This window comes from Squalius cephalus (assembly GCF_949319135.1).
Source record: "Squalius cephalus genome assembly, chromosome: 5".
Lineage (NCBI taxonomy): Eukaryota > Metazoa > Chordata > Actinopteri > Cypriniformes > Leuciscidae > Squalius > Squalius cephalus.
The window spans coordinates 24675084-24746851 of NC_137126.1; the positions used below are offsets into that span (position 1 = coordinate 24675084).

The 71768-nt window shown below is 37.1% G+C and overlaps 4 protein-coding genes across 9 annotated transcripts; 2 read left to right on the forward strand and 2 right to left on the reverse strand.

Moving 5' to 3' along the window:
- Window positions 1-517: 517 nt before the first annotated feature.
- On the reverse strand, window positions 518-13001 carry mob1ba (MOB kinase activator 1Ba). The gene is made up of 6 exons (XM_079871406.1): window positions 12765-13001; window positions 6005-6171; window positions 2514-2607; window positions 1738-1871; window positions 778-941; window positions 518-626 (listed from the first exon to the last, which is right to left on the reverse strand). The coding sequence occupies exons 1-6, from the start codon at window positions 12776-12778 to the stop codon at window positions 549-551; spliced, it is 651 nt and encodes a 216-aa protein (XP_079727532.1). The 5' UTR covers window positions 12779-13001; the 3' UTR covers window positions 518-548.
- Window positions 13002-13487: 486 nt separating this feature from the next.
- grsf1 (G-rich RNA sequence binding factor 1) lies at window positions 13488-18414 on the forward strand. The gene is made up of 9 exons (XM_079871997.1): window positions 13488-13854; window positions 13944-14085; window positions 14752-14907; window positions 15029-15163; window positions 15248-15386; window positions 16084-16202; window positions 17739-17824; window positions 18014-18149; window positions 18266-18414. Exons 1-9 carry the CDS (start codon window positions 13645-13647, stop codon window positions 18316-18318), a joined length of 1176 nt encoding a protein of 391 aa, XP_079728123.1. The 5' UTR covers window positions 13488-13644; the 3' UTR covers window positions 18319-18414.
- A 307-nt stretch (window positions 18415-18721) lies between these two features.
- rufy3 (RUN and FYVE domain containing 3) lies at window positions 18722-36045 on the reverse strand. Of its 6 annotated transcripts, XM_079871991.1 has the most exons (19): window positions 32204-34095; window positions 29303-29362; window positions 27678-27851; window positions 27214-27331; window positions 27037-27138; window positions 26815-26938; window positions 26601-26665; window positions 26437-26502; window positions 26258-26327; window positions 25587-25679; window positions 25273-25356; window positions 24969-25136; window positions 24373-24470; window positions 21266-21385; window positions 20559-20682; window positions 20386-20462; window positions 20268-20292; window positions 20101-20178; window positions 18722-19481 (listed from the first exon to the last, which is right to left on the reverse strand). In XM_079871991.1, the coding sequence occupies exons 1-19, from the start codon at window positions 32379-32381 to the stop codon at window positions 19338-19340; spliced, it is 1968 nt and encodes a 655-aa protein (XP_079728117.1). In that variant the 5' UTR covers window positions 32382-34095; the 3' UTR covers window positions 18722-19337. The 6 variants fall into 6 exon arrangements, with proteins under 6 accessions (XP_079728117.1, XP_079728116.1, XP_079728118.1 ...); XM_079871990.1 differs by lacking the exons at window positions 29303-29362; window positions 32204-34095 and adding an exon at window positions 35543-36045; XM_079871992.1 differs by lacking the exon at window positions 29303-29362.
- A 6333-nt stretch (window positions 36046-42378) lies between these two features.
- Window positions 42379-44332, forward strand: cxcl20 (chemokine (C-X-C motif) ligand 20). Its single transcript, XM_079870994.1, has 4 exons — window positions 42379-42506; window positions 43211-43337; window positions 43478-43618; window positions 43710-44332. Exons 1-4 carry the CDS (start codon window positions 42440-42442, stop codon window positions 43780-43782), a joined length of 408 nt encoding a protein of 135 aa, XP_079727120.1. The 5' UTR covers window positions 42379-42439; the 3' UTR covers window positions 43783-44332.
- The last annotated feature ends 27436 nt before the right edge of the window (window positions 44333-71768 follow it).

Here is a 71768-nt window from a genome sequence, read left to right on the forward strand (position 1 = left end):
ATTAAGGAAAGATTCATTGAGGGCTGGATAAAATCTCAATTCAACTACTACGGAAACTGCTAACGGAAATCCCAAATACGTCATGAGACACAGGGAGCAGTTAAAACGAGCACTTAAGAGAAGCTAAGACTTAAATATTCATCTTCATCTCCGTGAAAAATCTATGAACGCTTCATTCAGTATTTTTAAATCTATGAACTTCTAAGAGGAAAAAAACAACAACTAACAAACCTAATTATTATGTACTCCTAAAATAAAGTCGAAAGCAAGTTTTATAGCAATGGTAGTGCTTTTTATACAAACAATTTTGAAAGTGGACGTATCAGGCACTTAGATCGTGTTTGAGACGACGTCAAAAGGACTGCAGTATAATTCCACTATAACCTTGACCTATAGTTGAGCTGTGGCTTATCAAGGGCTTTTTTGGAGTCCGCCTTTTGCTAACTCTCAAAGGAAAACATTCCCACACACCTGTCAAACACAGAGAGAACAAAGCCAGGCTTGCCTGTACACAGAAACTAGAGAAGATGCTGATAGGAAGAGCAGATTTATCTGTCCTTGGATGTGAGCTTCTCAATCAGCTCCTGAAGGGGTGCTAGTTCTTTACGATCAATCAAATTAAACTCCTGAAAAAAAAAAGTAGTAGAGAGAGAGAGAGAGAGAGAGAGATGTTTTCATTTAAGTTGGCCAAGGAAAACATCATATTCATCCGCTTATGGTAAGCCAAACCACCCCGACAAACACTAACTCGCACTAACCTCAATGACAAGTACACACCTGAACAAAGAAGATAAAGTGCTTGAAAGAGGTGTTGAGGTGCGCCTCCTCCTGCAGCTGGATAACAGAGTCAAAGTGCTGGTGGTAGATGTGAGCGTAAACACGGAAGAGTCTCTTCAAAATGGTCTTGGCCACCGACATGAAGTTCTTTGGGAAAGGGACCCCTATAAATGTAAAACAACTTTAAAATGACCATATTATGCATTTTTTTCTGATATTACCTTACATGTAGTGTGTAAAATAGTTGTTTTTGAATGAAAAAAGTCCTTACTTTCTGCACAAACCTACGTAGGTTTGTAACAAATTTGCATAATGCCAGCGGCAGCCTATGGTCTTCATTGGCTGCCTGCGAACAACGTTTACTTTGACCTGCCCTGTAGTTGTCGCTGTGGCATGGAAAATTTTGGTTTGTGTTGTCACTTGTCAAGAAGACACCATTTTCTGTGCTGCGAAAGCAAGACCATCTTCCATGCACTTCCAAAGGTTGAGGACTCGGGCTCGAATTAATACGGTAAAACTGACGCCATCATTACTGTTCGTATCACTACAAGCCTCCAGAGCTGAAATTCAAGTGGTCGTTTCATTTTATCTAACTGTCTCAGATACTGTGAGAAAAGAGGTGATGCTGCAGTGTATATTATGAGAGAATTAAAGCGCTTTTTGACCTTTGATGCAAGTAAACCTATTGTAGGAAACCTTCAAAACTAAATTGGGAACCTTTAAAAGAGCATAATGGGGCAATTTAGAATCCAAGCAAAAGGAAATGGTCAAAAAATGACCAGCAGTATATAATTATGTTGTGGATGTGGTAACTAGGTTCCTTGAGAAGACTGAATAGTTTTGATGTTTTAAAAGCGCCACCATGTGGACAGTTCCCTCCATGATCATGAGGAGCTATACAAAGAAAAAAAGCATGCTAAATTTCTATATCATGCACAATAAATGAAATGAGTAGCAAACCTATTTTTGAAGGGAAAAGTGTCTCATCATCAAGTTGATCTTGGACCCAAGTCATCAGGTAATCAATGTACTTTGGAGCTGAACATTTTATTGGTTTTTTTATGTTGGTTCCATCGGCCCAGTGATATTCATACCTGCAGACAACACATAAAAAAATAATTAAAAGAAATATGGTTACACTTTATTTTAAGGTGACGTAGTAACATTGTAATTACTCCAATAAGTACTGAGTGATTTTAGTTAACTACATCTACTTATAGAGTTACAATTAGGGTTTGGTTTAGGGTTAGTTACTGTTATTACTATAGTAAGTACATGTAGTAACGTGTAAATACGTTACCAAAAATATATATTTTTTGGTAACACTTTATTTTACAGTGTCCTTGTTACATATGTTACATGTAATTACCATAGTAATAACACTAAATTATGCATAATTACATGTAACTAACCCTCAACTAAACACTAATCCTACCCTAACCCTATAGTAAGTACATGTAGTTAATTAATATTACTCAGTACTTAAATATATAATTACACTGTAACAATGACACCTTAAAATAAAGTGTAACTTTTTTTTTAAATGTAACACTTCTGTACTTTAATCTGTAATTACCATTCAAAAGTGAATTATCTTATGCTCACAACCTTGGTGAGCACAAGAGACTTCATTCAAAAACTTGAAAATAAAAATAAAGATATGAAAACACAACAACTTTTGAACAGTAGTGTAATGCTCAAAATATTTCACATGATAAATCCCTGTTAATACTTACTTAGGCCCAGCAGACATTAGTGGGCAGCTTTCCTCAGTGCAGAAGTCTGTGATGGTTCCATACAACATGTTGATCTGGTTAAAGAAGTCCACAGCTACAAGCACATGAAACAGCATTATAGTACAAACTCATGCCAGCATCTTAAAACATTTAAAAACCTACGGTCTGAAATGAATCATATTTTGTTCTAAACAATAACAAAATAAATATCTACCCTATACAGTCCCATCACCAACCTCAAGTGGTTTTGGAAACCCTGCTGTAATTATATAACAGAAGTTCGGTACACCCAATATTTCATGAGCTGCAGTAATTAGATGAAACCTTAAACCCAGCAACATCAGCACTGCCAGAGTCTGTATTCAGCCCTCTGTCCCTGAGGCTGACAACCTAAGAAAACTCCACTGCCTTTATTGCTAAAAATAGAAGAAGGCCAGAGGCTATGAACGAATCCAAGAAACTGCCTCTGAAATGTTGCAAAACTGACCTACAAACAGACCTTATAAAATTGATGATAACTGGGAAGATCCATTTAAACACACAAGTGTCAGCATGAATATACAGCACTGATTTTGACTGTACCTATTTTAAAGGGTTTTGAAATCCGAGATTTTAGCATATGTACACACATGATATTTGTGAAAACATCAATATTAAACAACATTTTTAATATTAGAGGGTTAGAAATTAAAGTTATCCCATAATTTACTCAACTTCAAGCCATCCTAGGTGTATATGACTTTCTTCTTTCAGCCAAACACAATCGGAATTATATTAAATAAATATATATATATATATTCTTTTGCTTTTCTTGTGCTTTTGGGTCAGTAGTGGTGTACGTCTTGGAGTTCTGGCATGCGTTTTTTATGCACCTTACTGTGCAAGCTGAAACCTTAGGGCCCTTTCACACCTGAAAGTCAGCACCAAGGTCCGAACCAAAGGTCATGTTTTGATACATTGTATACATTTGGTTAGTTTTGGTTTGGTTTCACATTGCAATTATGTGAGCGCACTAAAGAACTTTACATGACGTACTTGCGCCCTGTCGTCATCATCAATATGGGCTGCATTAACATTGATTGGTTTGTAAACGGACGTGCGTCTGATATCTGCGTGTTGTCAAGTCGGCGGGTAACTTTGACAAGAATTAATGAACAGAGTGACGCATATCGTTGCCACTATAGCCTAACTGTTATTATTACAGCATGTTCCCTGCAGCACCAACTATACTCGACGCTAGTTCAAATTCGCCAAATGAACGTCCTCGTTGTGCGAACATTTTATCATCGCCGGCAGGACGCAGGACAAATGTGTGTGTGTGTGTGTGTGCGTGTGTGTATGTTTGTGTGTGCGCGCGCGTGCGAATCAGCTGGAAGAAACGCTGTGGGCAGGACTGCACATAAACATTCTTCTTCAGTTGTTTAGGCTACGCGGGAACCACAGGAACTTCCTGTAAATGGTCCGAAAGTCCGAACCATACAGAAAATGCTTTCACACTAGAAACGAACCAAACCTTTGTTCAGTTTGATCCGGACCGAGACTACCTCTTTTCGTCGGACCAAATTTCGTCTGTTTGGTCCGGACCGTGGTCCGGGGGAGGTTTCACACCTGTAATTTTGATTCGGACCAAACTGAAAAGTCAGAAAGTCCGGACCAAACAAGGTAGGTGTGAAAGGGCCCTAGTGTCTGTTGCCACCAAGTCTTTGTTCTGTTTCTTTAACTGTGAACTTGCAAACTATGCTTCTAATGGAGTCTCTAGGAACATTTGGTGCCTTCGCTATCTTTTTGTATCCTGTTCCTTGTTTGTGAAGGGCGATGATATGTTCTCTTAACTTTTTGGACCATTATTTTGACTTATATTTTGACCATATTTCTAACATGCAGTCAAACCTAGCCAGTTCAGATATTTCATGTGTTCTAGCTCAAGCACACCTGGTGCAACTAATGAAGGCCTTGATTAGTTGCATCAGGTGTGCTTGAAACAACACCTGTTTTACAGATTTATGCTGTTGTGAGGGATTCTATTCAGGGGGTTGAATAATTTTGAGACTGCAGAAGTCATTAAAAGTTGCATTTTCAGTTGAATTTGGGGAAACCACTTGAAACATTTGTTATAACTTTATAAACTATAATCACTGGCTTCCGGTAAGGAGTTCTGGCCGAAGAGTGAGAGTGAACTCTGACCCGACGCATGACGTATTGACAAACAGCAACTGAGTAACAATTTATAAAGTTACAATTAAGGCATAATTTTCATTTTTGGGTGAACTAAACCTATAAAGGTCCCGTTATATGCCCCTTTTCACAAGATGTAAAATAAGTCTCTGATGTCCCCAGAGTGTGTATGTGAAGTTTGAGCTCAAAATACCCAACAGATCATTTTTTACAGCATGTTTAAATTGACATTTTTTGGGGCTCAGAAAAACGAGCTGTTTCAGTGTGTGCCCTTTAAATGCAAATGAGCTGCTGCTGGACGACACAGGGGGTGGAGCTTCATGAGCTCGCGCTCAGTCTGTCAGGAAAAATTTATCTCACGGAATGATGATAATATCAGAAACTCTCAGTAACGGCGTTCATTTCGAGTCGGACAATAATGCCTACAGAGTCAGAGTGCTGTATAGAGATGAAACAGGTATGGTTTAGTAGTTTAATTACGGTTATTATAACGTATTTGTCATCTGCTTGTAGGCTATGTATCCATTATTTATTAATAGCCTACAAGTCTGCTGTCTGAATGATGATCAAACATGTACTGATGAGTTTAATAAAGTTTATTGTACATCACACAAAAGATGAAGCGTCAGTTTTACTTCAGAAAATCACCGTAAGAGCTGAGTAAACACAGTAGCCTAAGTTATAAGAAGTGCGCAAGTAGCCAGTAGAGTTGAGGGAGCATTCCTGTGGGCGGAGGTTAGTCAAGAAACGGTTCTAGTGACATCATTAAAGAAGGAAGTAGAGGGATGTAGTCCAATCGAGCCGTTTTTTGTAGTCAACTTCTGTTAAATAAAATATCTCGCTTGGCATTGAACTTTGAGCTTTATAATTTTACAGATATTATTTATGCTCTAACAGCAACATTACACACTAACTAAAGTTTGAAACATGGGATCACGCAGAACGGGACCTTTAAGGGAAACAATATATATATATTTAGGAGCCACTTCTTTGAAGCCACAATACTGAATGTGACAGACACATTAGTATGAGATGCTATTAGAAGGAATGATGCATGATGACATGTCTACATCATTAGGCTATTCACATTATTCATTAGAGAGAAGAACAATAATAATGACATATATACATACAATACTTTTATAGTTATGTAGTTCATAAATGTAATTTATTTTTAATTCTACAGACCTACTTACAATTAAGAACTACATGGGACAAACATAAAAAACTTTTATAATCACAGCAGTTTTTTTACACACACTGAGGATGCAAAAAAAAAAGAAGGAGAAATCCCTAGATTAAAGTCACATGCTTACTGTTGACTGCCACCCATTCATTGAGATCTTCTCCATCGGGCAGCATGACGGCCATGCGCAGGTTCCCGCTGCCCAGAGTGGCCTCTGCATGCTTCAGGAGCTCGTACTGGTGCGAGCCCTCGGGAATGTTCTTCTTCGGTTTAAACGTCTTTGACGAGCGGCTTCCACTGTGGAATAACAGAAGAGTAAGAATGCAGGATGTTCACACTTTAATGATTTGCTGCACACTTGCACTGAATCAAAAAATACTTCGTCAAGCAAAATTATATCACTGAACATGACATACTGTTGTTTATTTTTAGTTATGAAACCTGTTTGTGTGGGATTAAACAGAGTAAAGTAATGAGGTAAGAAAGAACAGAAGCAGGTGTTGGTTAGGAAAAGTCACATATATATATAGTAGAGTACACATAATAGTCTGGCAGCACTATTATAAGCAAAGATGAGGGGTAATATTCTGCAAAAACGTTTCCTAGCTGCTGGGATAAATTAATCCCGGTATACTGCCATGAAAAATATTCTTTAAAGTAGAGCTGCACGATTATTTGTTAAAATGCCCCTATTATGCTATTTTAAAGTTTCCTAATGCTGGTCAAAAAACTGTTTAATTTTATCATAATATACATTTGAATATCGCCACATTTTTATTGACTCTCAAACGACTCGTCAGATGAATCAATCTCTCTAAATCCCTCCTTTCCGCGAGCTACTCTGCTATGATTGGCCAGACAGCTCAGTCTGTTGTAAATTGGTCTACCGTGTACAGCACGTGTGTCAAAAACAAAAACCCCCATTGCCATAACAACGTCAGCTCTGTGTGTCCTGAGGCTTCCTACACCGTGAACTAAACACAGTAATGAACAACGACGTCGATTTTCCCATATCAATCCGAGCACGAGTCCAATGATGAAACATTGAAAGTAGTAGGCTAGTTATTCAACCCGAACCTCCATCACAAGGACGACTCGAGTAGGACGTTTCTCAGTGATACACTACTCAGTTTGAGGTACATTATGAGATGTTGCAACTGTAATTCCTCACCATCAGCGTTAACAAGTGCATGTCCATCAACAAACCGATTATTTAACTTGTACTTATTATTTACAGAGTATTTTTCTAATGTATTGCGGTGAACATGTGGAAACTGTATCAATAACAGTGCATACATTAGCCGAGCTCTAGCGTAAATGACTGATGTAACATAAAAGTTAGTAAAACAAATCTTGCTCCATGCTTAATCTTTTAAGTAGTGAGAACGACAGACAATCTGCATTAATAGACAAGGTTTTAGGTAATAGTGGCCCACAACTGATTAGCAGAAGTATTTGAGTAAGACACAATGTACACTGTATACCCATGATGCTTTTGTGTCACGTTTTTTTCCGTAACTTCACGAAACATTAGTAAACCATAGTAGATCACATATCTTTATTCAGACCAAGAGGTCTCGACCAAGCCCAAACACAACATAAGACAATGCATAGATCACGGAGTGATATGACATGCTGCTTGGCTAAAGCTATAGGACTTCCAGGATCCGATCGCATCGCGATCATGACGCAATGTTTTCTGACGTCATTTTAAAGTTCAACCAATCAATCTCGGGTGTGGTGGGCTGGGTAATGGTATAGTGGTTAGGGACGATAAGTAGAGACCAAATGGACACTGTTTTACAGCTGAGGTATGCATAGATTGGTTTGATCGCTCAGATTGACAAGTCTCGATTTACCATGCGCCCTAGAATAGGAGCACACAGCTGAAACAGCACTGGAAGATCATCACTCATCAATCAGGATCTTATATTACTTGTTTATTCTATGTACTTTTATAGTGGTGATTACACAAGTATGTAGTTCTTATGTTCTGTAAAATCCCTTGTTTGGAGGGTTTTTCAGTCCCTTGGTAAATTATGTTTTTTTTTTTAAAGGTTATCCTACTTAATCCATTGCATAGCTCGAAGACATTAATACACTTAGAATACCGTAAGCACGGCGCGCTCGCTTCATTTTCTCTCATGTGTCTGCTGCACGTATTTTGCACATGAGCTGCACACACCTCAAAACTACAAACTCTAATGATGACCTTGCTTAATAAACCATCGATTGATTTTTAAGAGAAGTTTTATCGTTTAACTTAATTAATCAATCATTGATTAATCGCTAGCATCTCTAATTACAGTTATTCAAATTATCAAAGAAGTACTGGTAAAAGTTTAAAGTTTGGATATAAACACTGCTGTCTACAGTAGCATTATCAAAATAGAGCAAATCACCACGCTTCAAATAAAGATTGTATCAATTGCATTGTTACACCAGTAGGTGGCTACAAGTGACTGTCAAAAAATGTATTTGACATTGAATCATTCATTCAAGAGATTTGTTCAAAAACCCCTGTAGAGAGTAGGGGTGTAATGGTTCAAATTACTCACGGTTCGTTTTTTTTTTATCATGGTTTTAGGGTCACGGTTTCTGTATGGTTCAGTATGTGCTATGTTCAGGGAAACGAGAGTTCTCCTGAATGTTTAAATTGGCAAGGCTTAAAGGATAATTCCGGTATTTAGCACTTTGAGTCTCTTTTCTGGTTTGTTTTGGATGATCTAGAGTGGTGGACACAGAAATTTTGACGATGGGTCCTGTCTCGACTTTTAGACTCATTTAGAATCGCCTTTGACTGCTTCAGAGTGGCTGGCTACGGGCATGCACAAACATGTCCTTAAAACAACCCTTAACGTTTGTTTTCAAAACTGTGCAACTCACCGAGTGGTTAGTGGTGTTCGTTGATGATTAAAAACAAATATATCGGCGCAATGTATGGTTTCAATCCGTGTTATTTGCTATAGTGGAACTATTTTTTCAGATACCTCACAACCGCGCATAAACTTCCGCTCGATATTTGAGTCTGAAGCGTCTTTTCCGTTTCCGGTAGCGCAGTAATATCAACGAGCAATGAGTCCTCCAACAGAAATCAATGGGATTTTACAAAATGGCAAATAAAACACGACAGAAAAGTATTTCGCTACGCTACTTGTTTTGGAACATCAACGAACACCACTAACTAGGGCTGGGCGATTTAAATCGTGAGATTGTTATGCGCATCTCGTCAGTAAAGCCGGTTCCTTGATTAGTAGTAAATCGCCATCACCTGCTTTCAGATGGAGCAGCATTTACTACAAAGAGCCGTAGTTAACTGACAAGCTGAGCCATATCGCATTAAAATCGCAGACGTATCGCCAGCGATAATTATTGCGATATGGCTCAGCTTGTCAGTTAACTACGGCTCTTTGTAGTAAATGCTGCTCCATCTGAAAGCAGGTGATGGCGATTTACTACTAATCAAGGAACCGGCTTTACTGACGAGATGCGCATAACAATCTCACGATTTAAATCGCCCAGCCCTACCACTAACCACTCGGTAAATTGCACAGTTTTGAAAACAAACGTTAAGGGTTGTTTTAAGGACATGTTTGTGCATGCCCGTAGCCAGCCACTCTGAAGCAGTCAAAGGCGATTCTAAACGAGTCAAAAAGTCGAGACAGGACCCATCGTCAAAATTTCTGTGTCCACCACTCAAGTTCATCCAAAACAAACCAGAAAAGAGACTCAAAGTGCTAAATACCGGAATTATCCTTTAAATGAGTCAAGTTTAAACACAGATAGTAACGTGCACTGTTTAGGCTAGGTCTCACCTGCGCTCACACGCTATTTAACACCCAGGTGATGACGGCATATTGAACAAAGTTTATGCAAAGCCAGAAAGCGCATCCATCGACAAAGAGATACATTAGCCTAACTGCCTGTTTTACGAGTTATTTTCAACAATCCGCATTGTAGATGACCCATTATAGATGGGTCATCGGATTTGAGATGAACCGCGATGCAAGTGCATGCTGAACTGTGAGTGGAGAACAGTACGGTTAGATTTTTTATTTTACAGAGAACCGTTACACCCCTAGTAGAGAGCTATATGGAGATGTTCAACACATCCTAAAGACTTCATATACAGGTAAAACTTCCCAAGCCTGATATCTAAGCTGGGCCACTCCTCCTCTGAGTTAAACATTCAAGCATACAGTATGTGCCTTTACTGGTCCATGATCCATCAACACCTCAGAGCCAGCCTGTCTTCACCAATTCAACAGTTGCTCTGTTTAGACACAAACAGGACAGGGTTTGCACAGAAAAGAACAAAAGGAAACTGGAAGTGATCAACAAATACAGACAAACCTTCTGAAAAACTCACTTGAATGACCAGCATGTGTCAAGCCAACAATAAAGAGGATCAGAACAGACCTGCGACCCATTTTCAGGCCGTGGCACTCCCAAATGACATTATCTTTTACCCCTAATGACATTTCCCTGAGTCAGGCGACAGCATCAGAGCATCAAGCAGAAGTCAGATGGGAAATTCCTGTCTTCACAAAGCAAAAAACATGTGGCCAAGACCAAGAGCACAAATTGTTTGAGGGCATAATTATGCTGTTTTAGCAACAAAACAATGGTGAAAGACACTCTTTGCAGATCAATTTAAAGTCATGTGAGAGACAGGACAAGTCAACAGGAAGACAGGAAGTTAGCTTATTTTGATTAAGATAATGAGGGCACAGGGGGCACATGAATTTTCATCTCTCATATTAATTTAATTTCTAGTCGTAAGTTGGTGGAAGGTTTAATGCAAGGCTTTTTTTTCTTCATACTCAACTGAATCGCACAGCCTAAGTTGCAGCACAAGTACTTCCCATTTTCAAAGGAAAGCAGAAGAAGAGAGAAATGCACTACTCTACATTGTTGACGCATTATATGTGTTCTTCTAGAGATACTCAAGCAAAACATAATACTTGTTTCTATGATTTAGCTCTTACAACACAATTAAATCCGTTGTAAAGTAGTGACTCCATGGAAAAAGATACACATCTAGGGAGAAACTAGGGCTGGGCACGGGCAGTATATCGAGTTTGTACGATTTATCGATATCTTTTTATAAATGATATATGATGATGCAATACAGTTTATATCGACATACAGTAGTTTGGTATTATGATATTATTTTATTTAGCACATCTGAAAAATAGTAAGGGAAAGTGCATAATCCAATTTGTCCTAAACATGAGAAATTATTTATATTAAGGGTTTTCAAAATAACTCGTAAGATATAGTTACCACGTATAGTTTAAAGCTATGCACTAAGGAAAACACCACATTTCACTGTTATATTCTCCATCAGTAAATGTTAGAAGGTCATGCAAATACTTCCATTTTGTTGTCAGGTAGATCTGCACAATTCTGAATAAACTGAGAATCACTTTTCACATCACATCAGCTTTTCAGCTTTAATCCCAGTTTTTCTGTGATAATATAAATATTTGTAACACAGAAATAACTATATTGTGTGGCTGAAAGACTGTCTGTGAAGCTGTTTCTTACATCACATCTGCTCTCTCTGGCTCAGCTGCAGCGCAAACACAGATTTGAATGTTCCGGTGTGATTCTGTCAGATGTATAATAGACAGGCGAATCGTGAGGGTGTTTGAATCGAGATCATGATCTTTTAACGATTAATAGTGCAGCTCTACTGTCAGTAGTGCACAAGCCTTATGTAATCGAGTCTATGCTAAACTTCACAGACTTCAGTGAACGAGTGCACATAAGCGCCAAACTGTTAACATTTAGTCTGTGCTTTTGTTTGTTTATTTTTAGTGAATATTTATAGTGAATTTAACTTCTACTTCTCTATTATTTTAGTTTTTAGACTGTAATGTTGTTGCTACAATGTTAGAGTGTAATGTAATTTTTAACCCCCTTTTTGCAAATAATATATACTGCAGCATAGCCTACGTTGGTTACATTCCCTATTTTTGCTTTCACACCCAATTTTGCCAGTTTTATAAAGCTATTTATGAACATTGTTTGTAAGACAAAATTGGGCAGGATGTGAAATAAAATAAAACATTTTTTTTTTTTATCCAAATAGAAAAAAGTAGAAAATAGTGAGACGTATGAATATCGCGATTCAAAATCTTTTTTTTTTTTTTTTAATGATCGCCCAGCCCTAGGAGAAACTGAAAAATAATTAAAAAACATAAATGTGAAAATCAACACAGCTTGCACATGAGCACAAATCAACATTTAAAAACAAAATGAACTGCACTGGGACTTACTACACTGAGTTACTGTACAGTAGCCTATACACAGTATACTGGGATTATAGTGGGATAATCCAGACTGATCATGTCTGGATTTCAGGTTGCACTCTGATATCAAATTATTAAGGTACGTATCGTGAAAGCGACAGAACACTTATTAGGTAACGTTAGCAATTTTTGGTGACTTTTTGCGTTTTCCTGGAGGGACACATTTGAGGAAAAATCTACTTGTGTCAATCCACAAAACACGACTATATCACTTTTACATAAATGACATGATGTTGGAAAATAAGGCTCTGTTTGGGTATAAACCCAAGTATAGTAATAAAGGACGAGTATTCAAATCCAATTTAATGCTGATGACCTCATGCACTGGCTAAGTATTCTTCATTAGCCAGACTACAGTTTTGTGTTATGATGGTCGCGCACTAAACTGCTGAGATACGATCAAACTGCGCTTCTGTCAGCTTTTTTATGCCATAACTGTTCACTTCTAATAAGTGTCGGGTCGGCTGTGAGTCAGGATTGCTCATGTGCAGGCAGCTTCGGGACAAAAGCAGTATTTCTACGCTTGCTAACTAGCCATCAGTGTTCCCATTTAAAGAACCCACACATACTTACAATAAAAAGCTCATCGCTCCTTGAGGAAAATGCGCTGTAGATGAGAAAAAGACACTACTCCGGTATTTTGACTGTTGAAGGATGGAAAATCAAGTTATTTGAGCCTTAATGTCCTTAACACTCCACCAACACTGATCCTGCCCGTGCAAAAGTTCTCCTTCCCATCCAAAGTCTCTCCAGAGCCGAAAAATCCCGCGAGATCACGACAGTATATTCACTACGCCTCCTTTCTGCTCCAATAAGAGTCACGTTAGCGTTTATATTATATTAAATTATATTAAATTATATTATATTATATTATATTATATTATATTATATTATATTATATTATATTATATTATATTATATTATATTATATTATATAGTAACGTTAGCATATGCACACGTATATAATATTATATATTCTCCACAAACTCAACAAATGGATAACTGTAATTGATAAATTCTACATAAAATTTGTGAGAAAAAAAATTGTGGGTTTAAATTTTGGTTGTTTAGAAAATGAATTTATTCTATTTATTCGTTATTCATGATTATTTATTGTGAAAAGGTCCAGTCTGTTTAGACAAAGATAAACTGCATCTTAATAAAAAAGTATATAATTTCCATAAAATGTTGTAATAATTTGTTTTAGCTTTATCACAATAATAATAATAATAAAATCTAAATCCAACCCGTATTTTGCTGTTTTGAAATACAATCACAGAGAACTATTATTTTGAAAGGACTGTCAATTACAGTGGCGCGTGTTAATTGCGTCATGATGTCCTCTGACGCAGTAGGTCAACGTGATTTGTGGGGCAAATGAGCTGTGTGTTTACCGAGTCTGTTTACTTTAGGTTTCATACATGTTTTAAGTTGAAGTTTTGTACAGTACAAGATGTCTGCATTCAGTAGGAGCGCACTGTTGTTCTCTCTTGTTCGCTCTATCAGGAGACAGCAGCAGTTCCCATGCCTGGAGACTCATATCAAAACTGCGCAGTCTACATTAGCACGAGGTCGGTATGTTCATTCATGTTCAGCGAGACATTTAGCTGACCGCGAATTCAAGCATCCATGGACACTATATCAAAGAAGCCTGTCCATTGAGGTACCTGATTGATTTATGTACAAACATTTAAATACTGTCCAAGACACAATTTACTGTTTTCTCGTGACACTATTCCTTTAATGTTTTAGGCACCATCTAAAGACGACGAGTACCCACCTCTACCCGAATACACCCCTAAGCCAGAGATCCAAGCAAAGGAAGTGTTCATCGTCCAGGTCAGGGGGCTTCCCTGGTCATGTACTGCAGAGGACTTAATAAACTTCTTTTCTGGTACTTGCTTTGATATTTTACAGTCTCAGAAATTATTTTGGTGACATGCTGTTTTTCCTCTATTTGATTTGGTCAATTGAAGGTGTGTTAACCTTGAAAAGCCTTACAAGAAATAAGTCAGAAATATCATTTTAAATGAAACCGTTTATTGAACTTTTAGACAAAATATATAAATGAAATCTTTTAAAAATGTTGCATAATATGTGTTTTACGTTTTGGCCCATGATACAGTGCGAGGTGTACAAATAAACTTTCCTCAGAAATCTGTTATAACATATTTCAAGCTTTTATTTTTCACATTATTTGTATGTATGATAATGGACCATAGTATGGACAATCACATTGCTTCAGTCCAGTAAATGTTCTACTTGAAATATTAATAGCAATATAAAAGTTTTTCTTAGGTTTAATTTATAAAAATCATTAGATTTCACAGCAAAAAGACATGAATGCAAGCTGAATGTGGACGTCATCAAAATTATGTAAAATTACTATCATTATTATAATTCATAGGCCTTAGAAATTCAAGTAATTCAGAAATGAAGTCAACATATACCCTCACTGTATGGATGTCGCTGTCCTGAAGATGTTCTGATATAATCTGCTCCTCATGTGAAGTACACTTTCCACTTTATTTATTTATTGTTTGATTTTTTTATTTTGCAGATTGTAGGATTCGAGCTGGAGTTCAGGGAATCCATATAATTCACAACAGGAACGGCAAGCCGACAGGACAGGCGTTCATTGAGCTGGAGCACGAAGAGGATGTTTGCAAAGCATTGGATCAGCACAAGCATTACCTGGGACAGCGCTATGTTGAGGGTTAGCTGATTTTGAATAAATACCCTTTGCTTGTTTTCTTTTTTTTGTGTGTGTGTGTTTATCATGTTTTTAATTGTACATAGAGTTGATAAATAGTGAACACTGGTGTCATGTGTTTCAGTGTATGAGATAACAAACAAAGATGCTGAAGCCATATTAAAGGCTACTCAGCCGATTACGGAGTCAGATGGAGTGGTGCGACTCAGAGGGCTTCCCTTCAGCTGTACCGAGAAAGACATCGTTCAGTTTTTCTCTGGTGAGAGATAATGTGACATTTGAACATCATTGCACTGATAAAAGCCTTATGCTTCATTTGTCTGTTTTGATGTTCTCAAAACAGGGTTGGATATTGTCGAAGATGGAGTTACAATAGTCCTGAACAGGAAAGGAAGAAACTCGGGCGATGCTTTTGTGCAGTTTGTCACAAAGGAAATGGCTGAAAAGGCATTAAAGAGAGACAGAGATGTCATTGGAAACAGGTTGGTATATCAAGTACTACTTGACGCAAAAGAATGCAAATTGTTTTTCAGGAATATGTATGTGTTTTTCCTTTGAAACTGTTAAATATGTTTGCACAGTTGTCTTTGAATGAGTCTTTTAAGGGTACGTTTACACGACAACGATCCTACTTAAAAGTGAAAAGTTTTCATGTACACCATAGTCAAAACGATCCCCGTTCACACCGATCTGTGGAAACGACTAAAAACGCTGTATTTTGCATGCCATGTTGATGTCACTTTGTAAAGAAAAACTACACACCCATACGCATGTACATGATGTCTCAGTTTTCACAAATTTGTGTTTTTTTTGTCTACACAGAAGACGATGGCATCGGTTTCAAAAAATGTGTACTTTGTACGTTTTCAAACGTTTATGTGTTAAGTGTAAATGAATGGCCAAAACACATAAAAAGTTTTCCGTTTTTAGTTAAAAAACGGTGTCGTGTAAACAGCCCCTAAGTCCTTTATGACACTGAGTAAAGACATTTTCCCACTCAAGGCTATATGTATAATTTCACAGTGAAGTATGATGTTTTTTTGAGCATGTTATCATCTTCAGGTGACACTTTTGGTAATAAACAACCAATTTTTAGCTATTTGATGCCAAAAATATTTAAGATGTACTAAAATGTTTCGGATCTGCGTTTATAAAGGTTTTTTTTTTCCTCGTATGCAGGTATGTTGAGATTTTTCCCAGCAGGAAAACTGAGATCCAAGTCCAGTATGGAAGTAGGCGAAATGAGACTTCAGCTTCCACACCAGGAGCTGAGGACACGCCCCGCAGAATAAAAACAGGTAAGATGTTTATTACAGTGTCCCTTAACATCCAGACTTTAAAAATGATTACATATCTTGTATACTGTGTGCACTCCCATGCATCTTTCAGGGACCCTGTGTGTCCTTAAAAAGTCTTAAATTCAGTTTGATCAGAAAGTTTGAATACATTTTATTAATCAATTTGCATTATCATTCAGCCCGTCCGCTGTTTTAATTTAGTCTAGACCAGTGGTATTCAAATGGCGGACCATGGCTTCGCTTGGTTGCATGCAGACTGCGGGACATAATTTTATTATTTCTACAGTTTAAAGTCAGCAGCGTGTCAAAACAACGGAGTGGTTCACACCACAAGTGCTCAGGGTTATAGTAATGATCTTTCAGCGCTACATCCTCTAATATTTGTATCTAGAGCCAAATGCACTTCATTCAAGCCCTTTGCCACATTAAGAGCTGCAGATAATGCGGTTATTTTAACCACAGTAGCAGAAACACGGTGAGCAGCAAAATAGATACTTTTGCTAAAACGCTGCAGAAAACGAGAACGCAGCCAGCAAATACAATTATTTGTATCTGTCATACAGATGACTATGACCGTTCGACTAAACGTTTTGTTGTTTTCCCCATACATTTAGCGTTATTAATCAGCATATAAAACATTTCATAATAAACAATGCTATAATTTAGGAAATTATTTAGAGATGGCAAGGAAATACAAAACAATTTCTAGTTAACTTTGTTTTTGTTCATGAGAGTTTTGATGATTATGTTATGCAAGTTGTTTGTTTTTAGTAGTTTATTACTTTGAGCAAAATATAAAAATGGTCCATTCTGTTCTTGAGAGGTAAACCCTACACCAGTATGTTTTATCAGTCCCATGACCTTCTATGTGCCATAGTACACATAATTGTCTTAAATGTAAAATAACAATAAAAATAGCCTGATAAAACATCTGATTTAACCTTTTTATGTATTCATATCCAGTTGGGATATGACTTTTTTTTGGTAAATATTAGTAAAATAGCCTACATCGTTGCTTTAGCTCTCAGGGCACAAGATTCTCATCTTTGATGACTATTTTGGATTTTTTCTTTTACATAGTACTACGGCTGCCCCGATGGAAATGTATAACTGTCCCAAAATAGTATTGTCTGGACCTCCGTGAACTTTAATTGAATAATCCTGGTCTAGACCAATATGAAAATCAAAATTTTACTCAGCAGACACAGTGTCCTAAATGCTAAAAGGAAGCTAATGTGGATTCTAAAAATATAAACCATTAGGAATATATTATATATTAAAAATGTAATGACCTATTCTTAAAAAATGTTTTAAAAGTGAGGTTTATCATTTTATAAAACGTCATAAAAGTGTGTTTGAGTTGTAAAGTTGTTTAAATCATGGTTTTTACAGTCATTTTCTGGTTTAGTATGTTACCATAGATAGACATTGCCCATACACATAGACATTGACTCTGCACATACAGTATCAATTTTATCTAGTTTAAATTTGATTGTAAAAACCCAGCAGATACGCTGACTTTATTTTTGTTCACAGCAAATAGTAGCCCTACATCAGCAACAGCGAACCTTGTTCAAATGAGAGGTCTGCCATATGAAGCCACAGCAGAGGACATTGTAAAGGTAGTGTTATATTGAATATATTAGCATGATTTTTTTAATTTTTTGCTCTTCATATGCTTAGTCAGTAAGGTGGTCAAGAGGAGTGTAAGATTAATTACAGATTTGAATAGTTTATGTAATTATTAAAAGCTTATTTGACCTTGTACAGTATCTCAGTACTGAAGGACCGAGGTGTAATTTGTGTTCCAGTTTTTCGCTCCCATCAGACTGGTCAAGGTTCTTGTAGAGTACAGTCCTAACGGACGACCCACCGGTGAGGCAGAAGCCTACTTCAAAACACATCAGGATGCTGTGTCAGCCATGTCCAAAGACAGAGAGTATATAAGTAAGCAATGAATATGTGTGATCTTTTGAAATAACCCAAATGTGGCCCAAAATGTTTAATATAAACATGAAGTGATTGACATGTTTTTTGTTTGTGTATGTTTTTCTGTCATCCAGATGAGCGATATATTGAGTTGTTCCTCAATTCATCAGCATCAAGGGAGGAATAATAGGACGAAAGTAAACTGTATTTAAATGCATCCCAATGTATTTAAGTTATTCAATGTATGAGTATATTACAAGAATACATAGAACCAACATTAAAAGAGAACTTAACAGATATTTCCTGTTGTTATTTCTTTTCAGACATTCATTTCCGATTCAGATCGAAACAATGTTAACAGAATAGTCATGTGTAGTGGAAGTGTCCAATGTTTAAAAATAAAAAATAAACTGTTCTGTAGTGTTGTTGTACTTGTAACTTTGTGAAATCTTTCATGCACTTCAAATATAGATATAAAGTTGTTTATCCCAGGCTTACCAAGCCAGTCCACCAACATTTAATTCTGCCATAAATGTTTGTTCATGCATTTATATATTGGTCATGTATAAAATTGGCTTAGACTGAAGAATCCACATTATAATAAGATTTTATTGCATAGCTAATAAGAATAAAATACATTACATGTCAGGCATAAAACTACCTTTTATCTCCTTATTTCATAACATTTTAATGTAGTGTTCCATAATATGCTGTTTTGTCTGAACTGTATCTTTTCTCACAATTTATGAACGTTGGACTCAAAGAGTTTAAAATGTTAATGTATGTGCCTTCTTCAGTGCATAGTTTTCAAAAAGCTGAAAATACTATCCTGTCTACAATCGATCATCTTAATTCAGGTTTTTTTTTTTATTAAGACATCAATATTATGTTATTGTATCAACTTACTTGCAATATTAATTGATGGAAACAATTCAAGTACAAGAACTGCATAAATCCACTTGGTGGACAGCTTCACTCATCCGCAAGAATTATACGTTCTTAAAGCATTTCCAACAAAGAGCTGGTAAAAATCATCCCTTTTTGGCAAATGTGTGCAAAAAAAATAAAAAAATAATTACTGATATGTTGTATAATTGAGATGCCCGAAACTGATAGATGATCCAGAATGTGATGTGCAATTTATGTACAGCGCCATTTACGTTGATAAACCGTTAAAGCTACTGACAGGACAGTCGGTGCTCGACCTCAGGATGGGGAGGACCCGTACTGCTGCAGTAACTGCGAGTAGCAGACGTCACACACGTGCTCAGGGTTGATGGAGGAGGGCAGGGGGAGTTCATTAGCCATGCAGTTCTCACAGAACACGCCACTGCAGTTCTTGCATTGCCTCTGAAACAGTTCAAAAGATACACCACTTGAAAAACAGTTCAATTCCATAGTTCTAATACTGACGATAACAGTACTGTAATCGCAAAATCAGTGCTCAACATGTATTATGTTGTGCTTTAGTCATTGAGGGGGAAAAAAACAGGAATATGGATAGATAGAACAAAAGTATGTGTAATTTCATTTATGAGTATTTATTTGAACAAAAATACAGTTAAAACTAATACTGTGAATTACTATTAAAACAACTTTTCTATTTTAAAATGTGTTTTATTCATGTGATGGTAAAGCTGAATTTTTAGAAGCCATTACTACAATCTTCAGTGTCACATGATCCTTCAGAAATCATTCTAATAATCAATATTAAAAACAGTTGTGCGTCTTAATATTTCTGTGAAAACTGATATTTTTTTCAGGAGTCTTTGATTAATTAATTCAAAAGAACAGCATTTATTTTAAACAAATGTATTTTCTGTCACTTTTGATCAATTTAATGTGTCCTTGCTGAATAAAAGTATTCATTTCTTTAAAACAAAATGTACTGACCCCAAACATTTGAATGGAAGTGTAGTTCAATAATGACGTGCTAAAATTAAAATTTAGTGTTGGATTGCTTTGGTACCTTGGGTGTAGTCAGAGAGTCTTGATTTTCACACATCGGGCAGATGGAAGGGTCATCATCTTTATAAAGAGACTGGTCCTATCAAATAAGAGAAATTGCAGGGAACTTAAAAAAAAAAAAGAAGATAATAATAGAAGAATTACTGATCTGTAATTACTGATCTGTACCTGTTCATCTTCATGTGACAGTGTCCTGAGAGAAAGACGGTTTTAGTTTCACTTTGATAACATTGAAGTAAATAATTTCAGTTTTATGCAACTGGTTCTGCATTTAAGATAGACTTACAAACTGGAACTTAGACTTGACTTGTCCTCAAGTGCAGTACGCAATGTATAATTTTCTTTTTTGACAGACTCTAACTCCTATATAAAAACAAAAAGACTCTGAATTTCAGGGAACAGCACACAACATATAGTGAAAGCAACTGAATGGCATGACAGGTGGAAAGCAGGTCTCGCCTTTCTGATGTCATCCACGTGCTGCCTCATGTCTCTCTGCGGAGGCGTTTTTCCTAACAGAGCTTCAGAAATTTGGCCTCCAGGATGCTCTCTCCATTTCTTTTGCTCTTGTTCCAAAATCCATCTATCACACCAAGAAAGACAAGGTATTGTTAACATAACGCTTTCGTGAGACGATGATTATAATTTCCACAACATTAGCCGTGGCATCTGATAAAATCATAACGACAACTAACTTATGTACTTCAGTCAGTATATAACAATAATGATAATACAATGTATATTTAGAATTAAATTTATACTGTATTTGGTTTAGCAATAAATTCATATTTTTTAATCAAAATACAGTAAAAACTGTAATATTGTAAAAGATTATTATATACTTTTCTACTTGAATATATTGTAAAATGTAATGTATTCCTGTGATGGCAAAGCAGTCTTCAGTGTCACATGATCCTTCAGAAATCATTCTAATATGCTGATTTGCTGCTCAAGAAACATTTATTTGTATTATCAATGTTGAAAACAGTTGTGCTGCTTAATATTTTTGAATCTGACTAACACAAAACTCTTGAACAGTACTGTAAATGTACAAATTACCATTATTATTCAATATTAGTTCATGATGCGTAATGAATCAATTAACAACGAACCAGATCTTTTGCTTTCTAGATATTAGCCACTGAAACAAAACATATTCTCAGTACCTCTGCCGTCGTAACTGCTCAACCTCTTGCTGCAGACTCGCAATCTTGTCCCCAAACTCCTGCTTGAACAGTCGATTGGCCTCATCCGCCAGGTCCCGCTCTCTTTCTGCCTTCTTACATCTGAAGTTGGGCCACATTAACTTAATGAGGTGAAATGAAAACTTAACTAAAAAGCCATGGAAAAACGAAGATGATAAAAGCATAAAAAAAGAACTGAGGGAGGAACTTAAAAGACAGCTAGAGAGGACAGGAGGAAACATGTGACTAGAGCAGAAACTGTAAATACTCAAGAAGACAAAGCAGTCTGACAAGTGTCTGATTTTTTTTTTTTTATTAAGCTATATTTGTACTACAGTTCACATCTATATTATGTCTACATACACTTCAGTCCGTTCACAAATTAGTGGATTTCATCATCCAGACTTTTTGCAGAATCTGTAAAGCTTGGTGTCACAAATATCTTTCCAAAGCTTTGACATTTGGCATCAACTACCACTGCATCAAATTCAGATTTCAATTAAGTTTACAATGAGCTGTAAAATAATTCAGGCACGCAATCTTGCACTCAACATCATTTCTTGCAAAAAAAAAAAAAAAGCTAACATAACCTCCTGAATATGCCTGAAAGAAACATATTCAGTTCATTTGTTTAGCTTGGGCATCCAAAGCACTCAACATCATCAAACTTAAGCAAGTAGGGTCAAATATTCAGGTCCAAGATTTTTGAGAGATCAACCAAAATTAACCGAATAATATGGTGTTGCATACTATCATATAGACTAGAGTATAAAACGATTGTACGTTTTTGTTAGGAATGTTTCCCCCGTGCTGGACTGAAGTGTTTTATGGTTTTTATAATGCACCAACTTTGAGAAGTGTCCTGCTATCCTCTTTTTTTTCAGTATTGAGAAGTAGAGATATAAGAGAGATGCATTTCCATTGCTTAAACTTAACGTTTGCCATCTTTGTTCTAAGATTGGCCAAAACAGCTGCATTTTACTTCGGTTAAAACATACAGAGGGAGACTAAAGACAGGAGCACTGGATCAGGCATACAATATTGAAAAATGAGGGTTGACGCAGAAGCAAGATCTGTAGTTTTCAGTCCGGTTCCAAGACAAAATAACGGCAATGGATCTGACACCCAGTAATAAAATAAATACCCTAATCATCTATGTTATGCGAAATCAAACTGAAGATCAGATTTTTTTTTTCTGTTTTCTTCTTTAATTTAGGCTTTTTTGGAAACTATCCGGTGTTTGCGATCGTTTTATTGCTGCCTCTGAAGGAGTTTTCCAGCAGCTGTGTTCAAGCTTCGTGCCTGTTTAGCCATGTCGTTCTCACTGCTCAGGAAAAATGAGTAGAAACACAAGAGAATGAGCATGAGACAAATGTCAAATGAACAGGTAAAAGCAAAGAAGGGATTAAGAGAAGACAGAGACAGAGAGCAGAAAATATTTTAGAAACAGACTGTTGACGACCTGTGGGAGGCAGCAATGTTTCTCTAAATATTTAAACAATGTTTGATCACCGATCTGAAATCTGCCCACCCTGAACAATCCATGCTTGGAAAATTATTGTTATAAACAGTGGGATTCAAAAAATCCACATTGAAAGTCTATGATTCAAAATCTAATTTCTCATTTGCTATAAAAAACTGTAACCCTTTACAATAAGGTTCAATGTGTTAACTTTAGATTAATATTGTTTAAGTCCCCCTGTGGTGAAAATCAAGATTTTAATGTTGTTTATATGTATATGAAGTGTTTTTAATATACTTTAAGACAAACCATGTGCAAATTCATAAGTCATTGTCAACAAGTATTTTCTACTTAAAACTGCAGTGAACCAAAGACGCTCATAAACGCAGTTTGAAATTGCTGGTGTTTCTGACGTCACAAACTACCTTGTAACCAATCACGTCAACGAGTGGATCTCTGAGCTGGTACAAGTGAATGGAGGCGTATACTAAATGAAGTAAGGGTGTAGAGTTACATTCAAGCTATTTTAAGGCATGAAGAGGAAAAAAACGTTTAAATATGTCATTTTGGTGATCAAGATGAGTTTTAAGGGATAAAATGATAGATTACAGGGGGACTTTAACTACAAATCATTTTAAAGCATACTTTAGATTAAAGGTGCCGCATATGTAATTTTGTTTTACTGCACTATAGCATTAAAATACCATATGTTTGCAGATATTTAGGAAACATGCCAAGTTCACATTCTAGTGTCTAAGAAAAACAATGCTACAGCCAATTATTCTACTTTGAAATGTCAGAATGTCTGTTTTTGTTTTGGTCTGTGTGATTCCGCCCACTGCCAATTACCCAATAGTATTTCGACACCCCAGGTTGCCAGTACTGTAGCCATGGAAGCCAGAAAACTAACTGGGTCAGAGATCGCAGATTATACTAGACTAAAAAGCCTCTCCATCCATCTAAAAAGCTCTATGAAAAAAGGCATATTAAAACGCGGATAAATCAACTCACAAACTTACAGTGTTAGGCTCATTGCCTTCCATTGTCAATTGCACTCGTTCCTGTTGCATGTCCTTAAACTGGCAACCCGCGTGAGCGTCAAGTCTGAGGAGGAGCGGGCGGGAGAAATAACCCTCTCCAATATTTTGAATTTGGACTGTAGTACCCATTTCAACCACTAGCTGTCAATATTACATACGGCACCTTTAATGTTAATTTATAAATATATACAGTACATAAATATTAAATATATAAATTGTTCTTTAGTTAATGTTCAGTCATACTATATTAACAATAAATCAAATGTAAAAGCAATTAAGCATTATCACTGAATCATATTATTCTGTATTCTATCTGCATAACATCTGGGATTCAAAATCTAATTTCTATTTTTAGGTCATAGATCAAATTATAAAAATTGTGGCATTGATCATTTGACTTTGGACAGACAGTCAGATGTTCTTCCTTTGCATTTTTACTTAGAACTACAATTATGATACTAATAATATAATTTGTAATGAAAAAGATTTTAGAAACAAGAGGCCTTTTCACTAGTGCTCTTAGACTTTGTTTTTACAGTATCCATGTCATGTGTAAATGCTGTGCTGATGTACTTATACTCTCTCACCTGCTCTCCAGCTGTTTAATAATGCTCCCCATCTGGTTTGTTTTCTCCTCCAAGCGGCTGATGATGTCACTCTTCTGTTTTGCACCGGTCTCTGAGCTCTACAGGCCAGACACACACCAATAACATGCTACATCAAAAATAAATGCAGTTTTGCCACACTAGATTTAAGCAGTACTAATGCAGTTGTAATGTTCTTAATCTTATTAACAATTCCTCACATAAAAGCCACGTGAAGCAGCAGAAGGATTTCAGACAAATTAATAGAAAGTCCTGCATTTTTAAACAATGGATGGTTAGTTACCCCATTATTTTGTTGCTTCATAAAAAGTATATATCGCAAAAAAATATTTCGATTACACTAGTACATTTTTAAAAGTTTTCTGCCAAGTTCGACACACTATGTGATTTGGCACCGTGCATCTACTTTCTTCTTTAAATTGGCAGTGTCAAATCAAATCACTTCGTTGTCACTCCACCATAGGTTAACCTATTAATATGGGTGCTTACACAATGCTTTTGTATGCCTATATAAATAAATAATTAAGAGTGTGCTCCCATGATAAACCTGTAAATTGTTTAGTTTTTTTCTCTCATACCTGTGACTTAACGGAGAGCTCATGGTTGAGTGTACGCAGTTCATCTAGCTGCTGTCTGAGCTCCACCAAAGCGTCATGTTTTTCACAGATGTCCTTCTCTAGCATCTTCATGGACAACTCCATCTCCTGCTTCATCCCTATTTGCACCTCAAGCTCCTTCTCCACATCCTACACACACACACACACACACACAGAGGCTCTTAAGACTTCTCGAAATAACTCTGACTCGATTCTTTGAAGAACCCACATCAGAGATTAATGTGAAGATGAGCAACTCACACACAGGCATTAATGTTTTACTCACCAGTCTGAGCTGAGTTTCCTCTTTGAGCTGTTTGCGAGTTTCTCCGAGCACTTGACCGTTTGCAGTACCATCTGCCCTTGGTGCCTTCAGGAGGAACACAGGTCAAATATCAGAGAACAGAGCAAAGCAAAGCGAAACCAAAACAGTGTGTTATGACTGCAGACTGTGAACTCAGTATGTGCTTACAAAAGTATGCTTGTGGTTTACTTTTAAATAATGAGTAACATGCAGTCAATCATTGTTGTTTGATTGAATGATTGTTAACAGTGAGTCCTTCAGTGATATTACTGTGGGTTCAACACAATGTTGTTCACCTTGCGACTAGACTCCACTAAGTAAGAACTTTCCTCCTTCACTCTTTCCAGGTCCTCCTGCAGAGTGATGATCCTGTTGTTTGCGACAGCAAGCTAAGTAACAAGAACATTCTATTTAATTTATTTATTTATTTTTAAAGAAAGTAATACATTTATTCAGCAAGGACACATTAAATTGATCAAAAGTGACAGTAAAACATTTATAATTTCACAAAAGATATCAAACAAATACAGTTCTTTTGAACTTTCTATTCATCAAAGAATCCTGAACGATGTACCAAAGTTTCCACAAAACTATTAAGTAGCACAAGTGTTTTCATCACTGATAATAATGAGAAATTGTTTTAAAGAAAAATTCTTGAGCAGCAAATCAGCGTATTAGAATGATTTCTGAAGGATCATGGTACACTGAAGACAGGAGGAATAACTGAATTCAGCCTTGCCATCACAAGAATAAAATACATTTTAAAACAGTTATTTTAAATTGTAATAATATTTCACAATGTAACTGTTTTTACTATTTACTGTTTTGATCAAATAAATGCAACCTTGGTGAGCATAAGAAACTGTTGAACGGTAGTGTGAATTCAGTTCTATTTCATTTAAATCATTTATCGGTCATGTATTTCCCATAAACTTCAGTAATCCATTAAGTTATAATTATAACCCACCTCCTCTGTAAGTTTTGTGTTGGACTTTTCCAGCGCATCCACTTTGGCTTGCAGATTATTCACTGACGCACTGGGAAAGGGGAATTACAAGTGACAATGTGAGATTGCTAATGGTTTCCAAATGAGCAGCTACTTACAATCTCAACCCACAAGGCTGATGTTGGGTAAAGCAACTGCACCTTAAATGTCTGTTCAGTTCCTCCACGTAATTCTTCTGGTCAAGAATAGCTGTAATCTGTCCATCGCTGCAAGCAAAGAGCAGCTTTAGACTTTTCACAACGAGTCCAAAAGCTGTCAGACTAAAACAACTAGCTTCCATTGAGGAAGTTGAACTTAGACTTACCCCTCTGTGCTTTTGCTACTGTGCGCACCATCTTTCAGATACATGGAAAAGTCTATGACTCCAACCTATAAACAGAGTAAAAGAGATCTTATTACCCTGTAAAAACAAATAAATTAACTTTTTGGCAAGCACACTTTAGAAAATAACATTGACAGCAAAGTCGTTCTATCATCTGTTGCCCTCCATTGCTTGTGTTCAGTAAAAAGTAACTAACCTGTGAGTCTAAATCTTCTCCCTTCATACACAAGTTAGCATCAATGACATTCAGGCCCACCAACAGCCCAGCGATCACGGCTCCTTCCTCCTCCATCATAAGAGCATTGGGCTCATAGAATTCGCTGAGGAAAGCAACAACAGCAAATAGACGTTGAAAAAAACTGGATTGCAAGACCACAATTACAGCTTTTATATTAAAGACCAAAGGCAGGAACTGTACCTGAGCAGGTCTTTTCGGTTGATGATGGTCTTCATGTAATCTGAGAGCTTCTTCTGCATCAAGGCCAGGCGAAGCCATGCTCTGCCTCTTCCTAGCGGGGTTCTGAGATAAAAGAACAACTTCAGATTTCGAAACACAAAATAAAATACCACGTTCAGGTTGAAGATGTTTTCTTACTTGAGCCCAGGAAGGTCTTTGACACTGGCTGTGATCTCACCAGCTTCTGGAGTCAACTTTTCTACAAGCTCCAAAGGACCCCAAAAAGACTTATTTTGACCAAGGAATGTCTTCTTACCTAAAAAACAGGAGACCTTTAGAAAAAGAAAACCTGGAGACAGACTGAGACAAAGAAATAAACCTGTTAAAGACTTGGTTTCACTGTACTGTACATTAAATGTCCCAACCATGGTGTAGTTGCACAATAACTGTCAAGGTTAAGCATTACAAAACAAAATCCACTGGTACACTGTACTTACGGGATTATAAATGGTATACACAACACATCAAAGTACTGTGCAATCAGTAACTGTCAAAATGAATGAACAAATGATCATGTTATTATTACGTAAAGGACATAAATGATGACCAGAGATTACTCTGCTGCAGACAGTGGAATTACGGTTGGGATTTTTTCTGCTTACTTTTAAGTCCATGTTTCAGGCAGTGCTCCATGACGACAAAAAACTGCTGCAGCGGGGCATAGTCCGAGTCAAGCGTGCGGCCCAGGTTCAGTGCGGACTCGATCAAGCCCTTGATGCTCAGCTTGGCCATGTTCATCAGGTTAAGCCTCTCGATGGCAATGGGGTCTTTGGGATCTGGAGGAAAACAGAAATTCAAACATTATGTTAGATATGATACAATTCTCTCACTGTGACTTCTCCTACACACAGTATTTAACATGATATGAGAGCAGTATATGAGAGTTTGGACTAGAGAACTGTCCATTGACTACGACTACGTGGTTTCCTCTAAACCTGGCAAAAATTCTGGTTGATGCCATTTGAAATGCATCAGATGCGGACTGATTGCATTCCAACATGAACATGCAATAAAATTTTTAGATTAAAGAGCGTCTTGAAACAACTAATTATCGTTTTGTTTGCAGTTGTTTTCAAAATAATATCCATCCAACCTTACAATGCATCACAACTTACATAAACTATAGTTAACCAATTTTCAGTTCTCAAGCCTCACCCTGTCTGATCCAAAACACACCCACAGTAATGCAATCATTTCATCATCAAGACTCTCAATCTATGTCTGTTAGCAAATAGCAGTGACCTTTTTATGAGCACAGCAATGGGAAAGAGAAAGACTGATAAAACAAAAAGATTGCTTGGGTTGACTTTATAAATGGGCCAAGATGAGCTAATTTGGCATTTAGTCAAATTTGTCATTATCTCAGTGCATTTACATAGCTCAAAACAATAAAAAAACTCATTAGGCTACTTTTCATTGGGTCATTTTTCACAGCACATTGACTCCCTAATGCAAAGTTAAAAATGATGACGTTCAAAGACCTTGATATTATTGTACAGAATCGCTAATGCAAAGACAAAAACGAAGACATTCAAAGGCCATGAAACTAACAGGAAAGCCAACAGACAGCTTTCAACAGGTACGAATGAAAGACCTTCTTGGTGTAGCTTCACACAGTCACACAGGAAAGAGTGAGTCTAGCCATCGCTTCTCAAGCCAAAGGTTATACAAACTACAAAAAAAACAAACAAAGTCTGTCTGTAAAGACAGAGATTTTCTTATCGATATATAAGAAGTCTCTGAATCATAAACATTTAATGTCTTTTAGAAGCTTTGAAGAGCTTAGAAAATCCAAAGAGACAGAAATTTAGCATGAATGCTGGCAAAACCATGCGATAAAAAAGTCAAATCAGCCAGAGAATGGGGTGGGGCAGTGAGACAGCCAAAGAAACAGGCCAGACGAGAGTATTCCAGCCAAATGGGTAGCCAGATATTCTGCTAGCTACAAAGATAGCTAGCAATAAAAAAAGTCACAGACACAAAGCTATTGACGGAAACATCAAACCAAAAAACAGGAAGGGAGATAAGACATTGAAAAAGATACAGATAAAGAAAACAACAAAAGAACATGAAGAAGGTAAAGCTTCGGAAGCTGTGGTGCGAATGTGCTGTTCAGGGAGGCTGGTTCGGTAAAGACAGGGCGGCGCGGCCACGCCTGCTGTGGTTTTAGGATGGTGCCTGAGGCAGGGATGAGGTGGACTGGGGAGAGTGATGCCACCATACGCACCTTTAAACTCATCAAGCATTTGCATTTGCTCCACCAAATCTGTGAAATCCTCCCATGAGTCTTTGCAAAAGGCAATGGAAAACAGAAAAAAAGCAGAAAAGGATTGGGTCATGCACATCATGGGAGTAAAACAAAGCAACAAGAGACACGTCATGTTGTAGGATGTTTGGTTGTAGAGTCTTATCTACAGAGCCAAGCTCTCTCTCTCTCTCTATTCTCACTGTCATACATTAGAGCAAATATATTCCTAGTGAATAACTTCAGAAACACTATAACAGAGACTAATAATAGCAAGCAGAGTGTTGATGGTCATTAAGAGCCACTATAATATGTCAGCAATTCTGGATTGGAAGACAGTTACTATGAAGTCATTTGGCTACACTAGACAAAGGGGCTCAAATAAAGCTCTTCTTGCCCTGGAAGACTCATTGCATCTTATCTAAATCCATTTGTTTGTCAGAAGGCCTCAGAGGAAATAATGTAATATTTCATCTTTATCCACAGCACTAGAAATCATATCCTTAAAGGGATAGTTCACTTTGAAATTAAATTTTGGTATGTTTTAGCTTACCTCAAGGGCATCCAAGATGTAGGTGTCTTTTTTTCCGCTGTAGTTTCAATTTTGATATTTTTAGGTCAAACCGTTCTTGTCTGTCAGTCATTTAATGCAGGTCTGTGGTCACTGTCTCAAAGAGCATGCACAGAGTCCAAATTAAAACAATTCCCCATCGTCCAAATTAAACAATTCCCCATCGTAAGTACACATTGATGGCCTAAGACACGAAACGAGCGGTTTGTGTGAGAAAACGAACAGTATTTATATTGTTTTTTAACTCTTGTACACAGCCACGTCCAAGTGATCTGAATTGTGATCTCTGTGCATGCTCTTTGAGGTGGTGACCATAGACCTGCATTATATGACTGACAGACAAGAACGGTTTGTTGTTCTTGTCATATCAAAATATATCAAAATTGAAACTACTGCGGAAAAAAAGACACCTACATCTTGGATGCCCTTGAGGTAAGCTAAAACATACCAAAATTTAATTTCAAAGTGAACTATCCCTTTAAGGTTTCATTATCACTTTAAATGAATAGTTCATAAAAAAAGGAAAAAATATGTCATTCATTTATTCACCTTCATGTCACTCCCAACCTGTGTGACTTTCTTTCTTTTTTGGGACATAATACAAGATATTTGGAGAAATTGTCTTTTTTTCTCTCCATAAAGTTAATGGTAAGCAAAACTATCTCGTTACTAACATTTTTTTAACTTTTATGTTCCACAGAAAAAAGTAAGTCATACAGATTAGGAACAACATGAGGGTGAGTAAATGATGACAGAAATTTCATTTTGGATGAACTATCCCTTTAAGATCTTCTTTGTCACTTAGCTGTAGGGGAAAAAGTGAAGAAGAAAAAAAAAAGACACAAATCAAATGACACTTAATGAGGCAGAGCAGTGCATTACAAAGAATGTCTGCAAGCAGTGAAACAGACCAAGGGGAAAATGGCAACTAACTAATGTTTACTGATTTTCACAATGGATTAATTGAAGAGAACATTTGTTATAAAACATCTATGAAGAAAAGTTACTGTCTTGACTTCATCTGGCTCTGGAAACTGACCTAAAGTCAAAGTCAAAATAATTTTTTTTATGCCATATGTTTAATACAATGTGATAGTGAGGAGACAAATAAGTCACACAGTGCAAAGGTGATGCAATTCTTGGAAATGTATGACCAATAAACAACTACTAGACAAATCTGTAAACAGACTTATCCTAGTCTTGCTACATACCTGATTCCTCCTCACTCAGTGCACAGAAAACACATTAGACTGAGATAACTGTTGTAGATTCTGGTCTCTACTGCCCTAATCCCTATAAGACATTTGATTGAGTAGGAATCTCGGCACGTTTCCAAGGCAACAAAATTGTGTCCACATGACTGTGTTTCCTGATGTCCTCTTTTAACCTTTGGCACAGTAAGCCGTGGCTCTCCAGCAATGCACTGGATTAGCAAAACAATTGTGAGCTCTGACTACAAGTCAACACTATTCTAAAAAAAAAACCAAACAACCTATATAGGCTAGTGCATTATATTTTTTTCTTTACAAAAGTGAATAAATCAAAAACAAATGGAAAGCAATTTTGTAAAATGTATTTTATTTTTATTAAAAACAACAAAAATGGGGGGGGGGGGGGGTCATCAAACTATATTAAGTCACACCAAGGACGATAACTATAACTATAACATTTTAATAATCGTTCTAATTCTGAGAATAGGGAAGTCCATAGCACAGCTTTATTGATAACCACAACATCATTAGAATCACTTTCAGAACTATTTTTTCCAGCTGATGAACAATAAAAAACACGGACAGCCAATCAGAATCCTGACTTTAAAGAGCTCGAGAAGCTCTTAAAACTCTAAGAACAGAATGTTACAGTTCATATGCATGTATGCTAATATAATTAGCCTTAAAAGTTATCTTTATAGTCATCATTTTTGGTGTGAACAGGCCTTTATAGTCATTTCAAAATATATGATCAAGAATCTCCAAATATCTTAATAATAGTCTCTAAATGGAGTTACAGTGTGTCAAAAACTGATTTATTTTTATTATTTCATTGGAGGGACTTTCATTCTGGTGGATTTTCCCAACAGTGTGATGCACATGCTTAATTTGTTCGACGTGACAATTTAATTGGACAACATATGAATAGCATCATTCAGATCATTCAGTGGGAAACAAACCTTCACAACCACTTGTGCTCCATAAAAACTACATTTCCAGGCAGGCCTGCGGGAACGCTGAGAGCATGATGGTGGAAGGTTGGGCCAGCACCGCCCAGTACGATAAGAGCAACGGAGGCCTAGTGATGCTGTGCGCGCCTACCTTCATGAGCAGGCTCGGGATCAGGCGTGAGCGAGATGTCGTTGAGCTCACGCAGGCACAGCCATTCCCCATCCACCGACACGCGGAAGTTGCATAGGTAGATGGTCTCTCGGGCAGCCTGTGTGATCTTGTCGGTAGTGGGGGTGGGGGCATCGCTCTGGGGAGTCAGATCAGACATGGTGACTCAGCTGATCGCTGCTGCGACGACAACAACACTTACGATGGCGGCCGTCAGCAAAGAGTCAGGTGCAGGGGAATAGAAATAATGACTTCTTTTAAAAAATCCAGTCCAAGTAAGAGTCTTCTCCAGGACAAAGGAGGATGGAAAAAAGAGACAAGGAAAACAAAGAAGGGGGAAGAAAAAATAAAAATCAACCAGCAGTCCACGCCAAACCTGACCGAAAGGATGCTATTCTTCTGGGGCTCAACGGCCTCGTCGTGCGAATGAGCAGCGACTGCTAAAATCCTCCGTGTGAATAAAGGCTTCAGTGCTCTCTGGCTCAGCACAGCCAGGGGATTGAGATGCTGTATGAGCCTCAGTGGAGCAACAATCAGAGATCTCTCTCTCTCTCTCTCTCTCTCTCCCTTACAGCCCAGCTGCTTGCATTCACCGGATTGGCTGCACGTGCTGCAAATGGGAGGGTGTTAACCAATATGGCCGCCGTGATGCTGAGGAGAATTGTGGGAGTCACGTGAGCAGATGGTGGAGGGGGCACAGTTCCCGAGAGGCCTGTCAGATGGGGGGGAGGAGCTGTTGCCAATGATCCAAATGCTGAACAAGAGAAGTATGGAAGCCCTACTGATTGAGAACCAGAACACTGCTGATAAAGCTGCTGTTTACTGAACAACATCTTTAGGAGGAGCAAGATGGCACTTAGTGTAAAATTAAACTGTGTATGAAACAAACAAGTAGCTAAAATTCTACAGACACAATGCGTGATATGTGTGACTATTTTTGCTGACCATTTGGGACGGTGTTGTAGAAATATAGAAATTAATATGACACGGTAGGCCTTTGAAAAAAATGCCTTTGAAAAACTCATTTGCAAAGTCATGTAAAGTTGGGTTTGAATATTAGAAGTGATCTATTAACCTCATTAATTATTTACAAAAGAAAAGCACTCAAGCAGGAAACCGATCCATTTATAACACATATTGTGTAACACATATTGGGTACGGAAATACACTACCGTTCAATTTGAACTATTTTAATTATTTTAAAGAAATGAATACATTTATTCAGCAAGGACGCAAAAATGAATCAGAGGTAACAGTGTTACAGAAGTACTGACTGAACTTTCTAATCTATATATGAAAAGACTATCTATAGGCTACATGATACAGAAAAACTCTATCATGGTTTCCACAAAAATATTAAGCAGCAGAACAGTTTTCAACATTGGTAATAATATAAGAAATGTTTCTTGAGCAACAAATCACCATATCAGAATGATTTCTGAAGGATCATGTGACACTGAAGACTGGATTAGTGATGCTGAAAATTCAACTTTTGCCATCACAGGAGGAGTAAAAAGGACTTTTTCGAAATATATTCACAAATCAGTTACTTTAAATTGTAATGATATTACACAATATGACTTTATAATATGATTTTATCAATGCAGCCTTGGTGAGCATAAGAGAATTCTTACAAAAAAAAAAACATTTACAAAAAACCTTACCGACCCCAAACATGTGTATCGTAGTTTGTATCTCTAAAACTAGGCATGTAAATGAAAATACCAAATTCATTTTCACCTGTGAGTAATGTCATCATTCAGTGATGCAATACTGAATCAGTTTATCTCAATCTTAGTGAGATAAATCATTACAGAAAATGAACCATAATACTGCATTGCATTAATTCACAAATTGCAATAAACAAAAAAGAGACAATGGGCTACATTGGTCTGATTTAAGAAAAACAATATATATTTAGTTTTCATTTCCACTTCTTCCACAAAACAAGAATATACTGTATTTCCAATCTTTATGCATTTCTAGAAAGCTGCACTCCAAAATAGCACATTTGCATAGCACAACCCTGACACATGCTACATTCTCCAGTGCTGTAATTCTGCTTCACATGTTATTTGACCTGTGATGTACTAATAAAAACTGTGAAAATTATATTTACTCAGTTATTGTTTAACAAGTACAATTTAACCATAAAACCAACAACAACTTCTTGGCTCACAATACCCTAGCATTTACTATTTTTCAGCTTCTCAAATATGTCAGCTATAGTAGATTTATAGGACAGCGAACTGTTAACTGGTTGCACACAAAATCTCAGCAGATGCATTATATCCTCCAAGAATTGTTTGCATATGATTTCATGATTTCTATGTATTCAGATACCCTAATCTGTTGACATACTCATGTTGCTTTTTGCAGCATGCATCTTTGGATGTGGGCAATGATATAAAAAGAACAGAATTATTGGTGATTGGATGTGATATCACACAACATTAATTATTAAAAATGGCATTTAAAAGACCAGTCCAGTGTAATGGCCACTAGCCTATACCACAGAGGATTAAAAAAAATCAATGTTTTACTGCAAAAGCATAGACTAATTTAAAAACACAGAAAACCAAGTTACGAATTACGCAGACAACAGTTTTGAGCATCACATGCACATTCAATGCTGATCACTAGCAATTGATAAACAACTATCTGACAATTACAACCGCCAGACTAAACCTAAAAATGCAGTTCTCATCATGAACATGACCTCAAAGATTAAGAGTTTATCTGAACTGTGTATTGTTTGAGGACAATAAAGGGAGAGTTCACCCAAAAATGAAAATTCTCTCATCATTAACTCATCCACAAGTTGCTCCAAACCTGTATGAATTTCTTTCTTCTGCTGAACACAAAAGAAGATATTTTGAAGAATGTCAGTAACCAAACAGTTGAAGAAAGAATTTCATACAGGTTTGGAATAACTTACTAAGAGTGAGTAGGCTACATGACATTTTTGTGTGAACTATCCCTTTAAGACTGTAGTGCAGATGATATTCATCTACATCCATAAAACAGCTGTTGTTTCCATGCGAGCTGATGACAGTTTGTGAAATCGGTGTATTATTTATTGCTGATGAATTAGAAGTCAGAAATTCAAGAAAAACGACCATTCTAAGAAAGACACAGTCTGAAACTGAACAGCAAAATGCAAGCTTGCATAAACGCTGCAGTGGCTGTCATTGTACGGTGTTGTTGACATTGAAACATAAGGCTTAGCCTGTCAAATATTGCCGGATGTTCAAGTGAAGCAGACACCATCGCATTCTATTAAATAAACCCATAATGCAGACGATCATATGATATACTCACTTCTTGTTTTCTTGTTAGTCTTCTCAATCTGGAATTCATATCGCACTGGTGAAGGAAGAGAAGTGCTCGTCTGTGTAAACTGTATACTTGAGTTATAAGTTAGCGCTTCCTTAAAGTAAATCACCGAGGCTGGAGAAAGCGACTCCTCTGGACTGTTGACTGCATGTCCATCGGTGTCCTTCATGTGGGGTTTGAGAAATTCATTAGATGACACTAAAGTTTCGGAAACTTCCGCGCTGTGCTGCTCCGATGCTCCTGAGCTCTGGTCCGCCATCTTCAGTTCAAAATTCATGTGACCACTATGCGTCATCCCATTCAGCCTTCGTGTGAAGCAAACTCGCGTTTTCCCAAGACTGTTTTAGGATAGTTATATATTACGACTCGGCATCTTTTAGCCGTATTGTTTCTAAATTTTCAGCCAAACAAAAAATAAATAAAAAATGTTGGTCATATGGCATGACGTAGAAGATCAGCTGGGCGAGAGCATTTAAAGGAACAGCAGCAGCATCAGTACACTTTGACCTCAATATAGCGGGACGATAAATAACTTCACACATGTCCTCACATGTACATCATTCATAATACATTTATTCTCCCTTCTACTTCTTTTTTAATTTTTACCTTATCCTATAAGCAAAAAATAACAAGGCTATACAATGTTTGTATAATTCCAGGTTTGTGGAATTGCACATACAGACCAGCCACTAGTCATGAGTAGGTCTACTGAAAACTGAGACCCATGCAGCATTTGATCACTGTTTTTACAAAAATCATTTCACTTTTAAGAAAAGTTTTCTCAACATTGCAACATTGCATATATAATCAACTCCTGACAAACACATTAATTAGTATTATTTAATGATCATTCAGTGAGTCATTTAACCATGTATTAGCCTACTTCTTCTTTGGAAGTATTTTGTCTTTTTACACATTAAAATGTACAAATTCACATCATTTAATATTTACATGCAATGCAGGGATTCACTTTTTTTGTATTACAGTTTTTTTCAATCGCTAACAAGCGCTTACCCATACTTCAGATACTTTTTCTAAACTCTTAACACAGACTCACACCTACAAAACACAATTGGCCAAATGGTTAATTGTCTTCTCAAAAACACATTTTGTTAAATATATACTAACTCTTCATTTCAAAACAGAAAACATGTTTCTCTGCGCACACACTAACTTTACCAAAACACTGGAAATCTGACTCAAAATGAAATAATTCTGTCAAAGAATAACACTTGTTTTCACTTCACAAGGTACATGCACTCAATCAAAGTACACCAGGTTTCAAAATCCTGGCTATTGTTGACATTACAAAAACTGCATAGACTTTTATGTTTCAGTTTTACAGGTATTTGCATGCAAAACGTGCAATCCACCGTTTTACACTAAATTTCTTGGTTGGGAACTGTATGTCCACATGTACAGTACAGTCACATTCATAAGCATTCCAGTAAAAAGCAAATCAGTTTTTATTCCTTTACTGTTTACTACAGGAGGTACAGTAGAAACACGGTTTGATAGAACAGAAAAAGTTTTACAGTATTGCTTACAGTGAACAAAATATCCATTAAACACACAAGAGCATTGTGAACAAAAAAACAACAGCAAAAAAATCCCATAAAATTACTGTATCTAATCTCTGCGATCTTCAGGGTTAGGCCACATGTTTTCATCAAGATCACATCTGATATCATCCAAGGCGATGCACCTGGGATAAAACTGCTTGGTATGTCGGATCCACCCTTGGAGCCAGCATCCATGGCTTCAAGGAGGGACATCTGATCATGTGGCTGATGGTCATACAGTTAACCTTCCACCTCCACATTACATTTTGTTCAGGTCGTTACATTTGAATCCTGCCTCATCTATGTATATGAATTCATGAGGGGCCTGGTTGGCCTCCAATACCATAATTCTCAAAACAAAGATTATGTAAATCATGTCATTACTGTATACTATACTGTACTGTGTAGGTTACCTACTTGCAAAGTGCAAAGCTTATAGAACTGGACATTGAATTGAATATACAGTACACTATACCTGGACATATTATCGTTGTAGCTCCTTGACTCTCTCACTGATATATTGTTTTTGAACTGATATCATTGCAGAAGCAGAGGTTTTTATAAACTTTCATATTGTAAAATATTAGTACAATTTGAAATAACTGATTTCTGTTTAAAAATATGTATCTCATGTAACAAATTGTGTAAAATGTAATTTATTCCTGTGATGAAAAGCTGAATTTTCAGCATCATTACTCCAGGAAGATGCATATGGACTCGAAAAGCTTGTTTCTTCATGACATTGTTCAAAAGCAACACATTTTGCTAGCAATCAAAATTACATTTTGCTAAAATCATGAAATTTACAAGAATGGTAAAAGTTTCATGTAAATGGTAAATACAGTAAATATATGCAGTCCATACTGTATCTAAGGTTTGGAATATTGTTTTTGCTATTGTGGGATGTTGTGTGTTAACATTTGTAAATACTACAAAAACAATCCATAATTTTGTTGGGAGGTATAGATTGTCTGTTAAGAAAATTTAAGCATTATGGAAATGTATTCACTGACTGCATATTGTGTGAAAACGACAAGAAATGTGTGAATGGTATGGCCACAAAAGACCGATGCTGTGCTAATTGTGTTTAGAGTTTTGAAAATGTGAACACTGGCTGGACAAACGCTTGTTAGCGACTGAAAAAAACTGTAACCTCTTTGATCTAATATATTTACTTGAAGTAGCCTATTCCTTGAGATTTTAAGTTAATAAGTTAGGTCAATAATAAAATTAAGTCAATAATAATAATAACTACTAATAAAATTAAGTTTACTGTTGTATTATGTTAGTTAATGGTCACATAGCATGCAGATAAATTATTAAGAGTTTTATTTTGATTGTTTTTATTTAAAAAATATATATATTTTAATTTGACATTTTTATGATTTTCATTAAACTCATGAACCCTGTTCAGTTCCATCAGGAACCCTAGTCTTGGAAACCCTGAAAAAAAAAAAAAAAAAAAAAAAACATGATGAAAACATACAGAAAAGTAGTAGGGAATAAATGGGAGGAAAATACTTTCCATTAACGTTAAAATAATAATTACAAGGACAAAACTATAACTTTATAGTTACAGTTTTTTTCAATTGCTAACACACTAAAATGACATGCACAATTATTAAAACTGACACACAGAGAGCAAAACCTCTTCTCAAGTCTCCAAAAGTCTTAACACATTTCTGCTTTACACACATTTTGCAATTCAAAATGGCCCTTTTTAAATGCACTGTACACAGTTCTCTGCATAAGACACAACAATCTGACATAAAGTCACATGTTTGCCTTTTCAAAACACTGCCATTCAAAATGACACTATGAGCTAATTGGCCGATACATGTGTACCTGACCAAACACCTCAATGGTTCATTGTTAACACTTCAATCTTTTTCAGTTTATATTTTTGTTCAGTCCAATGTAAATATATCTGCTGTGTTGCACTGACTTGTTTGTTGAAAAAAAAAAAAAGTTTTTAACAGCATGTGTGTGTAGGCCTATCTGCAAATATTTCTGTGCATGTGAACAATCTGAAGAATTTACTAACTATTTTAGTAGTATGGAAAAGCATACTAAAGATGAGAGTGCTTTTCATTATGCCCAACAGTGTGTAGTTGGTTAGACAAAAATCTGGTAATATGAATGAAGTTTGTGCCATTTCGTGCAAAAATTTGATTTTGATAATGCTATATGTAGTTTTGGTTGCAGTGCTTCATTATGCAGGATATATTAGGAATTTTGCAGTTTGGGTGTGTGGTTTTGTGAATTGTGTTAAGTATTTTGATAAAACCAGCCTAGTTTGCAAAATTGTGTGTTAGCAATTGAAAAAAAACTGTAATGTTTACAAATGTGTAAATGTACCACTAGAGAGCGCCATCAGCAGTGTTTTGGTTTCTTATCCTGTCAGGTTCGTTAGCTAAAGTCTTCTATAGTAACTTCTAAATAGATCTCAATATTTGCTACATCTTTTGTGTAATAGAACATGGCTTCGTTTGTTATGAGGCTATACATATATTTTCAAGGAATTCATTGTACATCTGCCCATGTTGTAAAGAAAAAATAGAACAAATGAATGAAAAAATAATATTTTGATTATTATATTTTCTCCCTGTTTCTTCATTTGGGTTTTTTATTTTTCTCCATAATCTTTGGATTTGCATTTTGTTAAATTTGTTGCATTTGCATTATGCAGGTAGTCCGTGCTTCAGTTTAGAGAAAATTTAAGATCTGTGTTGCCTTTAAAGATGCTTTTTATTGCAGTTATTCCTTCAACATAGTAATTCTAGAGGCCTTCAAATACATTATTACATAAGTTTAAATAGGCTTCATATTCAAAACTCTGCTGCTCGTGTGCTCACCCTTACCTCTCCACGTGAACACATGAAGTAGAATTCTAGAATGCTAGAATTTATTTAAAAATTCTCATTTTAACATACAAAGAATTATATGGGACCATCTTATCTGTGTGATCTCTTGTCTAATCCATCACGTTTTCTCCGTTCTGCTGACACTCTTTCGCTTCCTCAGTCTTCATGTAGCCTAAACTTAAAGGGTTAGTTCACCCAAAAATGAAAATTCTGTCATTAATTACTCACTCTCATGCCGTTCCAAATCTGTAAGACCTTAATTCATCTTCAGAACACAAATTCAAATATTTGTGATGAAATCCGAGGGCTTTCTGACCCCCCCATAGACTGCAACATCATTACTGCAATCCTGTATTACCTGCACTGTGATCCTATATATGCTCAGATGTTTTGTTCCCTTGTCTTTGATTCCTGGGTTATGTTTGTTGGCTTGTTTGCTTAGTTCAATGACACTGCCTGATGGTAAGCCACCTCAGAAGAGCTCTGACCAATGCAAGTTCAGTTCAGTTTTTAGCCTCTCAATGACCTTGGCACAGGGAGGACTGAACTGAATTTGCTCTTATCTTCTCCATGAAGTCAAAAACAGAAACGAAAACGAAAACAAGGAGGCCACAAATGAAATCAGCAGCATATCTTGACTGTGACGTTCTTTTGAGATGTAGGAAACCTTCGACTTCCTCAAATCTCTGAAATTAGGATTTGTTTTGTTTTTGTTTGTTGTTCTTTACGATTTGTTTCGCATTGACCAGATTTTGCTATTCCATTAGCTTTCAGAGATTTAATGAATACAGAAAATAAAGTATCATTTTACTGTAGGCTACAATTAGGACTACAAATGTATTCTGTTATTGGTTACCAATAATTCCTCTGGTCCAAACACAGGACCAAACTAGACATCACATTTTTATAGCCACAGGAGGATGTTATAGGCTAGTGAACCCAAAACAGTTTATTGAACAAGATGTTATTTGGATGAACAGCACAGCATTGAGAACAACAGGCAACAGGTAGGCTAACTATTACGGATGGTAAACACAAGAGTAGATGTACGTATGAGTCTTTTTCAGATAAGTTATGGCAAGCTGTGCAGGTGATCAGTAGTCTGCGATCTCATGAAAGTGCGTATCTATTGCACGAATGATATTTGTCGTATCATAAATAGGCCTACGCCAAAATGAGTTTTTGCGTAGGCTACATATGATACGCAGTTTTCGCGTGCATATGATACGCACTTTATGGCGTGTAATACGCACGCACTCCTCACCCCTAATCCTATACCCAAGGGGTTTACAGTGCGTATCACTTGAACGCAAAAACTCTTTTTGGCGTATAAATGATACGAGAAATTATCATTCGTGCTATAGATACGCACTTTCATGAGATCGTGTTGGTCGAGAGCATGAGTGTGAATGGAGGGAGAGCCTGGTATGTCTGTGACACACATAACGTAGGCTATGTAATATCTCTGGATGTAATAACAGTCTGGCTGAAGTATTAGATACACAGTCACACTGTTTAAACTAATAATGATGAATAAATGACATCCAAAAATCGGATGAAAAGAAAGGACACCTTTTACATTCCACTTTTACATTCCATTCCAAATTGCCTGTTTTATTATCTGGTGATGACTGATGAGGGTCGTGAGACCGAAACGTCGCTAATGACATTTTGTTACTCATTTGCAAGTAGGCTACTGATAGTGTGCGGGAGTTCTTTTTTTTTTTTTTTTTTTTTTTTGTATAGCATCTACCTGGTGAAAAGTCTTATCGCTTAGAAAAATAATATCAAATCTTTCCATAACATGCCACATGATTTGATCATTGTCTGTAAACACCATTAATAATATCACATCTTACTAAAAACATTTGGACATGTCAATCAAAACAGAGAAAAATCATCTTCAGTGTATTTAATCCAATCTTAATCATTACATATTTCCTCCATATTCAAGTTTAATTCAACATAGTTTTTTATTTCCTGTATTGAAAGAAAGGAAATACAGCCTCCTATCAAAAGGCAAACATTACAAAATACATGACCAAACATATGCTAAGTTCAAGTTTTTGTCATTCATTTGAGGGCTGTGAACATTAATGTTTGACTAGTACCAAGAAGACCTTGTTAATACAACACTCAATAATAAATAGAATGATTTTAAAAAAAGAAGAAATGAAAAGGAAAAATTCCTTATCCTTAAACAAGAAGAGATAAAAATTTATAATAATAATATTTGAGTCTTCAGAGACTCAAAAATGCAGAAACCACAGATTTTCAAATGTCAAAACAAGGGGCTATTCTTCTCTGTCCAGGCAACTTTATCCCTAAGCATGAAGATTGTGTTGGTGAGGGCATTTCATTGGAAGATTGGAAAATGAAAGTAAGTCTGTGCTTTACAAGGGAAGGTCCGTACAAGAAAAAGAAACATTTCTCTGTAGCTGCCTATGAAGTGAATCATGAACCAGGTCGTTCTCACACTGTTGTGCGCTCTGCTGCTTGGAGTGAGTCTTACACACTCCGCAGGTAAGCTGATTTCTGTCTTTTATTCCACTTGCATCACATACACACAGATCAATTACTAAAGCCGTTTACTTTACCCTTTAACCCTTTATATTGTTAACAAGTGTAAAAAATAATTATTTATAATAAAAATGCCTTTAGAGTTTTCCATTATATTTAATAATCTTTTTTAAAAAGCTAATAATTGTTCCAAAAACAAAAATTTCAGTTTGAGGTCAAAACCCAAATTATTAATATTATAAAATACAAAAAATTAAAAGGTCAGGAGTTCATGTTTCATTATTGAAAGTATATGACCATGTATGAATCAAAGTATGAAATTTCTAAGCATTAAATGTACTGTAATGGATAATCTGTCTGTCCTTATTGAAAAAATAAACCCTGCAGTGTGATCAGTTTATCAGTCATTATACAGAAATATTTTGCAGAATGCAGTGATTTTGCAATCAGAATTAAGTAGCAATGGAAATAAAAACATAATCATATTTGTTGATGTTATTGATGAAAGTAAGTTATTGTAAAATGTTTCTGTCAAGCATATGCAATATGCATCATAATAAATGTCTCTTAATGTGCGTGCGTGCGTGCGTGTGTGTGTGTTTTGGCATTGAGGTTGATTTTCTAGTGACTACAGTGAGAACAATTGTCTTCTGCAACAATGTGTTCATTAACCCTTAAACTTAGCATTACTGTTGTTAAATATATAGGACATGAAGCGGGGCTTTCACAGCGATGTTTATGCAGAGGCAGACTGCTGAAATCAGTGAAGCCTGGATACATTCATGCAGTTGCATTCTTCCTACCAAGTGCCTCCTGCTCAAAGACTGAGATTATGTAAGTATGCTTTGACTCCTGTAATGTTTATAAATCATTATTTCTCCTAGATTCATTTTTGCAATATAATTAATGAACATTGCAATGCATGTCCTCTAAAATGATTTGTTTCTGATTTTTCCTCCTGCTGTTTAACTTAGACTGACTCTCACTGGAAAAGGAAAAGGAAAAGGAAAAGGAAAAGGTAAAGGTAAAGGAAAAGGAAAAGGGAAGGAAGATAGATTGAAGGTGTGTTTGAATCCATATGAGAAGCAAGGACGGAGATTACTGGAGGGCAAAGGGTAAGAGATACACCTTCTGCATAACAACTAATTATGTTTTGTATTATGTACTATAGAATTAAATTCTGTGACATTGTGCCATCATTCCTAGGATACAAAACAAAAAGCAAAAGAACAGAGGAAGAAAGGGGAAGAATTTGAAGTCTGATGACAAGGATGACTAGTGGAATTATTTTTCTTTCTGTTTTGTGATTTACAATATTTCTGTGATGAAACTATAATGATACAGGCTAATTTTGATTGATGGCAGTAAATGTTTTGATCTCTAAGAAATTATGACCACCAACACTGTTTTGGATAAAGTATTGGATAGCTTGTGTCCAAAATTATTACTCTATTCACTTTGTTTTATTAATACATTTTATACAAACCTTTCTGATCCAGAGGTGTGATATAAGCATGAAATAAAAATAATTCTAATGATAATTTGATGTTATGTTTTCTTAAGAGTATTACTATGAAACAATTAATATGTTTTGATGAAATAAGGATTAATCACAGTGGACTTTGATTGTTCAGTCTCTCAGTAACTATATGAAATATTTGTCTACAGTATAAAGTGTTTTGCAATCTACTCTGTTGCACACTATTAATACAGATTTCAATTAACTGACAATATTCATTACAACAATGCAGTGCAGATTTTGTCATGCTCGTGCTCTATAATGAATCACACTTCATAATGAAAAATAAAGAATTTGTGAATTGAACACTTTGACTGAGCCTGGTTTCTCACAATGTTTTTTCTATTTATGACACTTTAAAGAGTTTGGGTTCCTTGCCTTTGGTTTGTTTACTCTGGGACACTTACAGTTTTTCTCAATTTCTAAAACACAATTTCTGAAACCTTGCTCCATTTTCTGAAAACATTAAACACAAAACCTCATCTTCAAGCACTATTTACAAAACCTCTAACTCCTCTTGCAAAATGAAACGTTCGCCTCAAAACAGTTTTACTTGTGTTCAAAATCAAACACTGCTCTCAAATCCTAAACAAAGTGATCAAAATGATATACTCTATCAAGCAGTCAGTAAACAATACACCAAAAAATAGAAAACACATTGTTCAAAACATATAGTTCTCAGGGAAAAGTACATTTTCTCAAATCTCAAAACAAATTTCATATTTTTCCGTCATTGTCTTTTGATGAACGAAAAATGTTCTATCAAAGAAGCTCAAAATTAATCAGAAATTACTACTCTGCTTTGCTCTTTGCAATTTTTTTTTTGTTCTTCCTCCTCCTTGTACCCCTATTTTTACAGTACTGGGGCTCGTTCTTCGTACGTTGCTTATTACATCCGAGATCAAATGACACATCCAAGATGATATCATCGTGCTAATCATGATCCGGCTAATTGGGTTCTTCGAACTCACCTGTTGTTTATGATTAGTATCGCTGGATTGAGTTATCTGAGATAACTGCGCGTTCATGCGCTGGCTTAAAAGGGGATATGTATCGATCGTAGAAACATTGATCAGCAACGCTGCTATTGGCTGTTCAGCGTGGCCAAAGAGCGCGCACAGTTTTTCTCCTCAACAGAGCAAGATAGTCGAAGTTTATTCGGAATTTTAATGTTTAATCAAAACGCCAGGGAACACCTCAAAGTCTGCAAAAGCCAGGAGAGAGGGCTGGCAAAAAGTAGCAGACAATTTAAATCTGTTAGAAGTGGCCATGTTAGATGTTTTTATCACTTATTAGCCTTTTTTGTATTTTAATAATTGCATAATTAGGCTACTTTGTTCATTGTAATGTCAGAGTCACCACACTAGAACATGGGAACAAATAAAAGTGAAGTACAAAAATATTCTACACAGCCTAATGGTAATTTTTAGTTATATTATAGTCTCTTCTCTTCTATAAAAGGCACTGTTAAATAAATGGTTGTCTGTTTATAAAAGCAACCAAGAAAAAGGCTGAAAAAAAGAAAAGATCTTAGTAGCCTACACTGTAAAATAATTGTACAAATATTGCTGCATTAAATGAAGGTCGCATTAAAAGTAATGATGAATTGCTTTGACTTGTGAAAGTGAAAACTGATAAACTTATATTAATGTAAAAATATTTTGCCATGAGTTATTGATCACATTTTCCCGAGTGTAGTTCATTGTAATGACATTGTGTTTTCCTCTTTTGTGCACTTTTACATAATACACCAACACTTGTATCTGTTCCCAAGAAAGTGGTGGCTGAAATATGTGCAGTAAGTGGACATTCTCTAACTTTCCAAAGGAAAGAAAGTATAAGACTTTGTAATGTCCATTTGTTTCCATTGCACTGGACAGTGAATAAACCCTCTCAGATAACTGTCATATGGAGGAACTAGCCTACCTGCAAGTGCATAAATAACTTTACTTCATTTATACTTGTATGCTTTATGGCTGCAATATAAGTTGCAGGATTGCACATCTACAGAAAGGCCTACAGAAGAGTCTGCCCAGACAGAGGAGACATAGGCCTACAGGTGGACAGTGTATAGCCAACTTTTCCTTTTTATTTGTTGCATGAGGCATGTGTCTAATATCTTGTTGCAGGCACTTGACCACTGGCTTTTCTTTACAAAGAACAATTGAAATAAAACTCAAGGAACTAAGCATATTTGTCTTTTATTAAACATTTAATGTTTTGTTTTGTTTTTTTTTGTTTTGTTTTTGGCAATGTTGTGTAATATGGCACATGTAGCAATGTCACAGGCCCTGTCAGGTGTGCAACCCTCAGACTTTTCAGACACTGAAATCTTCCCTTTAGTTAGCTGAAGTTCATTTCATTGTGTGCCCTTGTCCTGGCTAGAGCTGCATTGTAACTGGTTTGGGTCAGGGAATGGGGTCATAAAACACCTGTCTGCAGGAACATGTCATAATCACCTATGAAAAATGCAGTTCTGTTAGGATCAGCATAAGTGTATGTAATACATTGAGCTTGATATTTAATTGTGGAACTTTCCTTACCAAATAATGTGCAGGAATGTGAATCTCTGAAAATTCTTAAGTCATGCACAGATCCTGACCTTTTTGCTTTCACATTTGTGATTATGGAAGATTTGTCAACTGCCTTTTTTTTTATTTGATATAATATTATTAATCTGGAATATTAAGAATCCCAATTGTAACTGGGCTGCACATTTACATTGTGAACCCCCTTTCTGTTCACATAATCCCCCTTTCTGTTCACATAATCCCCTTCATTGAGGCCTTGATGGCAGCCTATAGTCTATGGTACCAATCACGTTAGTGAAGCCTGAGTGACATACTGTAATCGGCATGGTCATGATTGTATGATCTTCATAAAAAATGATGATAGCCTAAAAAAAAATTTGCTTTAAAAAAAACTGCTTTACAACATTGGGTCTAAAGTGGCTTGGAAATGCCCAAAAAAAAAAAAAAAAAAAAAAAAAACTGTTTTTTAAACCTAAAAGCGCCAGGTAAACTCCAAATGACACGACAGACAGCCCTTTCCATCAACTTCTCCGCATCTCCAATAGTGTAAAGGAAAGAGCCACTCGCAAATAATCTTAGGGCAATGCAAACAGTTTGTGCTGTATTTAAAGCCAGACTCCGACAAGTCGAAAATAAATGTGCGTTTCCAACAATTTAATAATGTAAACGACAATCTCACGAGTCACGAGAAAGAAAAAAAAACATCTCAGAAAGTGCACTATCGCGCTGCGCTGGACTTCCCGCATCAGCTCCGCTTATGAAGCCGGGATCTAATCCTGTTTACATGAAATAAGCCTGCTCCCGAGCAGGTTTGAGCTTGCGCATGTGTTGCTATGACAGCAAGTCCAGGATGAGCTTCGAAGAACCAAACGATCCAAGATCATGCCAAATCGTCAACAATCAAATCCAGCTAACTGAGTTAGCGACGTACGAAGAACGAGCCCCTGTACCCTGCATCTCACAAACTTGTTGTGGCGAGCACGACGAGGTCGAGGGCCGTGGGAGGACGGCGCGAGGCCGGTGGCGCGATTGATAATGAGCGACACGTGCGCGACGCACCGGTCTCGCATCTCTCACGGAGGAGCGGAAGCATAAAGGAGGAGCGACGACAGTGAAGAGCGAGAAAGGAACAGGCCTGTGTTTTATTTGATGTTCTGTGTTGCCAGCAGTCGTCCGTGAGGGGCTGCTGGCTTTTACTTTCATTTTGTATTTGTTTATTTATTTATTAAAAATGTTGAATGTTCGCCGGTTCCCGCCTCCTTCTTCCCATAACATCTAAACCCCGTTACATTGGTGCCGAAACCCGGGAAGAAGGAGGGACACGCTGTCGGAGAGCCCTCGCTGCTGGGAGGAATCGCGGTGCTGAGGAGGTCGGGCACGAGGGAGCGACGGCCGCCGATTGCTGCCCGAGGCGATGGTGCTGGATCGAAAGAAGATCAGGTGGGACGGAGAGCTCGCTGCCGTCCTCCTGGGTCGAGGAGGGATGGCTGCCATCCGCGAGGGAGCGGAGGAGTCGCTCCCGTTCGCCGTGGGCCGGAGCCTGTTGCCGTCGGCCATGATGGGGGCGGAGCAGGGGACGGGAGGCTCGCTGCCGGCTGCCCTCGACAGGAGGAGCCATCGCCGTCCGCCAGGAGGCGGAGGAGCGTCGAGCCGTCCCCCAACGGATGTCCAGTACCATCGCATGGCACCGCGAGTGAGTCTCTCAGCTGGTTGAGGGCCGAGCGGCAGTGTGTCCGGGAACCGGATCAAGAATTTTTTTTTTTTTTTTTTTTCCTCTCTCCCCTCTCTCGTCTCTGTCGCTCCTCGTGCTTCCGTCTCCTTTTCCCTCACCTCGTCTATCCATACCTCCAGCCCAGGTACCGCAGCCGCCGTGATCGGTCCCCCCGGGGAGGGGGGGAGGGGGAGTAAGCGCAGTCTCGTGGGTGCCCCCCGGCCTGCGAGGGGCGATGGGGGTATGTGGCGAGCACGACGAGGTCGAGGGCCGTGGGAGGACGGCGCGAGGCCGGTGGCGCGATTGATAATGAGCGACACGTGCGCGACGCACCGGTCTCGCATCTCTCACGGAGGAGCGGAAGCATAAAGGAGGAGCGACGACAGTGAAGAGCGAGAAAGGAACAGGCCTGTGTTTTATTTGATGTTCTGTGTTGCCAGCAGTCGTCCGTGAGGGGCTGCTGGCTTTTACTTTCATTTTGTATTTGTTTATTTATTTATTAAAAATGTTGAATGTTCGCCGGTTCCCGCCTCCTTCTTCCCATAACATCTAAACCCCGTTACACTTGTCCTTTGTCTCTGTGATACTGTAATTCTTGTTCTTTGTTGATATGAATCTGCAACCAGTCGAAATCTATTGAGCAGTCAGTACTGTTAACAATGGAAAGCACAAACGCACATTTATTTTTGACTTGTCGGAGTCGGCTTTAACTACAACACAAACTGTTTGCATTGCCCTAAGATTATTTGCGAGTAGCTCTTTCCTTTACACTACTGGAGATGCGGAGAACTTGATGGAAAGTGCTGTCTGTCGTGTCATTCGGAGTTTACCTGGCGCTTTTAGGTTTAAAAAACAGTTTTAGGTTTTTTTGTGGCATTTCCAAGCCACTTAAGACCCAATGTATAAGCAGGTTTTTTTAAAGCAGTTTTTTTTTTTTTTTAGGCTATCATAATTTTTTATGAAGATCATGCAATCATGACCATGCCGATTACAGTATATGTCACTCAGGCTTCACTAACGTGATTGGTACCATAGACTGCCATCAAGGCCTCAATGAAGGGGATTAAGTCAAGTCAAGTCAAGTCAGCTTTATTTATATAGCGCTTTTCACAATGCAGATTGTATCAAAGCAGCTTCACAGTATTAAATAAAATAGTACATCAGTGTTTGTTTCTAGTGTAAAACGTCCACGTTTGGTAATGCTGATCAATAGTATTGTTGATTGATTAAATTAAGTATCCCCAACTGAGCAAGCCAAAGGCAACAGTGGCAAGGAACCGAAAAACTCCATCAGGTGACCTAATGGAGAAAAAAAAAACCTTGGGAGAACCCAGGCTCAGTCGGGGGCCAGTTCTCCTCTGGCGTTTATGAACTAGAGACCGGATTTAACTGTAAGATTAAAAATATTATATAAATGCCTGGCTGAAGAGATGCGTCTTTAATCTAGTTTTAAACTGGGAGAGCGAGTCTGAGCAACGAACAGTATCAGGAAGGCTATTCCAGAGTTTTGGAGCTAAATGTGAAAATGCTCTCCCTCCTTTGGATGATCTGGATATCCTAGGTATGACCAAAAGCCTCGAATTTAGTGACCTTAAAGAGCGCGATGGATTATAGGGCGATAGAAGATCCGTTAAATAAACTGGAGCTAAGCCGTTTAGGGCTTTATAAGTCAGTAGCAATACCTTGTAATTACAGTAATACGGAACTTTATAGGTAACCAATGTAGTGATGATAGAATTGGTGTTATATAGTCAAATTTTCTTGATCTAGTAAGAACTCTAGCGGCGGCATTTTGGACTAACTGTAGCTTGTTTATTGAGGATGCAGGACAACCAGCTAATAAAGCATTACAGTAATCTAGTCTCGAGGTCATGAACGCATGAACTAACTTTTCTGCATCAGAAACTGATAGCATATTACGTAGCTTAGCAATGTTTCTAAGGTGGAAAAAGGCTGTTTTTGTAACATATGAAATATGATTTTCAAAAGACAGGTTGCAGTCAATAACACCCAGGTCTTTTACTGTAGAGGATAAAGTAACAGGACATCCTACTATGTTAAAGTTGTATTGTGAGAGGTTTTGTGGGCGGTTTTTTGAACCGATAAGTATTACCTCTGTCTTGTCAGGATTTAATAAAAGAAAATTGCGCGTCATCCAATCTTTTATATCTTTAACGCACTCTGTCAATTTGGATAATTTAGCGTTTTCATCCGGCCGTGATGAAATATATATTTGAGTGTCATCAGCATAACAATGGAAACTAATTCCATGTTTCCTTATAATATTTCCAAGTGGCAGCATATATATTGAGAATAATAGAGGGCCTAACACAGATCCTTGCGGCACTCCATAGTTTACTGGAGTTATGATCGATTTTTCTCCATTTACATGTAAGAGATAGTAAATCTTTTCCTGGATTTTTTTTTTGTGCGTTCCCGAGATTAGACCTTCCTTCACATAATGCCGAAAACCCGAAGTCTCTAGGTGGTCTGGTTGAGGAGTAGATAGAAGTGCAAGATTGGTGCGCACAGACGCACAGAACAGAAATCATGAGTTAACAATCGCAATTTGTCCGGTGGAAAATTGCGCTAAAAAACAACAACAAAATGCATGCATTTACATTACAAACAAAACAAAAATGTAGAGAGACTTAAAAAAAAAAAACTGCAGTGCAAAACACAATCTATGATCAATACAATATACTGTCTGTTGTATAAGGGCAGACCTGACACATATAAAATAATGCAGTTTCTGTAATTTCAGCTGATGATAGTGTTGTTTTGTCATTGTGTTATGATTGACTAAATGTTCCTGTTGGAAGAGAACATGTGTTAGTGTTTTGAATAATTATTTGATTTTGAAACATGTTTGCAGTGTTTTGGTAGACATAGTGTATTGTGTTAGTGTATTATTGTATTTTGAAAATTAGTTTTGGAGTTTAGTTTACAATGTGTGATTTTGAGCATGAAATTAACCGTTTTGCCAATTGTGTGTTTTAGGTGTGTTGGTGCGTTAAGAGTTTAGGAAACTTGTTAAATGTATTGAAAAAACTGTCATAGCGATTGTAAAAAACTGTAAATAGACAAAATGGTATTGGTCAGATAGGTATGATCTGAACCAGCTTAATGCTTGTCCTTGAACACCAGTATAATTTTGTAGTCGATCTAAGAGTATTGTGTGATCTAGTATCGAACGCAGCACTAAGATCAAGTAAAACTAATATTGGGATACAGCCTTGGTCAGAAGCTAAAAGTAAATCATTTGTGATTTTAACGAGCGCAGTTTCAGTGCTATGGTGCGGCCTGAATCCAGACTGAAACTTTTCATAGATGTCATTTTCTTGTAAGAAAGAGCCTAGTTGGGCAGACACCACTTTTTCTAGTATTTTAGACATAAAAGGAAGATTTGAAATTGGTCTATAATTTGCTAGGTTATTATGATCTAATTGTGGTTTCTTAATGAGTGGTTTTATAACTGCCAGTTTAAATGTTCTTGGAACATGACCTAAAGTTAAAGACGAGTTAATAATATTGAGGAGAGGCTCTTCCACTATAGGTAACACTTCTTTCAGTAGTTTAGTTGGTATGGGATCTAATAAACATGTTGTTGTTTTAGAGCAGTGGTTCCCAACATTTTTTTGTCTGAGACCCCCTTTTCCCCAAGAAAATATTTTAGGGCCCCCCTTCACATTTAATGATATTATCGCTCTTGTCAGCTTGCAGCAAGGATGACAAAATATGTTGTTTTCAAACAAACGGTATGTTTACTATAACCAGATATGTTTATGCACAAATAATAGCCTATAATATTGAAAATACAATAACAAAAACATCAGTAGGCTCTTTGTAATTTATAAACATAAGCCTAGGAGTAGCCTATAAAGTGGCTCTATTTGAAATGCAATAACAAAAATATTCACAGTGGTGTATAGCTAAAAAAGCTAGAAGCTAGGGGGGGTAGAAACCAGTCCAGGCCAGCTGAAGATAGGGGGTATCTTTTACGGAAATTTACAGAAACTAGGAAGGAGGGGTTAAGATGTCAGAAACCTGTATAAAATGTCTATGTTTTATTGAGTCTATAGGTATTCTGTTTCAAAGCTGGGTAGCTGCGGCTTTTGTGAAAAGAATCCTCATTGAAACAAACCTTTTCTCTTTATTACAATTTTGCCTCTTGAAAGTTTCTTACACCGTTGATGCTGTTTTCATTAACTTCTGGATATTGCTTTTACAGTAAACACTTATTATAGGTGTACCATAGTGGTTCAGGATAAGACAAAAACACGGATTGGAAAATGGTTTCAAGATGAACTCGCTCATTATATAAATTTTGTACATTTTTAACAGAAAAAAGTTAAGGATTTTATTTAATGCTCATTGCTCAAAACTTTTCAAAATATGACGCGACCCCCCACAGAGCTCGCTGAGGCCCCCTTGTGGGCCGCGACCCCCCTGTTGGGAACCGATGTTTTAGAGGAAGTGATAAGTTTATTTAACTCTATTTGTTCTACAGTTGTAAAGCACTGTAATTGTTCTTGCGGGGTGATAATCGAGGCTGAGTTATAAGGCGCGATTGAGGATTGAACGTTTACAATTGTGGTTCTGATGTTTTCTATTTTCTCAGTGAAAAAATTCATGAAATCATTACTACTAAACTGTAACGGAATATTTTGTTCAGGTGACGCTTGTTTATTTGTTAGTCTAACCACGGTGTTAAATAAAAACCTAGGATTGTTTTGGTTATTTTCTATTAGATTGCGGAGGTGCTCAGCCCTGGCTACTTTTAGGGCCTTTTTATAACGTGACGTACTGTCTTTCCAAGCGATTCTAAAAACCTCTAGATTAGTTTGTTTCCTTTTACGCTCTAAATTACGGGTTTCTCTCTTTAGAACACGCGATTATGTGAACAGAAAGGGGGTTCACAATGTAAATGTGCAGCCCAGTTGTGATTCTTAATATTCCAGATTAGTAATATTATATCAAATAAAAAAAAGGCAGTTGACTAAAATCTTCCATATCACAAATGTGAAAGCAAAATGGCCAGGATCTGTGCATGACTTAAGAATTTTCAGAGATTCACATTTATGCACATTATTTGAAAGTGGTAAGGGAAGTTCCACAATTAAATATCAAGCTCACTGTATTACATACACTTATGCTGATCCTAACAGAACTGCATTTTTTTCATAGGTGATTATGACATGTTCCTGCAGACAGGTGTTTTATGACCCCAATCCCTGACCCAAACCAGTTACAATGCAGCTCTAGCCAGGACAAGGGCACACAATGAAATGAACTTTGGCTAACTAAAGGGAAGATGTCAGTGTCTGAAAAGTCTGAGGGTTGCACACCTGACAGGGCCTGTGACATTGTTGCATGTGCCATATTACACAACATTGCCAAAAAAAAAAAACCCCACTTTTCATTAAATGTTTAATAAAATACAAATATGCTTAGTTCCTTGAGTTTTATTTCAATTGTTCTTTGTAAAGAAAAGCCAGTGGTCAAGTGCCTGCATCAAGAGATATTAGACACATGCCTCATGCAACAAATAAAAAGGAAAAGTTGGCTATACACTGCCCACCTGTAGGCCTATGTCTCCTCTGTCTGTGCAGACTCTTCTGTAGGCCTTTCTGTAGATGTGGAATCCTGCAACTTATATTGCAGCCATAAAGCATACAAGTATAAATGAAGTAAAGTTATTTATGCACTTGCAGGTAGGCTAGTTCCTCCATATGACAGTTATCTGAGAGGGTTTATTTACTGTCCAGTGCAATGGAAACAAATGGACATTACAAAGTCTTATACTTTCTTTCCTTTGGAAAGTTAGAAAATGTCCACTTACTGCACATATTTCAGCCACCACTTTCTTGGGAACAGATACAAGTGTTGGTGTATTATGTAAAAGTGCACAAAAGAGGAAGTCATTACAATGAACTACACTCGGGAAAAATGTGATCAATAACTCATGGCAAAATATTTTTACATTAACATAAGTTTATCAGTTTTCACTTTCACAAGTCAAAGCAATTAATCATTACTCAAAATTTACCACAGTTGAAATGCCTATACGGCCTTAATTTAATGCAGCAAAAATAATTTTACAGTGTAGGCTACTAAGATCTTTTCTTTCTTTTTTTTCTCAGCCTTTTTCTTGGTTACTTTTATAAACAGACAACCATTTATTTAACAGTGCCTTTTATAAAAGAGCCTATAATATAACTAAAAATAACCATTATGTAGAATATTTTTGTACTTCACTTTTATTTGTTCCCATGTTCTAGTGTAGTGACTCTGACATTACAATGAACAAATTAATTATGCAATTATTAAAATACAAAAATATAGGCTATTAAGTGATAAAAACATCTAACATGGCCACTTCTAACGGATTTAAATTGTCTGCTACATTTCTTTTGCCAGGCCTCTCTCCTGGCTTTTGCAGACTTTGGGTCCTATCTTGCACCCAGCGCAATTGACTTTGTACACCAACGCATGTATCATTCCTATTTTGCACCCGCACACAGCGGACTTTTCCCTCCACAGACGCAAGTCGGTTAACTAAGAAATACACTTGCGCTCCCTGGGGCGGTTCAGCGCAAAGAGGAGGCGTGTTCCGGCGCAAACGTTCCCTGATGCTATTTTGCAGGTTTAGAAAACAATTCCGCCACTGACCGAAAAAAAATAGTTTAAAGTCAGTGGCGCGTTGCGCATGTTATTCATATGCTATTTTAAGGGCGCATGCTTGGCCATAAACAATGTAGAGTGTGCACAACGCGCATACACTTTGATTCTCTCATCTAAGCAGCGGTTTTCATTTGTGCAAATCATACATTATTACGATAGATAGATAGATAGATAGATAGATAGATAGATAGATAGATAGATAGATAGATAGATAGATAGATAGATAGATAGATAGTATAATAGCAACAGTGCCCAAGACCCGCCCACAAAGTTACTTGCGTTTTGCGCTTGATACTTGCGTTTCAGATCGTTAAAATAGGGCCCTTTGAGGTGTTCCCTGGCAATTAAACATTAAAATTCCGAATAAACTTTGAATATTAGTTCTTGCTCTGCTGAGGAGAAAAACTGAGCCCGCCCTTTGGCCACACTGAACAGCCAATAGCAGTGTTGCTGATCAATGTTTCTACTATCGATACATATCCCCTTATAGACCAGCGCATGAACGTGCAATTATCTCAGATAACTCAATCCACAGATACTAATCATATCCGGCAAGTGTGTTCGAAGAACCTAATTAGCCAGATCATGATTAGCACGATGATATCATCTTGGATGTGTCATTTGATCTCGGATGTTTTAAGCAACATATGAAGAACCGGCCCCAGGAGCCAATTGGTTCGGCGACGAATATGTAGTGAGGGCCAGCCAATGAGAGAATAAAGATCGCAATGATGAGCAGTGTATGGGGCTTTGGTAACAAAACAGATAGCACTATGATAAATTACATCCAGTTTACTAAGTAGAGTTTTGGAGGCTATTTTGTAAATAACATCGCCAAAATCAAGGATCGGCAAGATGATCAGTTTTACAAGGGCATATTTGGCAGCATAAGTGAGGGAGGCTTTGTTGCGAAATAGAAAACCGATTCTAGATTTAATTTTGGATTGGAGATAGTTAATGTGTATCTGGAAATTTAGTTTACAGTCTAACCAGACACCTAGGTATTTGTAAGAGTCCACATATTCTAAATCAGTCCCGTCAAGAGTAGTGATGGTAGTCTGGTTGGCAGCTATGGGCAGTGTTCGATTAAAAAGCATGCATTTAGTCTTATTAGCATTTGAAAGCAGTTGGAGACCACAGAAGGCGTGTTGTATGGCACTGAAACTAGTTTGAAGGTTAATTAACACAGAGTTCAAAGAGGGGACGGATGTATATAAAATGGTGTCGTCTGCATACAAATGGATTAGCAAATCACCAGCAGCACTAGCAACATCATTGATGTATATAGAGAATAGGGTTGGCCCAAGAATTGAACCCTGGGCCACCCCCATAGAGACTGCCAGAGAACTGGACAGCAGGCCCTCTGATTTTACACACTGAACTCTATCTAAGAAGTAGTTGGAGAACCAAGCGAGGCAGTCACTTAAGAAACCAAGGCTGTTGAGTCTGCCAATAAGAATGCGATGATTGACAGAGTCGAAAGCCTTGGCAAGATCGATGAAGATGGCTGAGGTTGAGGTTATGATATCGTTAAGTACCTTGAGCGTAGCAGAAGTGCATCCATGACCAACTCGAAAACCAGATTGCATAGCAGAGAAAATACGATGGGATACAAAATATTCAGTGATCTGTTTATTAACTTGGCTTTCGAAGATTTTAGCAATACATGGCAGGATAGATATACTGTAGGTCTATAACAATTTGGACATAGAGTGTCTCCCCCTTTGAAGAGGGGGATGACCGCGGCAGCTTTCCAATCTCTAGGGATCTCACACGATACAAAAGAGAGGTTGAATAGGCTGGTAATAGGGGTTGCAATAATTTCGGCTGACAGTTTTAAGAAGGAAGGGTCCATATTGTCTAGCCTAGCAGATTTGTAGGGATCCAGATTTAGCAGATCTTTCAAAACATCAGCTGTCTGGATTTGCGTAAAGGAAAAATGAGGGGGGCTTGAACAAGTTTCTGCGGGAGGTACAAAGCTCTTGGCCGGGATAGAAGTAGCCAAATGAAAAGCATGACCAGCTAAAGCAAAATGCTTATTAAAATTTTGGATTATCATGAATTTATCAGTGGTAACAGTATTTCCAAGCTTCATTGCAGTGGGCAACTGGGAGGAGATGCTCTTATTCTCCATAGACTTTACAGTGTCCCAGAACTTTTTGGAATTAATACTACAGGATGCAAATTTCTGTTTGAAAAAAATGGCCTTTGCTTTTCTAACTGACTGTGTATATTTGTTCCTGGTTTCCCTAAAAAGTTGCATATCGCGGGGACTTTTTGATGCTAATGCAGTGTGCCACAAGATGTTTTTATGTTGATTAAGAGCAGTCAAGTCTGGGGTGAACCAAGGGCTATATCTATTCTTAGTTCTCAGTTTTTTAAAAGGAGCATGCTTATTTAATATGGTGAGAAAACTACTTATATAATTGGGTATAATTGGAAGGCATGTTAGTCAGAATGATATCAATGATAGTACCCGCATTTACGGATTTAGGGTTGTACCTGGTGGGTTCATTGATGATTTGTGTAAGATTGAGAGCATCTATCTTAGATTGAAGAACAGCTGGTGCGTTAAGCATGTCCCAGTTTAAATCACCTAACAACACAAACTCTGAAGATAGATGAGGGGCAATCAATTCACATATAGCATCCATGGCACGGCTGGGAGCTGAGGGAGGTCTGTAACAGGCAGCAACAGTGAGTGACTTGTTTCTTGAGAGATGGATTTTTAAGAGTAGAAGCTCAAACTGTTTGGGCACAGACCTGGACAGTATGACAGAACTCTGCAAGTTATCTCTGCAATACATTACAACTCCGCCTCACTTGGCAGTTCTATCTTGATGAAAAATGTTGTAGTTAGGAATGGAAATTTCAGAATTTTTGATGGCTTTCCTGAGCCAGGATTCAGACACGGCTAGGACATCAGGGTTAGTTGAATGTACTAAAGCAGTGAATAAATCGAACTTAGGAAGGAGGCTTCTGATGTTAATATGCAAGAAACCAAGGTTTTTGCTGTTACAAAAGTCAACAAATGAGAGCGCCTGGGGAATAGGTGTAATATTGCGGACCATGGGTTTAACTCTACATAACCAGAGGAACAAAGAAGTAGTAAAATAAGTATCCGACTAAGAGCTTTCAGAACTGGTCTTCTAGTACTTTGGGTACATAGAATAATAGGAACAGATTTCTGAACATGGTGGAATAAATTGAAGGCATAATATATCGCCAAGGGTATAGTAAAGTGTGAGTTCAGTGGAGGTAAACCTAGGCGTTGAGTAATAAATAGAGAGGTTGCGTCTCTAGAAACACCAATTAAACCTGGCGAAGTCAACGCATATGTGTTGTTCTTCTTTTGGAAAAATTACATTTCCTTAATAGCCTAAACAGAGGCTTTAGCTCCCTTCAAACTTAAATTGTCAATGTTTTAATTACATCACTGTTTGAAAACACTCAGAATAATTTTTTTGTACCTTTATAAAGGGCATTTTCCCCTAATTTTATTAAATGTATGCACCATCTTTCATTTCAAATTCTTAAATTTGATAAATATATTCAATTAAAATAATTAGATGGCTGTTACCAATAAAATTAAATAATTTACATTGAAAAATTATAACTGTATTAAATAAGATTATTTTAAATATTTTTGAATATACAAATAAGGAATGTTGAAAAGAATGATACTTTATGAAACTAGCGTTTTGTCATTCAACGTTGACACTTGCTTGAGAGTGTTTGAAGTCTTTCTCTATCTCCGTTAATTGCTTCTAGCCACGGTGGTTAAAAATGGTACGGTCCACAATAGGGGTGTCTGAAATCGCTTTACATTAAAATGTTCCTACAGTGAAAATAGGAGATGACTTGTATTGTAACTGTAATTATATTTTTTCACAATATCAGAAAAATGCGCTAATTTGGTAGCGCACTGTGCAGACTGGCCAATATTACTAAAAGCTGATGCAGGCAGAACCGCTAGCAGAGGCAAGCAATGGCCATTAGCTAGTTTGCAAGCTAGCCAGCCTCTGACTGCGTTCAGTAGGTAAAAAAAATAAATAAATACAAATATTAGATCCGTTTCACATTACAGTTTTTTTAAATCGCTAACAAGCGCTTACCCATACTTCAGATACTTTTTCTAAACTCTTAACACAGACTCACACCTACAAAACACAATTGGCCAAATGGTTAATTGTCTTCTCAAAAACACATTTTGTTAAATATACACTAACTCTTCATTTCAAAACAGAACACATGTTTCTCTGTGCACACACTAACTTTACCAAAACACTGGAAATCTGACTCAAAATGAAATAATTCTGTCAAAGAATAACACTTGTTTTCACTTCACAAGGTACATGCAGTCAATCAAAGTACACCAGGTTTCAAAATACTGGCTATTGTTGACATTACAAAAACTGCATAGACTTTTATGTTTCAGTTTTACAGGTATTTGCATGCAAAACGTGCAATTCACCGTTTTACACTAAATTTCTTGGTTGGGAACTGTATGTCCACATGTACAGTACAGTCACATTCATAAGCATTCCAGTAAAAAGCAAATCAGTTTTTATTCCTTTACTGTTTACTACAGGAGGTACAGTAGAAACACGGTTTGATAGAACAGAAAACAGTATTGCTTACAGTGAACAAAATATCCATTAAACTCACAAGAGCACTGTGAACAAAAAAACAACAGCAAAAAAAAAGGGGGGGGGGGGGGGGGCAAAAAAAACATAAAATTACTGTATCTAATCTCTGCGATCTTCAGGGTTAGGCCACATGTTTTCATCAAGATCACATCTGATATCATCCAAGGCGATGCACCTGGGATAAAACTGCTTGGTATGTCGGATCCACCCTTGGAGCCAGCATCCATGGCTTCAAGGAGGGACATCTGCTCATGTGGCTGATGGTCATACAGTAAACCTTCCACCTCCACATTACATTTCGTCCAGGTCGACGCCTTTTGGCCAGATTGAATCCTGCCTCATCTATGTATATGAATTCATGAGGGGCCTGGTTGGCCTCCAATTCCATAACTCTCAAAACAAAGATTATGTAAATCATGTCATTACTGTATACTATACTGTACTGTGTAGGTTACCTACTTGCAAAGTGCAAAGCTTATAGAACTGGACATTGAATTGAATATACAGTACACTATACCTGGACATATTGTCGTTGTAGCTCCTTGACTCTCTCACTGATATATTGTTTTTGAACTGATATCATTGCAGAAGCAGAGGTTTTTATAAACTTTCATATTGTAAAATATTAGTACAATTTGAAATAACTGATTTCTGTTTAAAAATATGTATGTCATGTAACAAATTGTGTAAAATGTAATTTATTCCTGTGATGAAAAGCTGAATTTTCAGCATCATTACTCCAGGAAGATGCATATGGACTCGAAAAGCTTGTTTCTTCATGACATTGTTCAAAAGCAACACATTTTGCTAGCAATCAAAATCATATTTTGCTAAAATCATGAAATTTACAAAAATGGTAAAAGTTTCATGTAAATGGTATACAGTAAATATATGCAGTCCATACTGTATCTAAGGTTTGGAATATTGTTTTTGCTATTGTGGGATGTTGTGTGTTAACATTTGTAAATACTACAAAAACAATCCATCATTTTGTTGGGAGGTATAGATTGTCTGTTAAGAAAATTTAAGCATTATGGAAATGTATTCACTGACTGCATATTGTGTGAAAACGACAAGAAATGTGTGAATGGTATGGCCACAAAAGACCGATGCTGTGCTAATTGTGTTTAGAGTTTAGAAAATGTGAACACTGGCTGGACAAACGCTTGTTAGCGACTGAAAAAAACTGTAAGTGAAGCAGGTTACAAAAAGAAGCAAATCGAAAAGAGTAAAATATATGGAAAGGCAGACTGATTAAAAAACTATTAAAAACTCTTTACACGGAACATAAGACGAGACACAAAAACCCGCCTGCACTGTTGAGCCATCTTGGATTCTCTAGGAGTGCCCAAATGGTTTAAGGTATAGAGCTGGTAAGTCCCGCCCCTTCCGCTAACCCCACTGGACCTCTAGGTTGAAAAATCGTCAATGCAAGTGAATGTGAGAAAATAATTATTTTCTGGTCCCGTTTGAATTTTGCCATGAATGTGAACATATGTTGTCTGTGAATTTTTAATATACTTTTTCGTGTGAAGAATTCTACAATTTAGCGGGTAGAAGTTTGATACGGTTAGACTTTGTGTGAGAGCACTTTGTGGACTACAACTCTTTGCTGCTTTCAGATGGGAATCTGAAGAAAGAACAGCCCATTTGGTTTGAATGGTGATTGGGTACAAAACACACAGGCATCTCGATCTGTCTCCATAGATTATCGCAGCATTAGCACCGTGATTTGACAAGTGGAGGGAAATGTGTTATGGGGTGACGTCCATTAGGCGACATGTAGTCTTTCTCGTTATGTCTTTTCCACAACTGCTAGCCAAAGAATCATACAATATACTGTCAAACTCGTAACATGAAAAATTATATAAAAAATTCACAGACAACATATGTTCACATTCATGGCGCAATTCAAACGGGACCAGAAAATAATTATTTTCTCCCATTCACTTGCATTGACGATTTTTCAACCTAGAGGTCCACTTGGGGTTTTACGGATGGGCGGGACTTGCCAGCTCTATAGACAACAGACTGCACAATTAGCTAAATGAGTTCAGGCAACTGAGAACTTTGTTCAGCCAATGGGTTTTCGTGTTTTAGCAATTGAGAAAAAGTGTAATATACAGCAACATTACTGATTTAACTGCACTGGCACAATTGGATGAGAACAAAACTTGAACTGATTTAAGCTGCATAACAACACTATTGTCTTCTGTAGAGCTGCTTAGCTGAATTGGACTTGTTTCATAATGAATGAATGTACATACTTATTGAACTGAGCTGAATTGAACTGAAAATTACTATTATCTTGCTGCTTTACATCAAAACAAGAAACTGTTTCTATTGTATAAAGCGCTATAAAAATAAATGTGACTTGACTGCTGAATAGTATTTAATGGCTGAATAGTACATTCAACACAGCCTCTGCAGAAAAGACCTCAGAAAATCTTGTCACACACGCACACACACACACACACACACACACACACACACACACACACACACACACACACACACACACACACACACACACACACACACACACACACACACACACACACACACACACACGCACACACACACACACACACACACACACACACACAAAGACACACACAAATAAAAGGACACTGAGTATGTCATTTTAGACTGGGGAGGAAGGAGTTGTAATGAATTTCTCATTGCCTAGACCATGTTGTCATTTAGAAAGCACTAGCATTCAATAATGTTCACTCAAGTCAGCACAGCTTCAGCTCAGTTAGCACACAATTACCCAGGTGGAAACACTAAGAGTCAAAATTGAACACACATCAATCAGATCATTCAATAGATATATAAAAGGGCCCAAATCAGTTTATTGAGTTTTGGAACAATGGATCCAGAAAGACATGAAGGAAGAGATCGAGGAGGGATAAGGAGGAGGAGAAGGAGAAGGAGGAGGAGGACGAAGGGCAAGAAGACAAGCAGTCTCAGATGAAATTCAAACCACTCTAGTTGTCCATGTCTTTGTCAATGGTATGACTATGAGGGAGGCTGGGCTACGAGTCGAAATTTGAGTCGCTTCGAGAACCTTCATGGAGGAGTGGTGGCAAACAAAATTCTATCTCTGAATAAAAGACAAACATTTCCAATAGTCTTTGATGAGGTTTATTTTCTTGCAAGAAAAGGCCAGCAGTCGTACAGTCACTCAGAGTCAAGTCAAGTCAAGTCAAGTTTATTTATATAGCGCTTTTCACAACATAGGTTGTATCAAAGCAGCTTCACAGTATTAAATTAAAACAATACATCAATGTTTGTTTCTAGTGGAACGTCCACATTTGTTAATGCTGTTCAATAGTATCGTTGATTAATTAAATTAAATATCCCCAAATAGAGTGACACAGAGTGTGACAGTGAAGGGAGGGCATCTTTTCTCCTTTATAGTCTTGACTCCCAGAATGTTATCTTTCTAGGGAAATGATGGTATTTGAACCATATGGAACATTCTTAGACGTGTTCATCATATTGTCTCCTTGAGTGGAGGCCTTCCTGTCACATAACAGCACTCTTTACCATTCCAATACAATTCAATATTAGAATAAGGTTTGTGTGTGCTCTTTTACTGTCATATGATGGTCACACACATCTTACTGTAAGTAAATATACAAATTTATTTAGAGGAGAGAACTAAAAAAGTAAAACAGGGAAAAAAATGTTTGTTTTGTTGTGTGTGTTGTACTGTGTAGTACATGAATGACTAAAAATGTGCCAATGTATCCATTGGTTGTGTCTTTTGTGTTCATCATGTGAAACGGTTTGTGAGGGGGGGGGGGGGGGGGGGGACACAAGCAACATAATTTACCAGTTTTGGAAATGTTTTGAATTTATTGCACCAGTGTGTTAGACTGTGTTGAAGGGTGTGTGATTTGTGTGTCCTGTCTGAGGGCAAAGTTTGGTTTTTCAGCAAGAGTGAATGGTTTAGCTTCATTTTGACCTGAAAATAGGATTGTCATGTGGTTGAAGGAGAGAACCCAAACATAGACGATATGCAGACACTCAAGGTTTATTACAACACTAAACAGAAAACAAAACCCACGAGGGGGCAAAACAGGACAGGAGGAGAGTTCTCCTTGTCTAAGACAAGATAATCTACAAAGACAAGATTCTGACTCGACAGGAAACAAAACAGCAACACTAACTCACAACTCTCATTAAACAGGATTCAGACGAAGTACTCACAGGACTGTCAGAGTTTTACACAATGTTTGACAATGTACCAACACAGGACAGAAAACATGAGGGGATTAAATAGGGAGCAAACTAATCAGGAACACAGGTGTAAGCAATGATATAATAATTACAAGATGAGATAACAAGGGGGCGGGGTAAGGTGACAAGACAACGCAAGCACACAGCCCAAACAAATGGCCATGTGCTTACACATAAAACATGAGTCTGTCATGATCCTGCCTCAAGACAAGAGAAGAACTGGGACACAAAGGCTGAATCATGACAAGGATGTTTGGGGAATTGGGTGAGACGTTATGGATTTGTGTTTACAGTTTTGAGAATACGAGGCATAGTTTCAAGAAATGTGTTTAAGCAATCGAGAAAAACTATGTAATATATAAATAAAATAATGTTAAACATAAACAATTTATGATTTACAATATATATATCAGATGTAACATGTAAAAATAGTAACGAAGAAAGACTTGATTTACGCTTAAAACAGAAGCAAATAAATATTCCACTTATAATAAGAGACACAAAGTCAAATTGTAAAGACAAAGCAATAATGCACAATATGAGTTTATCAAAAAGTTTATCACAAAACTTTTTTTACTTCCTTTTCTGTTGTATATTTTGACATAGATAATATTTTATATTTGTCAAATATGTAAACATGATGACACAACACTTAAATCATTTTAAAAAAAAGCATTGAAAACTTTCATATATTCAGATTATCATCTACACTTTTGTTAATTTGCCAGAAACTGGGTAAGATATGGGAAGAGTAGCTGGAACTCAGTATACCATGCGCTAAAGCATCAAATAGAGAAATCCCAGAATGTCTAAGAATAATATAAAATGAAGCAAGTCAACTAATTTACTCACATTTGGTCAGCCAAGTGGTTTAAGGTGAAGACCATCAAGAGATTGAACAATGAAGACTGTGGCCGCTCTGCTTGTTTTTATCAGTTTGGCTGTTGTTGCTATCGAAGGTAATATTATTTTTGCTTATTTGAATATTTTACTAGCTCAAAACAATCTGTTGCTTTGTTGTTTCAGACTAATCATTTTCATCATTTATTTCAATCATCCTCTAGGGCAGCCTGGGCCTGGAATCCAAAGATGTTTGTGTCGGGGTCCTGGTGTAAAAATGGTGAAGCCAAAGCTGATAGAGAAGGTGGAAATTCACCCTGTTAGTCCATCTTGTGGACATCTGGAAGTTGTGTAAGTACATTGATTATTTATCTATATATATAATCTATAGATTATTCATCAATTTCTAAGATATACAGTAGGTGATTTTTGTTACACCTTATTTGGTTACACTTTATTTTAAGGTGCATTGTTACAGCGTAATTATATATTTCAATGAGTAATATTAAGCAATTACTTATTACTGTTATTACTATGGTAAGTAACATCTGTAACAAGGACACTGTAAAATAAAGTGTTACCCTTTATTTTAAAATGTTACAGTGTAATTATACAAACAAGTACTGAGTAATGTATGGGTCTGAGCAAATAGCAGAACTCTACTGCCCTAGTACTTCAGAAATCCTTTTAAAGTGGCACAATGGCCTTCATCATCACAGTATGCTAATGCCTATCTTGTGCAAGGGATTTCATCAATATGCTGATTGAGGACTGTTGGGACACTCCAGGCACAGGATGGAGAGACGGAGTCGTTTGCACCTCAATGACACCTCTGTACCATTTGATTTACAGGACATATGCTTTCAACTACATACTGTTTATTTACTAGTGTGTAATATGTATACAATTCTAATATGTAACTGACATGTTTGGTCTCATCTGACAGCTTATAAACTGAAATGAATGGTGGTGAACTTAATAGAGATATTAAAGTGTACAATCTTGGTATTGGTTAAACATGCATTGAGGAGGATATGTTAATGTTCTTCTCCCCCTCTTGATCACCACATGTTTGCCTCATCTTTTGGTTTCCTGTCGGTCAGTCGGTTTCGGTGTTGGTATTCCACTCATGTTTAACAATGCTTTGCTCAGGGTATAAGAAGGAAAGGTAACTGTTGATCTGAGAAAGGCTTTAACCCATTCCCGCACACCAGTGCGTAACCTCATACTATGAGAAAGGCACAACAGTGCAATAACTAAGTTTTCTATATAAACTTCTGTACAAATACATTGCAGATATGCTCACTAAATATAAACAGATAATCTAAACTTTTTAGAATTTAGAATTTTTAGAACTGAACTCAAATGGCACTGAGAATTGGGTAAGAGAGATGAAACCATGCTGATGGCCTGGGTCTGTGTTGGAGTAGTGAGTTTGATGTGTGTTATGGCAAAAACAATAATTAAACAATCATCATCACTGCATAAGAGACACCAAGAATCAAAATGTCTTTTAAAAGTATTTATTCTCTTGCAAGAGAAGGTCACAGTCATACAGACATTCAGAGCCTGCCTGCCTGCAGGGTGTAAGACAAGGAGGAGGAGCTGTGCGACACCCTTTATATTCTTTACCAAGGTCTCCTTCAGCTGTTGCTTTTCCTAATAGTTTTCCACTAACTTTGACACACTTTTGCACATGCTCCTATTCATCACTACTTCTGACACTGGGACCAAGAAATTTTAGATGCATCCTGACCTCTGAGGTCAGAAGGTCACTCTTCATCTATCCCCATCCTGTCTCATTCTGCACGGAGACAGATGTACAAACACACATATATCCTGTTCACATTCCACAATATAGACACAATGTGACACATTACTTTGCAATATATGTTGAAGATCAATGGAAATCAAATTTTTCCATTACAATGTGTGATTAAACTCGAGGTTCTGTGGGGTGCGAACCGGATTGATTCCATTCCTAGAGCTTCCAAACAAATGGGTTTTTGGGGTTTGGACTGATGAGGCAGTGAACCCGAGGTTACCCCAATCCTAGAGCTCCTCCTGTCCGATTTTAGGGGAAAATCGGGTCCATCGGAGATGTCCAATAGATTTCTTAGACGCGCCGAAAGAACACCACAGACACAGTTTAATCACCATGGGAAAATCTCAAAATTAAACTTAACTGTAAAACTGGGAGTTGTGAAAAATATGATACACCAGTGTTTTGCCAGATGAGAAGGTTATCTATGCATCATCTTTTTACTCTTTTAATTCATTTTATAACTGTATCATATAACTCTTTTCATTTATTTTATAACTGTTTTAATTTTCCTTGCTTTTATTTTGTGATTATTTTAATTCCTTTGTGTAAAGCACTTTGAATTGCCATAGTGTATAAAATTTTCTATATAAACTTGCCTTGCCTTACAGAAAGTTGTCCATTCTACTGTCTGTATATTTAAACATGTAACTTAATAAATAACTTTGCCTGCTTTAAAGACTTTGAGAATCTTTCCTTTTATCACTGATGATTTTGAAAGCTAAAGTGATTATAACTTTCGTTATCCCAACATTCAGGTTAAATCCTACGTTTTCCTATCAGTTCTTGGAAAGACCTTTACCTTTAAAGAATAAGAGGTTAAAGAATAACAACAACTTTAATGGAGTCAGATTAATTATACTGGAGTCAGATAAATATTTGAATTATACACATCATCCTTCAACTGCCTTTTGTTCTGATTATTGGTTCAAAATAGCAGCGTAAACTTCCAGCCTTACAGTAATATTAATTAACTACGTGCATAGGGTTAGGATTAGGGCTTGGTTTAGAGTTAGTTACTTTGAATTATGCATAATTTGCTGTTATAACTACAGGAAGAAACTTTCATCAAAGGCTAAGACTGATTCTTAAGTGCTGACTCAAGTGTCACTTAAGTGTTTTAAACTAAGGACTACAATGATGTCAACCCATAATGGCCGCCCTTAACCTCTGAATCAACTAATAGTGAGCCTGCAAGGGGGAAGTCACAGCAGCATGACACCAATTATGTAGTGTGTAATTATAATAAAATCATTTAATCAAGACACTGAAACATTTAGCTACTTAAAAAAAAAAAAGAAGAAGAAGAATTTGCATTGTGCAAAAGTATCTCAAATTAGTGTTGATGCTATGGAATCCTTTCTATTGATACATGTCTCCTCATTTATAGTTGGAGCAATGATGTGAACATGAGTTACATCAATGGCTCCAACAACTCCAAAGCTTGTAATCCTCATAAAAGTGGCTTGCTTTTGCCGTATGGTTAACCAAATCATGCAAAATAAATTATAAACTCATGCACAAAAACATGAACCAGTGAAATATTAATAACTGATTATGTTGTCAATCTTTTCATTTTCTTACTTTTTTGTTTTTCTAAAAACCTTTAGCTGTAGTTTTTTTTTACATTTTATCCCCATGAGAAAAACAGCTTGTAAATCATATTGAGTGATGTTTTTTGAAAATGTAATAAGGTTTTCTGTGATGGGTATGGTTAGGGCTAGGGTTAAGGGATAGAATATGCAGTTTGTACAGTTTGTACAGTATGTGTTTGGACTGCAAAAATGTAAACAGGAGATCAGGAAAGCAGACAATTAATTTTTTCCACATCATTTAATACTTGGAAACAGGGCCATCCTTAGGATGGTGCAACTGGTGCGACTGTACCGGGCCCCGCGATTTAGGGGGCCTCTCGGCAAACAGACAGAAGAGGACCCTGCTTTCTCTAACTAGCACTTGGCCCCACCCCATGCTTGAGACGGCCCTGCTTGCAAATATTTGTTTACTTAAACATTTTGAAAAATTAAGTAATTTTCCACAAAATTTCTAATTTAGATTTATTAAAAAAGTAGTAATAATAAGTCAAAGTACAATAAAAAGTCGTATTTATACACAACCCCATTTACAGATAAGTTGGGACATTTAATAAAAGGCAATAAAATCAAGAAATTTGTGATTTAACCTTTTTTTAACCTTTATTTTGATTTTGATGGCTGCAGCACACTCCAAAAAAGTTGGGACAGAGGCATGTTTACCACTGTATCACATAACCTTTCCTTTTTGGGGATACTAATTGTTGCAGATTTGCAAGTGGAATTTTTCTCAATCTCACCTGATACAAGACAGCTGCTCAACAGTCTGTGGTTGTCGTTGTCTGGTTCTCCTTTTCATGATGGCCCATACATTTTCAAAAGGAGACAGATCTGGACTGCAGGCAAGACAGTCAAGCACATCCCCTCTACGGTGTAGAGAACATCTAAGAAACGCCTCTGTTGGTGCAGAATAAAGCCTGGCATTGACTTTGTTATCTTGATGGCAGAATGTCTCTGTACAATCCCAATATATGCCTCCACATCAATGTGAGTCACCCTTGCCTGGATGGTCACTTTCGGTTTTTCCCAAAAGCATGCTTAAACGTGGACTTATGACCACAGCACACATTTCCACTGTGTTCTGGAGCATCTTGACCTTGGGCCCAGAGAACCCGCCGGCATCTCTGCATTGAACAGATGTATGCTATAGCTATTCAAGTTGCATTTCTTGATGCAAAGTACTCAAGCACATGTGGCTAACACAATAGCATGATGGTTTTTCAGGCAGTGTGAGGGCTCGAAGGTCATTCACATTCAAAAGGGGTTTCCTGTCTTGCCATTGCCCTATATGTACTGAGATTTATCTGGTTTCCTAGCCTGACTACGTCAGACTTCGTACTTCCGCTCAATTTCATTTCGCTTGTTTCGCTGTACTCAGTCTGAGATAGCGACCGTTTTCCGTTTTCCTCCGGCCTGAAAACAGCCGGCCAATCAACGAACAGACAGGGTTGGGGAGTAACGGAATACATGTAATGGCGTTATGTAATCAGGATACAAAAATCCAGTAACTGTAATCCGTTACAGTTACGTCAAAAAACGTAGTAAACAGATTATAGTTACATTTTGAAAAAAGGGGGAACACTTTCAGGATTACAATGGTTTCATTTAAAACTAAATAAATAAGTATTTTGGCATAACAACACTATATTAAGCGCTGCTTGATAAGTAGTTCCTGGTTCTGTTGCCAGTAATGACTCACGTGTGCCACGCGCTGGTGCATGTGCAAATAACAGCTTTCTACAATCTCCTCAGACGCAGATTGAATCACTGCTGCTAGTAGAAACGATGCTGCCTGCGGGTAAAATCGCTTTTAATTCATGGAAATTCCACTGCTAGTCTAGTAGCCAGCCCATAGAGCCCCATTGTGAACCCGGAAATGTTGAGTACACCAAAGTTTTATTGCAGAAATGTGAAGTATGGGTCCCCAGCATACATAAACTGCCAGATGCTAATTTACATATGTTGAGCAATTTGCATAATTAGCATAATTAGCATTATTAGCTTAATCGTCCATTTTGACCACATAATTTGCACTGTATGGGCATTTTCTACAATGTGTGAGTGGTTTTAGAGGTTTTAGAGGATGCTGATTTCATTTCTGGCACTTTCAGACTTCAAAATGGTAATTCTATAACAAATTTGGATAAATTTAGACATTTTTTATTAATTTCGGCCAAAATTTTTGGTTATTTTCATGGTAAACACAATTATCTCACATTTCAGAATCACAAGAGCTCTTGCTCTTTGATGTGAATGTTGCTAACCTAAATTTGTTTACATTTCTTGAGGTCCAGTTATGTTTTTATGCAAATAAGCTGTTGCAGCTGGTGTAGTAATAAGTATGTTGTAAAGCAAGGGAGCATAGTCTAGTTTCAAATTCACGTCGAAATTCACCTTGCAAATATTTTTTTCTTATATCACCTTAATATTCGTAAAAGTCAGTCAGGGGATTTAATGTTGACATTTTAATGTTGATATTACTTATGTTTTCACATTAAGATAAAAGGTGGACAGAGTTATAGTGACAGTATTGTTCAATACATTGTAAATTTCTATTCAGATCCATTTTGTGGGTGAATCTGCATGGTGTTCTAAAATTAGTTACCATTATTTAAAAATTTTGGATTCTTCTTTTTTATAAATTCAGACTTCTTGTGGTTTGATAAGGAAAGGATTAAAAACAGTCGATATTCAGTGTTATTGCTGCTTTCTCAAGTTGTTGTGGAGGATTATTTAACCATTCAACTCTAGGGTTAAGTACTTTCAAAACAAAGAGAGATGGTTTGATCAGGTCGAAATGTCGGGAAAGAAGTGTCTGTTTGCTCCATGCAGTGGAAAAGTTGGCAACTTTAAAATATCTGGGTCCAAAGGAATCGCTACTATGCTAATTAAGAGCTCGGAGACACAGCCATACATGAGACTTTGTCAAACATTATTGCTTCTGATGGTGCTTCATCAGCTTCTGTGCTATGTCACAAATCTTGCTACAGCTCATATACTACTAGCTCTAGAAACGTGAGCAAACGCAAGTCAGACTCATGTCAGAGTCAGCCAGGAAAGCAAATCATTCATTCTCAGCTCTCTGCCTTTGAGTATTCAAAACAGTGTTTGTTCTGTGGTCTTATTTGTGAAGAAAAAGACTCTAAAAATCCTAACAGGTGGAATCCAGTTAAAAAATGTCAGACTTTAGATAGGCCAGGCCTTCCACCCTTGAAAGATGTGATTTTGTCTAAATGTGATGAACGGCTAGCCTAGAACTCTAGATGCACCCTAGCGGCAGCAAAATTTATTTTGCAGCCAGTGTAGTCTAGCAACTCTCCATTGACTTTCGAGCTGGAAAAACCAAACTCTAGTCAGGCCAATCAAATCATGTATAGAGTCGGTGGGCGGGCTTAACAATGACGGCAGAGTTGTGATGGTTCTGCGTGAATTCCCTGCTACTTGGAAAACAAAGAATGGCGGCTGCTGCTGGCGAACAGCGGTCTTTCCAATCAGCTTTGGCCGCGACTCTGGAGGACTTGGAGTTAAGCTTTTCTTTGAGAAAAGAACAAAGTACGACACTTAAGTCATTCTTAAAAAAGGAAGATGTGTTTGTAGTTTTGCCGACCAGATACGGCAAAAGTTTAATCTATCAACTAGCTCCGCTGGTGGGCAAACACTCTGGTTGGT

Excerpts from the sequence above, each read along its gene's own strand:
- mob1ba (XM_079871406.1), bottom strand. Across the intron at positions 2,608-6,004 it reads TGAATGGGTGGCAGTCAACA|CTGTGGACTTCTTTAACCAG; the intron begins GTAAGCATGTGA and ends ATGTGCTTGTAG. Across the intron at positions 942-1,737 it reads ACTTTTCCCTTCAAAAATAG|GGGTCCCTTTCCCAAAGAAC; the intron begins GTTTGCTACTCA and ends TTACATTTATAG.
- grsf1 (XM_079871997.1), top strand. The coding sequence starts at position 13,645 with ATGTCTGCATTCAGTAGGAGCGCACTGTTGTTCTCTCTTGTTCGCTCT. Across the intron at positions 13,855-13,943 it reads AAAGAAGCCTGTCCATTGAG|GCACCATCTAAAGACGACGA; the intron begins GTACCTGATTGA and ends TTAATGTTTTAG. Across the intron at positions 18,150-18,265 it reads CAAAGACAGAGAGTATATAA|ATGAGCGATATATTGAGTTG; the intron begins GTAAGCAATGAA and ends TCTGTCATCCAG.
- rufy3 (XM_079871990.1), bottom strand. The coding sequence starts at position 35,852 with ATGACGCATAGTGGTCACATGAATTTTGAACTGAAGATGGCGGACCAG. Across the intron at positions 27,852-35,542 it reads GACTAACAAGAAAACAAGAA|ATCCCAAAGACCCCATTGCC; the intron begins GTGAGTATATCA and ends GTTTTCCTCCAG. Across the intron at positions 25,680-26,257 it reads ACACAAAACTTACAGAGGAG|CTTGCTGTCGCAAACAACAG; the intron begins GTGGGTTATAAT and ends CTTGTTACTTAG.
- cxcl20 (XM_079870994.1), top strand. The coding sequence starts at position 42,440 with ATGAACCAGGTCGTTCTCACACTGTTGTGCGCTCTGCTGCTTGGAGTG. Across the intron at positions 42,507-43,210 it reads GAGTCTTACACACTCCGCAG|GACATGAAGCGGGGCTTTCA; the intron begins GTAAGCTGATTT and ends TTAAATATATAG. Across the intron at positions 43,338-43,477 it reads TGCTCAAAGACTGAGATTAT|ACTGACTCTCACTGGAAAAG; the intron begins GTAAGTATGCTT and ends TGTTTAACTTAG.